This window comes from Protopterus annectens, chromosome 3.part1, assembly GCF_019279795.1.
Source record: "Protopterus annectens isolate FY-2018-M chromosome 3.part1, PAN1.0, whole genome shotgun sequence".
Taxonomy (NCBI): Eukaryota; Metazoa; Chordata; order Ceratodontiformes; family Protopteridae; genus Protopterus; species Protopterus annectens.
This window is the reverse complement of record NC_056732.1, coordinates 1,599,065,534-1,599,137,622: the sequence shown is the minus strand read 5'-3', so window position 1 is coordinate 1,599,137,622 and position 72,089 is coordinate 1,599,065,534.

Genomic DNA, 72,089 nt, shown 5'->3' with positions numbered 1-72,089 from the left:
AGACCTATAGAAGAGGGTTCAGTGAGTACATTTTGGTGTGACACAGTGTCAAAACCTTTGGATAAGTCTGGTACCATAGATGATACTAGGTTACCATTGTCCCTATGCTGGTTTAAAATGTTGGTAAAGTAAATGAGGGCAGTGGTTGTGCTGTGGTGTGGTCTGAAACCATGCTGTGTTTGAAAGAGAAGATTACTTAAATTTATGTGATGCAGAAACTGAGCATGAATGCATTTTTTGAGTATTTTTGACAGGGGGAGAGGATTGCAATGGACCAGTTGTTATTAAACTGTGTAGATATGCCACCTTTGTATAAAGGTATAATAAAGGATTTTTCCACATGGAAGTAGCATATTTTCAGCTATAGATCCATTTATTGATATTAAGACTGGAAAACAAACTGCATCTGCAACCATTTTATCTAGTCTGAGGGGAGTTGGCCAGCATCTGGTGTGGTTGGTTTTAGAATTTTTTAATAGTGGAGATAGGAAATGGGCTAAATCCAAATAGCTGTGGATATCCATTAGAGACTGCAAGCGCTAAGAGGGTAGTTGAGGTACTGTTTGTGAGGGACACTGTATTCAGTATATAATAGTTGTTTAACAGTGTGAGAATTGAATCAGTACTGTTGTTGGGTGTAGGGGTGGGGGCGGTAGTTTGGCTTAGTTTGAAAGTTTGTTTATGGAAGACCAGAAGAGTTTGGGGTTATTTTGATGCTTATTTTGGGGGATGTTGTAATAGGTTTGCTTGTCATGTTTTATTTGGTATTTTGTCCTGTTCCTTAGTTGCCTGAAAAGTTGAAGTATGTTTCGTGTTCTATTTCTGAGTGACTGATTCCAGACTTTGTCACACTGTAGCATTAATTTCTTAGTTTCTTGTGTTATAAAGAATAGTATGATTTAGTGCAATATTTTATATTGTGTGATACAATAAATTGATTGTATAATGTACAATATCATCCAGCATATGTAGCAGATACTATCAGTCACCTAAACTATCTGTTCCATGGTGAATCTGGGCATACTGGGGCAATGCGTCAACTGCCTCATGTACACAGACAATCCTCTCCTTCTACCACCCAACACTACAACCTGCGAGAGATGCACTTACATAGCCAAACTGGAAGCAAAGCTCTCTCCGGTCAAGATTGTGCTAGACAGTCAAGAGGAGAAGGCTAACACCTGCATTACACCTCTAGCAACTAATAGCCCTTCAAAACCCACACCATCAACACCCACACATAGCAACACTAAACCCACATATGCGGAGGCCCTTAACATTAACCTACCCAAGCAACAAGGACCTCCGAAGCCGAAACACAAGCAAACACCAGTCACAACCAAAGTGACACATAGCTCACAACACCAGTGTGCCACCAAACAACAGCCTCTAAGGCAAGACAATGTACCCAACACTTTAGTCATAGGTGACTGTATAGTCAGGCACACTGATGTCCCACTCACCAGGCTGAACAAGGAGAAAATTACAGTCAGCTGCCTGTCGGGTGCCAGGATCCGCCACATAACGCATGCACTCAAGTCACTCCACAACAAGTACAAATATGACTCTGTCATTGTCCATGCTGGAGTGAATGTCTTGAGACGTACCTCCCTGGACTACATAAAAAGAGACATGGAAGAGCTCTTGGATCATGTAACCCAGGCAGGTATGACCCTAGCCCTGAGTAGCATCCTGCCTTCGCCCAGAATGATACCACAGTATAAGGACAAAATGATTGACTTCAACAATTGGCTAAGCTTCTGGTGTCATTCAAAGGGGATCCAGTATTTGTCTGCCTGGGAAGACATGATCGACAAACCACGATGCTTTGCCAGAGATGGTCTGCACCTGTCACCCCTGGGATTCAGGTTACTGGCTAAAGCTCTTGCCACCCGTATAGTGTCTTTTTTAGGCAAGGTTCAAAGGATAAAACCACCACCGTAACATATATAAGCATGCAAAATCTGAAGGTAATGCTACTCAATGCTAGAAGTCTAAACCTCAAAATGCACTCTCTCGAGGCACTCCTAAAAATGGAGAACATCGATATCTGTGCAGTGACTGAGACCTGGTTCAAGGCTCCAGAGAGCACCCCTGCAATACTAGGCTACAATTCTTACCACACCTTTTGGCCACAAAACCAAGACCGAAACACTAAAGGTGGAGGAGTGTCCATTTTCACCAAGGATATTCACACCTCCAGGCTAGTTGCCCAACACAATGCATCTAAAATTCTCCAGGTGCAACTAACACTAGGTAAGACTGCAATCCAAATTGTAGCTTGCTACAGATCCCCCACCATACCCCAAGATTCTCACTACACCTTCCTAAACATACTGGAAAATATTAAGATACAACCAAACACCCTAATACTTGGTGATTTCAACTACCCTGCCATTAATTGGGAAAACTACTCGGATACCAACTCCTTTTCCCAACGGTTCTTGGAATTCATAAATTCCAACACCCTGGATCAACTAAACCATTGTCCCACCAGGGGCTCCAATATCCTAGACCTGGTCATTACCAACATGGGAGATAGATGCTCCACACCAGTGGTCACCCCCTCATTGGTCAGGTCTGACCATAAGCAAATCACCCTTGACATCCACATCCCACCCCCACCCCCCATTAAAGAAACCTCCTTAAAAAACTTCTCCAAAGCCAACTTCATGCTACTGAAGTCAGAAGTGACAAACTTCACAACACCCATGCAGACGGGATCTGGAAGTTCGACTGCAGAATCCTACACTAAGGCACTGCACAAGCACATCCACTCGTGCATGAATCGTGCCATCCCAAATAGAACCAAGATGCTCTTCTCCAAAAAAAGGAAGCCAATCTGGTGGTCCCCTGCTATAAACAAACTATACAACAGAAGGAAGAAACTGTTGCAGAAAAGAGGAAAATCCCAGGATGCAAAAAACTCCCCCACCAGCCTCAGTAAGAAGCTGAGATCCCTCATAAAATCCTCAAAAGCTAGTTACGAAAATAAAATTGCCAAAGATTCCAAAGACAACCACAAAGCATTCTATAGTTATGTCAAGAATCTAAATGGCAATGCTCAGATCTGCTCTGAGCTACAACAGAATGGCATTAAATATACTGATCCCAAGGATATTGCCAATATCCTGGCAGATCGATTTAGTGCCAACTTCACCCCCCTCTCACCCCTTAAAGGGCCCATCTCAATACCAAACGATTGCCAAATTCCGATAATCACAGCCACACAGGTAGAAACAGCACTCTCCAAAGCTAAGAATACAGCATCCATGGGACCAGATGACATCCCAGGCTGTCTACTACATGAGCCACAAAATGAACTGGCACCTCACCTAAGTGTCATGTTTAATCATAGCCTCACCTCAGGCTTCGTGCCCACTGAGTGGAGCACAGCTACAGTTATCCCACTCCACAAGGGAGGATCCGCCTTGGATCCTGGGGAACTACCGTCCCATCAGTCTGACAAGCCTGATCTGCAAGGGCATGGAGCGCATTATCATGGAACTTATAAACAAAAACACTGGCAACCTTCAAACACTGGACCCCAACCAGTTTGGGTTTGTGAAGGGCCAATCTTGTCTCCTGAATCTGATTGACTTCTTGAAAACGGTCTCCAGAGCTGTGGACGAGGGTAAGGCGGTCCACACAGCCTATCTGGACCTCGCCAAGGCCTTTGACACCATCCCCCACTCGGGAATCATAGATAAACTAACTAAGCTGGGCATAAATCCCTACGTCACTCGATGGGTTGCCAACTGGCTTACTGACAGAACCCAGACTGTAAAAGTAGCCAACTCCAAATCCAGCTCCAGACAAGTGACAAGTGGAGTACCTCAGGGTTCAGTCCTGGGACCACTCTTGTTTGGCATCTACTTCTCTGAAGTACAGGCCAAAACTAAGGGACTGCAAACTGGGAGCCATTATTGAATCCCCAAATGATGTGGATATTTTACAAAAGGGCCTTACAGAAACAGATGCCTGGTGCCTGAGCCATGGGCTCAAGCTTAATGCCAAGAAATGTATAGTTATCCCCTCTGGAAAAAAACTTAGACCCATGAACTACCACATAGGTGGCAGGACACTAAACATCGAAAGTGTGATGAGAGACTTAGGGACACAAGTGGACAGTGGTCTCACTTTCGATAAACACATCGCCACAGCAGTCAGGAAATCCTTCTATGTTGCACACCTCATCACTAAGGGCTTTTCATCTAGAAAAAAAGAGGTCATTGTCCCACTGTACTCATCCCTCATTAGACCCATTATAGAGTATAATGCCTCATTTGGTATGTACCTCACAAGACATCTGCAACAGCTGGAAAGGTCACAGAAATACCTCACTAAAAGAATCACAGGCCTAAATCAGATGCCATATGCTGACCATCTAAAAAAACTCCAGCTATACTCTGTGGCATATCGTCTACTCAGAGGCAATCTCTGCTTAACATACAAGGCCATGTCAAACCCTGAGCTGTTGGACATGCTCCACTTAAAGAAATCCCAATCCCTCAGAGCCACACGCTCCAGGGATCTAAACCTTATCATCACAATGAACAAAACATGCTGGAAGGATAGGTTCCTGACCCAGAGACTCCCCATACTCTGGAATAGACTGCCCATACATGTCAAGCAGAGCACCTCATTGGCCCTCTTCAGAAGGAACCTTGATGATTGGATGGGAGATAGGAAATTCACCTCGGGGATCATGTCAGTCGCCCTGCTAGACAGGGGCCCAGAGAAGTAAATAGTGTGAGAAGAAATTTCCAGGGAATTGTTATGGCTAGGCTTGCATAGGCCTTAGGGCTGATAGCCTAGTACCAACCTATGGACCTATGAACCATGTGCAGAATGTATATTTCCCCATCATCCTCATTCAAGTTAATAGCTCAAAGTTAGTACAAAGAAATGCACAGTCTATAGCAAGCACTTTCCTGCTGTAATAAAAATGAACCAGTTTGTGCTACTATTCCTTTATAGTTCCTTTATTCACTAAACATATATTAATATTTACTAAGCCATCTTTATCTGACTTGACTGTATAATGCCCTCATAATTTTTTGCTGGTTGTGGCATGGTGATACCTATAACCATGTATATTTTTTTTATTTATTTTTCCTTTAATTAACTGGGTCAGTCCTACTAGGCTAGTGGCCTCTTTTCAGGAAAGACCTGAGATGGTATTTATGCTACTAGGGGAAATGTGGCCAGGGTATCTCTCATTAGGAGAGTGCTTGTTCCAATCCAAGAGCTGTGTTGGCTATGAGAACAGCACTCCAGGTGATCCAAAATGGTGAATAGCACAGAAGCAAATGCCAGTGCAGTGTCTGAGGCTCTACAAGATAGAGAGGAGCTGTTTCAGCAAAATTTGTTTATTTCTTCAGAAGCAAACATTCAAAACAATGATGGATGTGTTATTACAACCCTCCGTTCAAGAGGGTTGTGGAATGATGTTTTGGTGAATTGTTGTTGCAGATCAAGCTGAAGAGTGGAAAAGACGTTTCATTGGGTGAAATTATGGACAAAATCCAACTGGGAGAATCAGAAGCCACTTTAAAACAAGATTACCAGAAAAAAAAATCATATGCCAGAACTGTTAAGGAAACTACAGGGAAAGTGATGAGATGAACAAAGGAAAGGAAATGTTAACCAAAGAAAATTCATGGTAAGAATTCAGAACAAAGAAGAAAAAAATTAACAGGTATGACATTTGGAATAATTTTATGGCCCCACTGGGAGTGAATGCTTATGAGGTAAGACCCTTTTTTATTTTTATTCATAGAGACATTTTGTGACATTATGTTTGAGACTTGTTCTGTTCTGAAATTTCTTGGGGGGGTATGAGAAGAAAAACAACTGTAATATGTGGAACTCCTATGTTATATAAGCATTCACAGAGAAGCAGAAAAGAAAATGCGTGTTCAATTTCAAACTGAACTTGAAAACAACACTATAAAGTGACATTTAAGCAAACTTTGTAAAGAAGTTATAGACATTACCAAAGTGTATGACAAACAGAGGATTAAGGACTGCTGGATGAGATTGTCATATTGTACTGAAATTAGAAAGAGAAAGAAAACATTGCTCATATCCCTAGTTTGATAAATGTAGTAGGTATCAGGGTTGTTGTAACATACTGAGGACAACCTAGAACATGTTTTTTTTCCGTGGAAAATATGATAATGTGATAAGTAACTGTGGATAAGAGGAAATGTTATATTTGTGGGAAACAGGTAATGATGCAAAAAAGTATAAATTTAAATGTTATAAATGTAGGAAAATTGGTCTTTTATGACTGGTTGTAACTTAGAGAAAAAGGGATGAAGAATAAGAAAAAAGTAAGGACAGTAGACAGAGAGAACAAACAGTCCTTATAAAAGATAAAGAGGAAGCAGGGAAGCAAGATCAGGGTAAACATTAAGATAAGGATAAAGAAAAAAAAATGAAACAGAAGATAATATAGAAGAAGGTTCTGAAATTATCAACAAGGAAGATATAAACTGGAAAGTAATGAAAGGTAAAGAGAATTCTATTGGTAAAAGAGTAAGATGGAAAAAAGTTTGAAGGGATGAGTGTAAAAGAGGAAAAGAAAGGAAACGGATAATGTAAATGAGATTATTTTAAACTTACATAATTTCTGGCGATCTACAACACAGACATAATGATAATTTGAGTTATTTCAATAAATCTAAATAGCATTAAAAATATAAGTAGAAGAAAAGGTATCTTATAGTGGTGTAGTAAGTGTGATGTTGACAAAATAATATTGTAAGATGCAAGACGTTTGACACAAGAAGAGACATTCTAAATAAAGAAACTTTGGGCGAAGATACAATATGGAACCTAGGAAATGAACTGTGTTCAGGCATAGTTGTACTTTGTAGAAAGTCAGTGAAAATATTGAGTATAACATTAATAATGATGGGAAGCTTAACTATTGTAGAACTCAGATGGCATAATCAAGTATATAATTATAGCATTGTATGCCTATGCTGCAATTAAAGAAAGGGAACATTTATTTCATAAATTTCTGGAGTGTGTAGTAATTAATATGAAGATAATATTAAAGGGAGACATTCAATTGTGATTCAAGAGGAAAAATGAAGACGAGAGGAAAACAATCCCTGGGAGGCAATCAACTTCATGTAGAATTCATGCAAACAAACCAGTTCCAGAACCACAAAGCAGCAAATACAATCGGTCTTCTGGCAAAAGAAATGGGTAAATCAAATAATACCCACAATGTGTAAAAATGCTGCTTTTAATCAAAAAAATAAATAAAGTACACACAAAAATATAAGTGCTTTCATCCCTGTTCATTCAGGAACCTTATCAGACAAATACAGGCGCTCATTACATCCATTAAAAGGAAACTAAACCCTTCACACCCCCTGTTGACCAGTAAAAAGCTAGTCTGATATATTGAAAACTACTCTATTTAAACAGCTTTACAGTGTGTGCTGTCCTCAAACTCTTTTTAGGAATTCTGGTGTACTTTGTGCCTAACATACTTCCCTAGGGAGTAGGTACCCCCACATTAAATTGCTTAACCTGCAGCTATGGGCTATTAGCTGATTATCATGTACCCTATATTGCCTGTATCCCTCTAATGCTGACCTTACTCATTACATTTTTTGTTCCATTGCATTGTTATTTTTGTTCCACTGTACCTTCTGAATACTGTTGCCTTAAAGTGTTTAGAGACCTACTTTGACTGCCTAAATACATGTTTTTGACTACCTAGATGTATGCTTTTACCTCACATTTAACTGTCTCTATTTGTAATGTTATATGTGTTACTGCTTGCTTATACTGCCTATATAAATGCTGAATGCTAACTCTGTTTTCTCCTCTACATTTATCTCCCTTTCTCCCCAAAGTACCCAGCTCAACATTTACCTGCTCCTGATAATATTACTGCCTATCTGGTGATTTAAGAACCCTATCCAATTCCAGTGGCCTCATCCACCAGCCTCCTATTTCTCTGCACCCTCTATCAAGAAAAGAAAAATGTATGTTATGTACTAAGTCTACCTTGTAAAACAGACCCCTATCTACTACTTGTCTCAGGGCTCCAAAGTCCGCTGTGAGCCTGAGCAGCCAGCTACCTTTAGCTTTACTCTTAATCTATCCAACAGCCAACACACCTCTTCCACCTACCCTAACCTTCTCTTGATATAGATCTCTTCTTCCACTGTTCTACACTACTTAGCTCCCTTACATACTTACCTACAACACCAGGACTGCCCACTTGGTGGCACCCTTTCTCCCATCCAACTATCACTCCCTATCTCCCTGTTCTACCTTCTTAAACCCACTAACTTATTAGGCTCTTGTCCTAATCCTCTTCATACTCACCTTGTGTCTTCTCCAGCATTTACCCTCTGGCTCTCCTTTTCCTCTGACTCTTCCACTATCTCAGCCTTACCACTCATGTTCTACCTTCTAAGTTGTAGCTACCTGCATTACTGATAGTTTTCTCTCTAACTTCTCTTCCTTTTGTCTGTACCTGCTCTGTTCGCCTTACGGGCTCACTCCGCTCCCCTACCCTACCCTACCCCAATTCCCACCCACCCCAGGGGTCCTACACTTATACCTACCTAACCACACCCCTTCACCATATTCACCTATCACAACAACACTACCTTAACCAATCTTCTCTTTTCCCTCCATTTTCTTCTACCACTCACTTTCTCACGCACCACACCCATTGCCTTACACAAGCACACCCCTTTACCTTTGTACTCTCTACTAAAACTTTATATTCACCTCTGCAATGTACAAACTCCCAACCCTAGTCCTCCAACATAACTTACTTATACTCTCACTTCCCCCACACTTAATACTATTACACCTAATAACCTCTTATGAACATCCATTACTGTCACACTTTCCCTTCTCTACTCAGCAATCTACCATTTCAATTATCGCCCCTCATGCTCACCGCATCAACATTACTTCTACACCTAGCTATCTTTTACCCAAATACCATAGGACAACCCACATCCAATATGACTTCCCCAATCCTAGAAGGCATCCACCTATGCAAAGTAAATACACTAACACTAGAAATCTAACACTACTCCTCTCCCTAAAGGATGGAGATATTCACCCAAACCCAGGTCCAAACACCTCCTCTACCACTCTACCCTTCAAACCAAACCCCACTGCCAACCTCCTACTTAAAAAAACCAGCCAACTCACTCCTAATAGCTCACCTCAACATACGCAGCATTAACAACAAAATAACACAACTTCACGCTCTCTTGGAACTCTATTCCTTTGATATTATCTGTCTAACAGAAACCTGGCTAAAACCTTCAACCAAAGACAACAAAGTAATCCCGCCTGGCTACAATATCTTACGTTTTGACCGGATATCTAAAAAGGCGGTGGAGTAGCTGTCTTATTCAAATCTGTCTTTCAAATAACCACTTTCCACCAGAAACCATCTCAGGACTCTAATGCTGAGATTCTGATTACCAAACTTCAGCTAAACTCAGTCAAATCTATCTATATTATCTGCATCTATGTCCCTCCAGGAAATAACATCTCTACCATTGAAAACATCCTCTGTTGGTTATCTCTAAACTTACCCCAAGAAACCATTATCCTGGGTGATTTTAACATTGATTGGCAATCCTGCAGCAACAAACACTCTACTACCCATATTAATCTCTATGGGTTTTCACAAACTATTACCTCCCCCACTAGAATTAACAAATCTAATAAAAAAGAAAGCACCTTAGATTGGATACTCGTCAATAATCAACCCCACACTTATGAAACAGGAACCCTCCCTGATGATGTAAGTGATCACTTACTAACCTATATTATCAGGCTCAAAGCAAATCCACCCACTCACACCATTACTAGAACAATTAGAACCAAGAAAAACTTCAACTTGGATCTATTTCAAAATGAACTGAAAGCATGCAATTGGTCACCCTTAAAACACCTTTCTCTTGATAAAGCTGTAGATTACTTTAATACTAAGTTTCTAGACATACTCAACCACCATGCCCCCACTCAGTCTATTAGAAAAAGAACTAAATCTGCTCCTTGGCTCTCTAAAGAAACTAAGCAAAAAATGCATCTCAGAAATAAAATCTGGAACAAATCTTGCTTAACTAAAAACCCTGCTGATCACCAACACTTCAAACAATTGAAAAATGAGACTAAAAAAGCAATATTGACCGACAAAAAAAACTATTACCTACATTCTCAGAAAACTCACCAGAAAAACCCACAAAAGTTCTGGGCAAACATTAAACAGTTACTTCAGCCCGGTCCACTCCTGTTTTCTTTATTCATAAATGACCTCCACCAAGCAGTTCCCCTAGCCACATGCATACAATACGCAGACGATTCCACACTTATTTGCTCAGCCACAACTGTATCAGAACTTCACTCTCTGACACAACACATATTTAACTCTGTTGAACAGTGGTTTACACAACGTTGTCTCCTACTTAACCCAAAAAAAACTAAACTCCTCCTATTCACACCTACCAATAAATCCCCCCAAATAGACTTTACAATTTTATCTAAAAATGGCACACCTATATCCCAAGATCTTACTACCAAACTGCTAGGCATCACCATCGACAACAACCTTAGCTTCGACACCCATATCAGCAACACCGTGAAAACTATTAATAAAAGAATAGGCTCTCTTTTCAGAATTAAACCCTACCTCACTCCAGCAACTAGAATAACCATTGCCCACTCCCATCTAATCTCTTCCCTTCTCTATGCCTCACCCATATTTACTAACCTGTCAAAACATAATCTTATGAAATTAGAAAACACCTACAATAGCATAGCCAGGTTTGCTACAGGTAACCCTTTCAGAACCCACCACTATATTAATTTAAAGCAACTAGGTTGGCTTGAACTTCAGCAGCAACTGAAAATTAATCAACTAGCCATCGCCCATAAAATACTGTATCAACCTGCCAAAACACCTATTCTATCTACTCTAATTTACCCTTACCATAACCTAAAGTCTCTAAGATCTGCACACAAACCTCTTGTAAACATTGACAAAGCAAATAACAAGGCTGGAGATTCTCTCTTCTCCAATACTGCTGGAAAACACTGGAACCTACTCCCCTCTGAACTATCTACAACTCCCTCCACAACTCTATTTAAAAAGAAACTTAAGCTCTTCCTCAAAACACAGTGGTTGTGCCCCTGTACTAATCCTGACTGACTATCTAGCTCCTGATATATGACTCAACCTTTACCTTTAGAACCCTGCATATGCTTCATCCTAACTCTATTTCGCCATCATAGTATTAATTACTTTGTAAAAAAAAAAAAAAAAAAAAACACTTTACTACTAGATGTATTACATCTACATTTTGCTTTTATTCTATTTGAATGTCTACTTGTAACTGTACTTGTACTAATCAATGTCAAATGTACTCCAATTATATACTTTAATAATATGTAAACAGATATTATCTTTATCTATTTTCTCTTTTACTACACATGTATCTGCTTTTTAAACATGTATTACTTTTATGTGAATTTATTTTAACTGTTTGGAGCTTATCTCCCCGGGCCTCTACTGAAAATGGACATATATCCAGTTAGACTAGCCCGGTCAACAAATGTAAAATAAAAATAAAAATAAAATAAATGAAGTTAAGAAATTTTTTTGAAGTTACAAAGTATGGCAATTTAAAGATTTGGAATAATAATTTGTGTACATGCCGTCAAGGTGTATATAAGATGGAAATAGATTATTTTATTATAGGGCAAGATTCAAATATAGCTAAGGGAGTACCACTTGTAACAGGCTTTTCAGATCACCCTGGCATATGGATAGAAATACAAGAAAATAAGGATTATATCAGACTGGGAATAGGACTAAAAAGAATGAATGAGAAATTGTAGGATTAAAATGGAAAGAAAATAACATGTGATTATGGGAAGATCACATTTCCACTAGAGTGTGTTATAAAAACTGGTCTGAGGGGTGCCTAGCTTTCAAAGAAAAAAAACATAAAAAATATTTCTTAGAATGGCAGCCAGGTATAAAACAATCCCTGGGAGGCAATCAACTTCATGTAGAATTCATGCAAACAAACCAGTTCCAGAACCACAAAGCAGCAAATACAATCGGTCTTCTGGCAAAAGAAATGGGTAAAGCGAATATCCACAATGTGTAAAAATGCTGCTTTTAATCAAAAAAATAAATAAAGTACACACAAAAATATAAGTGCTTTCATCCCTGTTCATTCAGGAACCTTATCAGACAAATACAGGCGCTCATTACATCCATTAAAAGGAAACTAAACCCTTCACACCCCCAGTTGACCAGTAAAAAGCTGGTCTGGTTAAAGGCATCACCTCAAATGAAACCATACCCTATTATAACTCTTATAAGCAACATTAAGCTATTGTATAACTAAAAAAAAAAAATATATATATATATATATATATATATATCTATATGGATTCCATACACTAGATCGAATTTTCACTAATTCGAAATAGTGCATGGAATGCTCACTGCAGCGAAAGTGCACTTAATTGAAAGTGCACTTACACGAAGTTCAGTACAATGAATGGGTGTTGTACTGAACTTCTGTGCAGTACTCACGGACCTTAGGGTTAGGGCACGGGTCAGAGTAAGGGGATAGCCCTACAGGCTATCGCCTTGCCATGACCCATGCCCTAACCCTAAAGTCTGTGACAACTGCAGCTCAGTGAAGGACATAGCAATGTCCTCCACTATGGTGCGATAGTCATGAACCTTAGGGTTAGGGCATGAGTTAGGGTAAGGGGATAGCTTGACTAACTATCCCTTTACCCTAACCCGTGCCCTAACCCTAAGGTCCATGACTATCGCACCATAGTGGAAGACATAGCTTGTTTTTTATGTCCTCCACTGTGCTGCAGTGCTTTCAGTGAAGTGCACTTACGTGAAAGTTCACTTTCGTTAAAGTGAACTTTAGCAGAAGTGAGACTTCCTATTACAAGTTCGAAGTAGTGAACTTTTGTTCTTCTAATAGGAATCCATATATATATATATATATATATATATATATATATATATATATATATATATAAAATGCACAAATCTATATAAAAATTTAAATTTATATATACATAGATACTCACAAATATAATAGTATCCCTATATGTATATAAAAGAAACATATGCATGTGTACATAAAAAAGTAAGTGCACTATCTCTTTAGTGCCCTCAGTTTTAATAAACAAGAGATGGATACAAACTCATTTAAACCTGGCCATTATGTTGCATTCAGATGTATCTGCCATAAAAGTTCCTGTCTTTCTAATTAAGGTGTCCATGCCCCACCCCTCTAGTTCAATTCAAGAACATCAAGTATAGTGAACTGGAATGGTCAGGTTTCTCTAAACAATGCTTTGCCAAGGCATTAGTTTCTTTTTTCAATCTTAAATCCATAAGATGTTCATATACCCTATTTCTGAATTTCCTTTCGTTCTTACTTATATAAAAACAAGGGCAATACATGCACAGTGCACAATACACCACCCTCTCTGTGTTACATCTCTCTGTGTTACATGAAAATTGACCATTCAGTCTAATCTCCACCTTATTAGTCTTCAAACAGCTCACTTCCAGCATGTAGGAACAATATGGACAAGATCCACATTTCTTCATGACACTCAGCTGTTGGACTCTGACATTAGATTCCTAGATACCTTTCAAATTGCTTCTTTTACGATACACTATACTGGGTTTTTCACTTACACAGTCCCTAATCTCTTTATTATTAATTAAAATTGTCCAATTTTTAAACAGAATGTCAGCAATTTGGTGACTATTCTTATTAAAGGTTGGAATAAAAATGCACTGCAAGTGCCCATTATTATCATTCTTCCCATCATGCAATTGCCCATTATCATTTTTCCCATCATGCAGTTGCCCTTTATTATCATACATCCCATCATTAACATAAATACATATGTCATCTTGCTGCAAAATATCTGATGTAGAGACATCACCTCTGGAAATGGACCGAAGTCTGCCCAAAATAGGGAGAAAGTGTCCCGTTTCATGCTTATTCACGCCCTCTAACATTAATTGGATAACCTCTTTTGGTGAGCATACTCTTCAAAACCTCACATTTGTCCAAGAATGCTTCAAAGATGCTCACCATCCAGGCTGCTCTAACAAATTGCGCTTTGACTACCGCCCTTTGCTATTTAAATGGATGAGCACTGTCATAATATAAAAAACTGTTGGAGTACATTTCCTTCCTAAAAACTCAAGACACAAATACCTTATTACAAACATATTTCATAAGCCATACATCTAAATAGGAAATCTTATTATTATCTACAGTATGTGTAAAATGTATAAAAGAGGTTGTGTTATTAATGTACTCTAAAAAACAGCAATCTCTCCCTCAGGCCATTCCAGTAAAGAAAGATGTCATCCAAAAACTGGGTATACATTTGGCAAAAGCCAAAATAGAGAGAGTAATACAAACATTTGTTCTCCCATTGTAACATCACAATATTTGCACAAGGGCTCCCAACATGCTGACCCCATTGCTACCCCTTCAACTTGTTAACAGAATTCCTTCTCAAATAAGATAAAATTATTAGTTAATACCAATTCTGTTAACTGCTCATAGGTATTAATCAGAGTCTACTGAAGCCCTTTATCGAATAGATATTCACAAAACCACTCCACACCCAGTCCATGGAGTATAACTGTATATAGATTTTTAATGTCAAGTGTAATAAATATACCTTGGTCGTCAAATTTCATAGAGTTTAACCTTTTCAGGAAATCCCATAAAACCTTACATAAATTGGGTTTGCTCATTACAAGTTCTTTCAACCTGATGTCAAGAAACTTAGCTAACGGGTGTGTAATGGACCCCCTTGCATCCACAATGGGGCACATGGGTGGTTGTGCAAGATTTTTATGTATTTTTGGAACCCCAAAAATCACTGAGGTTCTTGGGTGGGCCATGTTTAAAAAATTATATTCATCTATAGAAATAATCCCTTCATTAAACAAATCCTGCAGATACCCTTTTACCCTCCTATAGGCCCCATTCAATTTATTCAATAAAGATCTCACGGTTTACTATCATTTTGCTGATCACACTTTGTGTGATTCACATTAGTGCGAATCTACCGATTTGGTAGAATCAGAAGAACGAATGCCAGAATGTAGAAATTTACAACAGCGAATGCAATACAGCATTCACTGTTGTGACTTTCTACATTTTCATACAGATCGCAGTATAGTGGAGATCGGGAAATGTACCCTTTCCTTCACTATAGTGTGATCCCGAAGTTTGTATATCTAAGTAGCAGGGGGTGTGAAGGCACAGCCCCACACATGGGGGGGGTGCAGGGGGGCCTGCCCCCCTGCAAAAACATTGTGTTATTGTTGACCGGAAGTGTAGTATTTTCGGTAAAGTCGACATTTCTGAGATACTGACATTACCGAAAATACTTCCTTCTACATTCTTTTAGTTCGCTGTTCTGATTTCCGATAGTGTTTTTCGGAAATCTGAACACTCGCAGAATGTCGGTTTGAGGAAACGATAGTAAATCAATCTCACGTAAGTATCCCTTGACAGAATTTCCCTCATCTTTCTATTGTAATCAATAGTATTCATGATCACAATACCACCCCCTATCACGTTTCATGATTCTGATACTTTTATTATTTTTCAACATTTTCAATCTCTTTAACTCCTCTTCCTTTAAGTTATTTGCCCTATTATCAAATTTCACATTCTAAATATCAGTTTCAATTAACTTTTCATACAAATCTAAGGTAGAAAGTACTGGGGGGATTGAATGTACTTGAAACACTTAAGGGGTCAATGGTTGAATTCAGACCATGAAACATAATACTGAAATTAAGTTTCCTAATAAAATGTTTCAAATCAATGAGTGTATTCCCTTTGTCAAAAGATTTTTCCGGAATAAAGGTCAGTCCTTTAGAAAAAAGGTCGCAATCTAAAATATCAATAGGCAAAGATGAATAATTAAACACTTTAAAGTCTTTCTCAGAGTTTAAATATACAGTCATAGGTGGTAAAATGTCATTATTCAATTCACATGCAGACCATTCAATACCATGGTTCATCTCCGACCCCGAAAATTACCCCTCATGTTCCCTCTCAAAGCATTTGAGTACCCCCCCAACCCCTGTTGAATTGTTGTTGTCCTCAAAATTGGTTCTGGCCAAGGTTGTGTTCCCTCAGCCATTCTGACCGTCTAAATGGGGGGTATTCCTCCTCGTCTAAAAAAACTTCAGTCACACTGTTCACATCCCCTCTGTTGTTATTATATTTAGAATTGACTTGTTCCTGTTGTTGTCCTTTCCCCCAAACTTGTGAGTGGAAGGGCTCAGGGTAGGCACTATTCCGATCATATTTAACCTTATCTCTCTCAATTCTTTTCATTTTCCTATTTTTAATGTTTAATAACTGGTGTTCAATGCTTTTAAAAATGCAGACATAGTCATATTTATTCGCCCCATACAACGGGCCATACGCAATAGCAATATCCAATTCTGTCGCCTCCCTGCATAAAGAATCAATCAATTTATCCTTATACTTAATGACCATCCCCATATATTCGAACCCATGCTGATCAAACATTTGCAAACATTCTTTATGGAAAACAAAATTAGAAAGCAAGACATAGGGAATCGCCATATCCAAAGACCTTTCAGTACAATTTTAAGTTTGAGATATTCCTTGAAATGCACATTGTCCAGTTAACAACTTCTTTATTTTCAAAAGCAACCAGTCAAGTTTAGCTAATTTGTCAGTATAGTTAAAATTACATACTCGTGCATCCATAGATAAGTTCAAACTAGAAGCCAGCCAATCGTTTAAAACAGGAAAATCCTCATTAACACCAATATTAACCAAAAAATATTCATAACCCATATAATTCCTGCAAACCCTACATGGAATTTATGTGTTTGCATGGTGAGTAGTAGCATGGACATTCTCCAGGAGAGTCTCACCCAAAGAAATGACTGGTGCCTGAAATATGGCCTCAAACTGAATGCCAAAAAATGCATCATCATCCCTTTGGGGAGAGTGACATCTCCACAAATTATCACATTGATAATAAGGTCCTAAGTATGCAATCAGTTGTGAGGGACTTGGGCATCCAGGTTGATAGCAAACTGACTTTTGACCATCATAGTGCCTCCGTTGTACAGAAAGCTTTCTACATGGCCCACCTCATTAGTAAGGGTATCTCATCCAGGGGCAAGGTGGTCATAACATCCCTGTATTATTCCCTTATAAGACCCATTGAGTGCAATACCCCTTTCGGCATTTACTTCACAAAGCATATGCAGCAGCTGGAGAGACCACAGAGGTTCCTCACCTGGAGAATCCAGGGCCTCAAGCATCTACCCTATACAGATAGGCTAAAAGCCCTCTCCCTCTACTCAGTCTCCTACAGACTCCTCAGAGGTGACCTCTGTTTAGCATATAAAGCAATCTCAGACCCTGCCCTGATTGGACTGCTGCATATCCGCAAGTCAAGCTCCACTTGAGTAACCCGCACGTGCAACCTCAAATGTGTATATTGAATAGGGATACACAGATGAAGTTTATTTATAAACACCGGGAAGGAGGACAGGTGAAACACTGAAATGTTCTACAGATGAGGGCATGTGAAAGGAAGACAGTTGCAGCAGGAACACTAATAACATCACCACATGGCACAGTACAGACTGAACAGTGACAAAAGTATATTATGTGACTGTCACATAAGGTGACATAACAATGGAGAGGATGTCTATGTGATATAAGCATCCAGACATGAACAATGGAGAGGACATCTATCAGGGATATTATATACAATTGGGGTTGGGTTCATATTGTGAAGCCGTGGAAACTGATTTGCCTGAATATGCCTGTATTGTCAGCAGAGGATTCTAACATGTGGGACAGAGTTACAGGCTCATGGCCAACAGTAAAACCAGCATGCACAATCATGAACAATATCAGAATAATACCACCAGTAATACCCATGTCTCTGACACAGCATATGTGATTCTGAGTGAGCATAGATGGTTCTGCACCAACACACTTGTACAACTTTTATGACATGTCAGCGTCTTTGACTGTAATCAAGCACACTTTGCTAACACTAACATATGCTGGAGGTGTGAGAAGAGACACTTAACATTATGATCACTACAGGCTAGTTAACTGGTGTGCATGGCATGATTTATATATGGCACAATCCGCAGTCATAAATGTAAACTATCAATGTCATTAAACAGCTTTGTATGTATATTGAGTCCATCACAGAAACAGATATCACACATGCATGTAGTATTACACCTTGATGGGTGTTTCACACTATCAGATAGCAATGTTTATGTAAAAAAACTAATACCTAGGTAGGCACAAATACATATGTGACAACTCATTGTGCCTAACATGGTACACTTCAGTTACACATCATTGGAAGGTATGTAGGGAGGGACATGAGGAAGGGTGCATTGTACTCAGATACTGATGTGGTAAAGGCTGCGAACTATGAACGTATTATAGCCTTTCATGTGTTGTTAAATTGCCAATAGGTTTGCATGTGAGGATGGGCACATGAGTGTGTGTGTCCTGTGATGGATGTGCTTCCCATTTGCAGCTTGTTCCTGCCTTCTGCTTACAGGAATAATATGAACCTGATTCCATGATCTGAGAGAGGATAAAGAAAGCTGAAAGATAGTACCAGATGATATAGCTGCAGAAAATTAGCTTTATACTGGAAAGGTTGTCTGCATCTCTCTGTAGTGGGAACACAAATATGGGAAATATGTTGTTTGCCTGCTTCGTAGAAAATCATTGTTAGTCAATGTCAAAAGGGGTACTGTAGTGAAGAAATATGAGGAAAAGTCACCATCTCCACAGCGCCAAACAGCAAACCACTGATTATACAGACAATAAAAAAGTTATTTTGGAGAAGAATAGCAGAAAGGGTCACTATTTACAGTCAAACATGGCTAAGGGGAATTGTTCAGAGTGGCACTGCAGTACAAACATCATACCAGCCTAAATGTTGTGCAATTTTCAGAATACAAGTGCCCATTGTCTGAGTTAAGAACTTCTTCAGCGGGAAATTCTCATGGAAACTGGAGATCTGGATGCTTTGCAGTCATAGTAAACTTAGAAATATAGACTAATGTTATTATGCCAAGGTGAACAATACACAATAAATTGGGAAGGAAATACAGAATAAGGAGCATATTTCTACATATGATGAGGAATGTACACAAGAGAGGGGATAAAGTCAACAGAACCAAGGAAAAGGTGGGGGGGGAGATACCTTGTAGTTCACCCTCAAATAAGAAAGGGACAAACATTTACAGTGGTGGTATTTTTATCCTCTGTTTCGCACAGAATCTGGGCATCTTGGGGCAATGTAGAAATTGCCTCATGTACACAGACAACCCTCTCCTCCTACCAACGAACACTACAACCTGTGAGAGATGCACTTATCTAGCCAAACTGGAGGTGAAGCTCTCTCCAATCAAGACTGAACTTGACAGTCAAGAGTAGAAGGTAAACACTTGCACCACACCACACTCATCACATAGTCTCACTAAATCTACACCACCAAAATCCACACATATAAATACAAAAACATTTGCTGAAGCTCTCAATAATAATCTGCTCAAGCAACAGATACCTCCAAAGAAGAAATGCAAGCAACCTCCAGCCCCCAACACAACCCAAATGACACATAGCCCGCAGACTTAGTGTGCCACTCAACCACAGCCAATAAGGCAAAACTACGTACCCAATACACTAGTCATAGGTGACTCTATAGTCAGGCACACTGATGTCCCACTCACCAGGCTAAACAAGGAGAAGGTTACTGTCAGCTGCCTGTCAGGTGCCAGGATCCACCACATAACCCAGGCATTCAAGTCACTCCACAAGTACAGATATGACTCTGTCATTGTCCAAGTTGGTGTGAACGACCTGAGACGTACCTCCCTGGACTACATGAAAAGAGACATGGAAGAGCTCTCTGATCTTGTAGCCCAGGCAGGTATGACCCTAGCCCTGAGTAGCATTCTGCCATCACCCAGAATGATGCTGCAGTACAAGGACAAAATGATTGACTTCAACAATTGGCTAAGCTTCTGGTGCCATTCTAAAGGGATCCAGTATCTGTCTGCCTGGGATGACATGGTCGACAGACCACGATGCTTTGCCAGAGATGGCCTGCACCTGTCACCCCTGGGATTCCGGATACTGGCTAAGGTTCTTGCCGCCCCTATAGTGCCTTTTTTAGGCAAGGTTAAAATGATAAATTCACCACCATAACAGGAACAGGCAAGCAAAAACTGAGGGTGATGCTACTCAATGCTAGAAGTCTAAATCTCAAAATGCACTCACTGGAGGCACTCCTTAAAATGGAGAACATCGATATCTGTGCAGTGACTGAGACCTGGTTCAAGGCTCCAGAGAGCACCCCTGCACTACCAGGCTATAACTCATACCACACTTTTCGGCCATGTAACCTGGACCGGAACACCAAAGGCAGAGGTGTGTCCATATTCATTAAGGATATCCACACCTCCAGGCTAGTTGCTCAGCATAATGCAGCCGAGGTTATCCAAGTGCAACTAAATCTGGGCAAAACTGTAGTCCAAATTGTGGCTTGCTACAGATCACCCACCATGCCCCAGGATTCCCACTCCTCTTTTCTTGATGTACTGGAAAATATTAGGGTTCAACCAAACACCCTAATAATGGGCGATTTCAACTACCCCACCATTAACTGGGAAAACTACTCATGTACTAACTCCTACACTCAACGCTTTCTGGAATTCATAAACTCCAATGCCCTGGATCAACTTATCCACACCCACACCAGGGGCAACAATATCCTAGATCTAGTCATTACTAACATGAGTGACCGGTGCTCCACACCTGACGTCAGCGCCTCATTGGTCCGATCCGACCATAAGCTAATTACCCTAGATATCCACATCCTGCCCCCACCCCCCATTAAGGAAACCATGGTAAAAAAATTCTCCAAAGCCAACTTCATGCTTCTTAAGACAGAAGTGGTGAACTTCATGACACCCATACAGATGGACAATACAGCTACGACTACTGAATCCTACACAATTACACTTTATAAGCACTTACATGAGTGCATGGATCGTGCTATCCCAAACAGAACCAAGATGTTATCCTCCAAAAAAAGGAAGCCAATCTGGTGGTCCTCTGCCATAAACAAACTGTACAACAAAAGGAAGAAACTGTTGCAAAAGAGAGTAAAATCCCATGAGTGGAGGAGCTCCCTGGTCAGCCTCAGTAAGAAGCTGCGATCCCTGATAAAATCCTCCAAAGCTAGTTATGAAAACAAAATTGCTACTGGTTCTAAAGACAACCACAAAGCATTCTATAGCTATGTCAAGAATCTCAATGGCAACACTCAGATCTGCTCTGAGTTACAGCACAATGGCACTAAATATACAGACCCAATTGGTATTGCCAACATCCTGGCAGATAGGTTCAGTGCTAACTTTACCCCCCCTCTCACCCCCTAAAGAGCCCATATCAATACCGGAAGAATGCAAAGTTCCTATAATCACAGCTGCACAGGTAAAAACCACACTCTCCAAAGCCAAGAACACAGCATCCATGGGACCAGACACGAACTACAGAATGAACTGGCACCCCACCTAAGTACCATGTTCAATCATAGCCTCACCTCAGGCTTTGTTCCTGCTGAATGGCACACAGAGATAGTTATCCCAATCCACAAGGGGGGAGCCACCACAGACCCCGGGAACTACCACCCCATTAGCCTGACGAGCCTGGTCTGCAAGGCCATGGAACGTATCATCATGGAACTTATAAACAAAGACATTGGTAATCTCCAAACTCTGGACCCCACCCAGTTCGGGTTTGTAAAAGGCAGATCATGTCTCCTAAACCTGATAGACTTCTTTGAAGCAGTCACCAAAGCCGTAGACAAGGGTAAGGTGGTTCACACAGCCTATCTAGATCTTGCCAAGGCTTCCAACACCATCCCCCACTCTGGAATTATAGATAAACTCACTATACTGGGTATAAATCCCTATGTCACAAGATGAGTTGCCAACTGGCTTACTGACAGAACCCACACTGTGAAAGTAGCAGACTCCAAATCCGACTTCAGACCAGTGACAAATGGAGTACCACAGGGTTCAGTCCTGGGTCCTCTCCTGTTTGGTATCCACTTCTCCGAAGTACAGGCTAACACAGAAGGTCTTTGGCTAATGAAGTTCAAAGATGGCTGCAAACTAGGAGCCATAATCAAAACTCCTAATGATGTGGACATCCTACAAAAGGACCTCACTGAGACAAATGCCTGGTGTCAAAGCCATGGCCTCAAGCTCAATGCCAAAAAGTGCATTGTCATCTCCTTTGGTAAAAACTCTGTACCCATGAACTACAACATAGGCGGTAGTATATTTAACACCGAAAGTGTGATAAGAGACCTTGAGACACAGGTGGACAGCAGTCTCTCCTTTGATAATCACATTGCCACAGTAGTTAGGAAATCCTTCTACATGACACACCTCATCACAAAAGGTTTCTCATCCAGAAAAAAAGAGGTAATTGTTCCCCTCTACTCATCACTCATTAGACCCATTATAGAGTACAACACCCCTTTTGGTATGTACCTCACAAGACATCTACAACAACTGGAAAGGCCACAGAAATACCTCACAAAGAAGATTACTGGCCTCAAACAGATGCCCTACGCAGACCGTCTCAAAAAACTCCAGCTTTATTCCATCACATATCGCCTACTCAGAGGTGATCTCTGCCTAACATACAAAACTATGTCATACCCAGAGCTGTTGGACATGCTCCACTTAAAGAAATCACAATCCCTCCAAGCTACATGCTCTAGGGGCCTAAACTTTGTCACCACAATAAACAGAACATGCCGGAGGGATAGATTCCTGCCCTAGAGTCTTCACATACTCTGGAATAAACTACCTATCTACGTCAAACAAAGCTCCTCATTAGCACTCTTCAAGAAAAATCTTGATGATTGGATGGGAAATAGGAAATTCACCCTGGGGATCACCTCTGTGGCTCTGCCCGACAGTGGCACAGGAAAATAATTTTCTTGAGTGGCAAAAGCCAGGGTACATTTTTGGCTGGGCTTGTATAGGCCCCAGGGCCGATAGCCTAGTACCTACCTATGAACCTATGAACAAGGAGACTAAAAGACAAGGAAATGACATTTACAATAATCACAATGGGAATTCAAAATGGTCAGTTGTTGTTTGAGACCTGAATATAACGTAGGAAATGTATCACCTTACAAACATCCAGGGGTGACATGATTTTGTGTTCTCTATACAGAATAGGCTTGATGAAGCAAGCATTGATATCCATATGGAAGGATTTGAATTGAAGCTGAACAGGAAAGGTTATATGAATTAGAAGTGGATATCGTCTGCCAAGATATGACCACTGCACCGTGCAGTCTGCAAAATATGGTGTATTATAGCCATTAATAACCAAATTTCAGTTAGGATGTAAGTTGAGCTAATTTGTAACAATGCTTGATTATATTTGACTTATAGTCATAAACAACTTTTCTGTACTTTCTTAATCTCATGTTAACACAGCAAGGTCCACTTCAGGACACATATATTCACCGATTCATGGATATCCCAAGGTCACTAAGTCTTATCACCATTCATGCCCTGCCAGTACCCTTCATAAGACAGCAACTCCTTTCTCAAGGTGGTCCATACTGGTCAATCCTGGTATAAATCTGTGAATACCTATCCAGTCATTTAGTTTTGTTTAAGAGTCTCATTGCTTAACTCACAGGGAAAGTTCAGTCCAGATGTTTGGGAGATGCTGAGTTATAAACTTTTCCCTCCCCTGTATTGTATTTATTTATTTATTTGTGAAAATTTAGTTCACTGGTTCTAATACTGAAGAAAGATTAGACTTGAGGAGATACATGAGGTCCAGGACAGCAGGCACAGTAAGTAAGACAGATATCTCCCTTCAAATGTCTATAAGACACTAAATAAAAGGATAGAGCTTCCATCCTTTCTTGCTACGTACTAGTTTTGCAAATCACCTTGGCTGACTAATGAGTTAAAACAAACACCTGCCAAACATCTAGAAGCCTGGAGATTCCTGAAAGGTATCAAAACTCAAATATTTCTAACTATTGTACCACAAATTACAGATCCAAAGATGAACATTTTTACTTGGCTTACCTTTTCACTCTGTGGAGAGATAGCACTGAGAATTTTGAAGTGTTTATTTCCTATATTAATAAGAGCACTGAGGTCCCGGAAGTTACTACACAATAGTCTGTTACTAAAGTGCAGTTCCTGGACAGTGAAGTTGAACTAGCAATTGAAAGTATGGTCCATAAATTTGTTTCCAGTGTTTTTAGAAATGAAACATTTGTGAATTCCTATATGCATGTCTGCAGTGCACGCCCCCAGTTTATTAAAAAAAGAATATGATTAAAGTACAAGGTAAAAATTGCCCAGGTTTTTGGCTAATAATGCAAAGTTTGATGAAGGAATTCGCATTCTGACTTTTTTACGGACAGAGACTATAAAGTATATACAGTTAATTCCATTTACACTATTTTACAAGTACAGAAAGACAATAGGACAGACATGTCCCCACCCCACCACTGTTTTGAATTGTGAAAACAGTGGGATAAGCTTTGATGCTAATTAAGACAACTAGTAGCAATTTTTGAATGTTATGGTTTTAGATGGTAGCAAAGCTACTTATGATATTAAAGTCATCATTATATCTTCATAGGTTCATAGGTTCATAGGAGGGTACTAGGCCAATGGCCCAAGGGCCGTTATAACCCTAGCCATATTATACTCTTGTTCCCATACTGACCTTGTTGTACGGTTTATATCTGCAGCATGAGTCTATAATCTGCACCGATTGCCCCTGTCCAAGAGGGACATAGATGATCCCCACCTAATTGTCTTAATTATGCTTAAATAGAAAAGATTGTTTTTCTAATTCCTACCAACATTTTCAAAGTGACCACCCTTTCATTCAGAAAAGAAATATCATTAAGGGGCAAATGGTCAGAACTGTTCGGATGATCTCTCTTAAGGAGGACCTATTTAATTAACTTAATTTTAGTGAGGAGCTTTTTGTAAGCAGGGGCTACCCTAAGAATGTGGTGGCTTGATTAAACAAGATATTTTGAATGGGTGGGGTTCAAGGTTCCTTCCCTTGATGCCCTTTAGAGATGGGGAGTCGGTAAATGATGGGTTATCAGGTGTTTCACCTGTTGACAATGTTGGGGGTATGGATGATCAAGGATAGGTGATGGGGACCAATGTGAGTATGCATAAAGATTTATTTTTTGTTACCGAGTACCATTATGATACTAAGGAGATCAAAAACATCCTTTGTAAATATTGGGATCTGTTTTCCAATATGCCTAACAGTTTGGAGGTGTTCTCTAAAGCCCTTAGATTTGGATTTAGAAGAGGTCCTAATTTGAAAAATTATTTTGAAAGCATACAAAGTGGTAGAGGTATTAGTAGAAGATTAGGTACATTCAAGTGTGGTATGCGTGCCCAGTGCTCTTATATCTCCAACCTGGCCAAACTTCAGGTCAGTGGGATACAGGATAAACTTGTAGCTTCAGAGTATTTTACCTGTCATACCAAAAATGTTGTTTATATTGCTTACTGCATAGTGTGTTCTGCATACTATGTTGGGAAAACAGAAAGGAAATTAAAACAGAGGGTTTATGAGCACACGTACAATATTAGTAAAGGAAAAGATACCAATGCTCTTTATAAACATTCACAGAGTTGTTCCCAAGCAAATTTTAAGTTTTGGGTATTAGAACAGGTGAAGTTTCCTGAAAGGGGTGGGGACTTGGAACAGGTGAAGTTCCCTGAAAGGGGTGGGGACTGGGAAACTAGTCTTGAATTCAAGAAGCTTATTTGGCAGTTAAGACTGGAGGTTTGTCCCCTCCCGCCCCAGTTTGAATGAACATTACTCAATTACACCTGCTCTAAAAAGGAGAGCCTTGAAATATTAAATATTAAATATCAAATATCTAATGTATTGTGTGATTTTAATGGTATTAAGGTTATATTGTGCTGACATTATTATGTATCACCAGTTTTAATGATATAATAATTCGATAGTCCTATCCATTTTGGGGGCACCAATGGGTGTTCGGATATTTTATGATGTAATGATGTGGTTGTATTATTTATGTGCCTGAGTAACTCCAGTGTGTATTCTGAGGAGGCTCCCTGGGAGGAATGAAAGCGCTTAATGATTTTGCTATTAAATTTTAATTTTTATCGAAGGTGTTCTGCTGGAGTTTGTGCTTATTGACAGCGGTTGGTTATTTTATTTCCTTTTTGCCTCTCTTCATTTGTCTTCATTGGCTCCAGTGTGCCAGACTGAGTTTGTGGTTGGTTCCGGTTTTAATTTCAGTCTTTTCACCGGCTTTGGTTCTTTCTATTTAATGAAGATAGATATACCTCTGCATATGGTTCTTTCACACTCATTTTGAGGTCTGAACATGTGGAAACCATTGTAGCCTTGCATGGCTGGGGTGCTCTCAGCAGTCTTGAACCACATCTCTTTGACTGCACAGACATCAGCATCTTCCAAGGTGATGACTGCTTCCAAGGAGTGCAATTTCTGGTTTAAACACCTAGAATTAAGTAGCATAACTCTGAATTTGTCTTGAGTGGATTTTTTTTTTTATGTCAGAAATTTTGTTTCTATGACACTGCAAAAAATGCACTATAGGAGAGTGAAGTACCTTTGCCAGTACCCAAAAGCCAAGGAACAACAGGTGAAGACCATCTCTGGCAAAGCAGAGTGGTCTATCAAATATATCTTCCCAGGCTGACAGATACTGGATTCTCCTGGACTGACACCAGAAACTAAGCCACTTGTTGAAGTCAATGATTTTTTGTTTGTATTGAGGCATCATCCTGAGTGAAGCCCGCATACCTCTCAACTGTCCAGATTTTTGCAGAATGTTCAGATTTTTGCCTCATATTTTTGATCTGTTCCTTATAAAATTTGTGGTTTTCTGGATTTTTGTGGCAAATCAGTGAGGATTGAATTGACCATATAATGAAAGGCATTTGAGTTTCCGACTTCATATCCTTCAGAAAAATGCATGGTAACACAAGACTTTTATTATAACAACTTTCTAAGTTTATAAGAGCAATATTTAACATTTGTCCCTATTTTTGGGGCTTTGTCCCCCATTATTTTTGGCTTTGTCCAGATTTTTTGTGCCAAGAGGTTGAGAGCTATGATTGAAGGTAGAATGATGTTTAGGGCTATGGACATATCTGCCTATTAGACATAATCTGAGAGTTAGTCATGGCTCTCTTCATGTACTCCAGTGAGGTATGTCTAAAGTCATTCACTCCAACCAAGACTATGACAGAGTCACAACAGTACTTGTTGTTGAGAGACTTGAGTGCGTGCATGATTTGATGGATCCTGGCACCTGAGAGGCAGCTAACCATGACCATCTCCTTGTCCAGCCCATTGACAGAGACATCTGTGTGTCTCATTTTTGAGTTGCCTATGACCAGGACATTTGGTTTTGAGCTGTTTTGCCTTTGGGGCTTATTGACTGAGATATGTTATTTTGTGTAATGAATTCTATTTAGTCTGTAGTGTGTGCAATAGATTTGTGCCTGGAAGGTCTCTGATGTTTTGGTAGGCTTTTAGTGAGTACCTCTGTGTATGTGGGTTTATTTGTTGTGAGCTTGTTATGTGCAAGAGGTGAAGTGTGTGTGCTGACAACCTGTTTTAATTTCTGGTATGTTGTTGCATGAGAAAACTGATTTGAAATTCCACGTGTATATCTATCTCTCACATGTTGTATTTGTTTGTTTTAAGAATAATTTGTTGTCAGTATACATGAGGCAATTGCTACTTTGCCTCAGGATGCCCATGTCAACCAGGCTTGCCGGAAAAATGGTGGGAAACTGTACATCTATTACGGCATGTTTATACTGTATTAACTAGTGAGGTGTGGTCAAGTTGGACCAGCATTTGCTCTTAGACTAACAAAAGGGGGTATTCTGTGGAGGGCTAGGGGCAGAAGATTGCAACAATGCTTCTCAGTGTGCAACTGAGTTGCTCACAGAGCAGCAGTGCGCAATTACAGTTAAAGTCATAAATACATTTCTTTACATGACTGGTTCTCAATACAGCTCTGCAGTATGGAGATATATCAGTAATTATAAACATTTTGCAACATAGCATTTTCATCAAAAAGAAAGATGCAAATGTAAGTGTTTAACTTAATTACTTGATTTTAGTTATTTGTGTTTAAATTTAGCTATATACTTAGTTTGTTTAGTGTAGTTTTAAATGTATAACCAATTTTGATATATAGCTGCAAAGTAAAGGCGATTAATGCTTTACATTACATGAGCTTGAACTGTTAATCTTAATTGTGAAAAGTGTGTACTTACTTTTTCTTGCTTTCCCGCTGAGATCCCAAGTCATTGCACTCCAGTAGGTCTGTTTTAAATCCAAATAACAGGCTGGAGCTATCCCTCAGTTAAAATCCCTTCACGATAGTGCGACTACATCAGAATGAAATTATAAGGTTTAGACATTACGTAGTTTCACCGGTTAATGGTTATAGCAGAGCCATTCATCCTGTCTGGTTTCTTAAAGTGACAGGCACACTATTTTATTATAAGTGAATGTAGACGTATACTGATTATTTAGGACTCATATTTATGTATATAATTATATAAATAATATATTTAATCAGTAGTATGTTTTTGGATAAATAAATATACTGAAATAATATAAGTAGAATATATAGTATCATATAACAATAACCGACTCAGTAGTGTGGTATATTGAAGATTTGCCCATGGTTGGTGTGGTTTAATCATGAGAGCGAAGACCGAGGGATTTAAACAAAGGCAACCATGGGTAAATCTTCAATATACCACACCACGGAGTTGGTTATTGCTATTATACAATGACATTATTTAAGAAAAATATTACTTACGTTTCTTAAATAATGTCTTTGTATAACAGCACGTGATGGTCTTCCACTTTTCCTTTGATATCCTGGACCATTGATGATACACTGCGCATGCATATGGGACTTGCGTTCCTATGCTTTTGCAGTACACCTGGGCTGTGCGAATAAGAAATGGAAAAAAAATGTCTTTGTTGCTTTTTTTTTTAAACTAAAAACAAAAGAAAAAAAAAGAGAAAGAAACACACCAGGAGGCTTGTAATGTACAGGAGAGATGGGACTGAGGAAATGAAAGGATAATCAGGCACGTTTATTTAATTTTATACAATGTACCCGGGAATACTTTTTTTTTCTCTGTGCCATCTCTTTGTTGTTTGTGTTAGTCTCCAGTTTTGTAAGGTTATTAAAAAAATTAAATAAAAGTCCATTTTTTGTTGCATATATTAATGGAAAAAAGTCCGACCAATCGGACCTTTTTCCATTGGTATATGCTCGGAATTACAACAGACATGCCTACATATGGGACTTACTATCAGCATGTTCATTTTCAAATATTAATGGCCAGCCATTGTATAATACCTAATATTTTATTACTACTTATTATTGTTAATACATCTTATCAGAGAGCCAATAAAGGAGACTATAAGTAGAAATATAATTCTTTATGTAGAGAATGAGGTTCTATTGCATTTAGTAAAATAATTAGCTTATATAAATCTTTGACTGTTTTCTGTGAAAAACAAACATATTAGACAGACTTAGGGATGTTATGAAGAGGGGCTTTACAAAGTACACTTGGATGGCTTGACAATTCAAGTGCAGGAAATTTTTTTCCCCATATAATCTACTGGTTGTTTTTTAATATGCTAATTAAGGTCTTATTATTTTTTACTTCATTTTGGGTTGCCTATATGTATTTGATATACTGCAATTCTATAAGTAATCGGGTCCTTTTCTATAGTGTATACAAATATTTTACCATCCTATTTTTTGGTCATATTACATAAACATGTCTAGGAGTTCTTTAAGCAATAGTACAATTCTGAAATTCATTTCCAGCAATGTAAATGGCTTAAATAATAGAATAAAAGGGGAAGCTTGATAAAGTATTTAAGATTAGTTGATCCACAGGTTACTTTTTTACAGGAGATGCATCTTTTACAAACAGACTTAAACAGGTTCAACATTAGTAGTTACACAGCTTCAACAAGTTCACAAAAGACAAGAGAAGTTATGATTTTATAGAAAATTTCAATAATAATGCCCAAAGTTATGAATACCTATCAAGACAGCTCAGGTGTGTTTTGTTTGGTGACTTTTGAGTTTAGTGGGAAAATATATACATTAGTAAATCTTTAGTGGATTCCTGGACTAGGAGTAAGGGCAGTTAAACAATAGACAGAAGAGATATTAAAGTACTCTAAAAGACACATAATATTAGTTGGGGGCTTTAATTGCATAACTAATGATAAAGATACCAGTACTTAAGTTCACAAAGGAAAACCGCATCTTCAAAGGCATTGACAGAGTTTATTGATATGTATAATCTGATGGATATAAATGATTATAAAGAATCAGATTCATTATTTTACACATATTATTCACACAGACATGGCACTCACTCAAGAATTGATAGAGTATATCTATCAAGGGTATTAGTTACAAAGCTAGTTAAATTTAAAGTAATTTTGTGCCCTTTATCAGACCATAATGCACTTACATTTGACTTAGAAATACATGCAAGACAAAAGTTAGCTATTACTAGAATTCCATCTTACATAACAAATTTTAAAGACTTTAAGGAATTTTATATAATTTTATATAAAGGAAGTACAAGCTTTTCTTGAGACAAATATTACTGAAGACACTTTATATATATATATATATATATATATATATATATATATATATATATATATATATATATATATATAAAGTAAAATATCCAAAGGCTTGAAAGTTATGATGTTTGTTTCATGGAAGTGTTGTTTATTTTAACAATATGGAGAATGTTTTGTTTCAAACAATTTTTTAACTACTGCCTATTTTGTGCCTATTGGGCAGTAATTTTTAACCACAATTTTTGAATGGTTCTCAAGGCACATATGAATTTTTTATAAGTTTTTAATGTTGCCTTAAGATATTACAAGTTTGGCTTGCAGTTTGGTTATGTTGATGTATTTGTTTTAACTTTGACAGCATTGTAAAACAACTTTTTAAGTCTCTAACATAACCTGGTGGTTTGCTAGTTTCAATGTCTAATTAGCATATTTTATTAACTGGAGTTCTAGTCACATGATTTGGACTAGAAGGTGCTTAAGCACTGAATTTTTAATGATGGTTTATCTTGATAAAGCCTGGTATGACTCCAGGCGAAAGCGCTTGATGTAATGTTCTACTTTTTATTTGTTCTTTATTAAAGTCAATTTTGATTCAAGATACGTTGGACTGTTCCATTCCTTTCAAGCCTTTGGATATTTTACTTTGTTCTTGGTTTGGATCTGCTTTGTTTTGAGTTTCTTATATATATACATATATATATATATATATATATATATATATATATACATATACATACACGTATATATGGGACTTACTGAAAGCTTATATGTATGGTAAAACTTTAACATGGTATAAAAATAAGAGAAATAAGCATTTAACAGAGCTCAAGGAGAACACTGACAGATTACAATTTAACATTCAGAAGGGGAAGAGTCATCTAATTACAGAAACGGAAGAAAGGAATACAAACATTTAACATTTTTACATCATAAAAGCATGATAGAATGTGAGAAGATTAGACTTATTTCCTACTCAATGAACCCTACGAATCAGAGAAAATAGTAAATAGGAGTAAAAAATAAATAAAATATTTATCACAAAAGTATGCCCTAGTGAGTCGAGAAATAAATAATGCTTTTGCCTCAGTTAATTAGAATTAATATTAGCATTAGATGGTTTATGGTTAATAACATAAATTTATATATTTAATAAAATCACTTTATGAAAAATCTTTAGCATACATAAAGAATGGGTCATGTTTTTCAACATCAATTTCAGTTACTAGAGGCACAAAGCAAGGATGCCCTCTATCTCCTTCGCTGTTTGGTTTACTAATTGAGCTCTTTGCACACTATGCAAGAAAGAATTAAAAAATTAAAGGTATTTTGATTGGACATACACTAGAAATGAAGATACAACTCTTTGCTGATGACATTTTGTTAACACTAAATGACAATGAGGATTCATTCTCTGCCTTACTGAGGTCAACGGATTATTTGCATTCCTTTTCTGGTCTTAGATTCAATGAAAACAAAACAAAATTATGACCTCTGATAACAAAATATTACAAAATTAATTGTTTAAATATCTTGCTCCTGACAAAAAAATAAACTATTTAGGGGTCTTATTAACAAAGGATGAGTGAGACATTAAAAATAAACTATAGCAATGTTTTAAATCATATTAAAAGTCTAACACAAAAATGGAACAAATTATTCTTTACAATGGAAGACAGATTATATATTATCAAGATTATTAGATTCATAGGTTCATAGGTTGGTACTAGGCTATCGGCCCTAGGGCCTATACAAGCCTAGCCATAAACAATTCCCAGGATATTTCTTCCCACAATATTTAATTCCCTGGACCCCTGTCTAACAGGGCAACTGACATGATCCCTGGGGTGAATTTTCTATCTCCCATCCAATTGTCAAGGTTCCTTTTGAAGAGGGCCAAGGAGGTGCACTGCTTGACATGTATGGGCAGTCTATTCCAGAGTATGGGGAGTCTCTTGGTCAGGAACCTATCCCTCTAGCATGTTTTGCTCATTGTGATGACAAGGATTAGATCCCAGGAGCGTATGGCTCTGAGGGATTGGGATTTCTTTAAGTGGAGCATGTACAACAGCTCTGGGTTTGACATAGCCTTGCATGTTAAGCAGAGATCGCGTCTGAGTAGACGATATGCCAGAGAGTATAGCTGGAGTTTTTTTAGATTGTCATAATAGGGCATCTGCTTTAGGCCTGTGATTCTTTTAGTGAGGTATTTCTGCAGCCTTTCCAGCTGTTGCAGATGTTTTGTGAGGTATATACCAAACAGGGAGTTGTACTCTATAATGGGTCTAATGAGGGATGAGTACAGTCGGACAATGACCTCCATTTTTCTGGATAAGAAGCCCTTAGTGATGAGGTGTGCCACATAGAAGGATTTCCTGACTGTTGTGGTGATGTGATTATCGAAGGTGAGACCACTGTCCACCTGTGTCCCTAGCTCTCTCATCACACTTTTGGTGTTTAGTGTACTGCCACCTATGTGGTAATTCATGGGTACATGTTTTTTCCCCAAAGGGGATAACTATACATTTCTTGGCATGAAGCTTGAGCCCATGGCTCTGGCACCAAGCATCTGTTTCTGTAAGGCCCTTTCGTACAATATGCACATCATTTGGGGATTCAATAATGGCTCCCAGTTTGCAGTCATCTGTGAACTTTGTTAGCCAGAGTCCCTTAGTGTTGGCCTGTACTTCAGAGAAGTAAATGCCAAACAAGAGCAGTCCCAGGACTGAACCCTGAGGTACTCCACTTGTAACTTGTCTTGAGCTGCATTTGGAGTCGGCTACTTTTACAGTCTGGATTCTGTCAGTAAGCTAGTTGGCAACCTCATCGAGTGACATAGAGATTTATGCCCAGCTTAGTAAGTTTATCTATGATTCCAGAGTGGGGGATGGTGTCGAAGGTCTTGGCGAGGTCCAGATAGGCTGTGTGGATCACCTTACCCTCGCTCTGGAGACTGATTCGAAGAAGTCAGTCATGTTCAGGAGACAAGATCGGCCCTTCACAAACCCAAACTGGGTGGGGTCCAGTGTTTGAAGGTTGCCAATGTCATTGTTTATAAGATCCATGATAATGCGTTCCATGCCCTTGCAGATCAGGCTCGTCAGACTGATGGGGTGGTAGTTACTGGGATCCAAGGTGGATCTCCCCTTGTGGAGTTGAATAAGTGTAACTGTGCGCCACTCAGTGGGCACGAAGCCTGAGGTGAGGCTTTGATTAAACATTCACTTAGGTGAGGTGCCAGTTCATTTTGTAGTTCATGTAATACACAGCCCTGGATGTCATCTGGTCCCATGGATGCTGTATTCCTAGATTTGGAGAGTGCGGTTTCTACCTGTGTGGCCATGATTACCGGAACTTGGGAATCTTTTGGTATTGAAATGGGCCCTTTAGGGGGTGAGAGGGGGGGTGAAGTTGGCACTAAATCGATCTACCGGGATGTTGGCAATATCCTTCGGAGCAGTATATTTAATGTCATTCTGTTGTAGCTCAGAGCAGATCTGAGCATTGCCATTTAGATTCTTGACATAACTATAGAATGTCTTGTGGTTGTCTTTGGAATCTTGGCAATTTTAGTTTCATAACTAGCTTTGGTGGATTTTATGAAGGATCTCAGCTTCTTACTGAGGCTGGTAAAGGAGTTTTTTTGCATCCTGGGATTTTCCTCTTTTCTGCAACAGTTTCTTCCTTCTGTTGTATAGTTTGTTTATGTCAGGGGACCACCAGATTGGCTTCCTTTTTTTTGGAGGAGAGTGTCTTGGTTCTATTTGGGATGGCACAATTCATACATGAGTGGATGTGCTCATACAGTGTCTTAGTGTAGGATTCAGCAGTCGAACTTTCAGATCCTGCCTGCGTGGATGTCATGACTTTTGTCATGTCTGACTTGAGTAGCATGAAAGTGGCTTTGGAGAAGTTTTTTACAGAGGTTTGCTTACTGGGGGGTGGGGGTGGGATGTGGATGTCAAGGGTGATTTGCTTATGGTCAGACCTGACCAATGAGGGGGTGACCACTGGTGCGGAGCATCTATCTCCCATGTTGATAATGACCAGGTCTAGGATATTGGAGCCCCTGGTGGGACAATGGATTAGTTGATCCAGGGCATTGGAATTTATGAATTCCAAGAACCGTTAGGAAAAGGTGTTGGTACTCAAGTAGTTTTCCCAGCTAATGGCAGGGTAGTTGAAATCACCCAGTATTAGGGTGTTTGGTTGTATCTTAATATTTTCCAGTATGTTTAGAAAGGTGCAGTGAGAATCTTGGGGCATGGTGGGGGATCTGTAGCAAGCTACAATTTGGATTGCAGTCTTACCTAGTGTTAGTTGCACCTGGAGAATTTCAGATGCATTTTGTTGAGCAACTAGCCTGGAGGTGTGAATATCCTTGGTGAACATGGCCACTCCTCCACCTTTAGTGTTTTGGTCTTGGTTTGGTATCCGAAAAGTGTGGTAAGAGTTGTAGCCTGGTATTGAAGGGGTGCTCTTTGGAGCCTTGAACCAGGTCTCAGTTACTGCACAGATATCAATGTTCTCCATATTTAGGAGTGCCTCGAGAGAGTGCATTTTGAGGTTTAGACTTATAGCATTGAGTTGCATTACCTTCAGATTTTGCATACTTGTATCTGTTATGGTGGTGATTTTGTCCTTTGAACCTTGCCTAAAAAAGGCACTATAGGGATGACAAGAGCTTTAGTCAGTAACCTGAATCCCAGGGGTGACAGGCGCAGACCATCTCTGGCAAAGCGTCGTTGTTTGTCGATCATGTCTTCCAAGGCAGACAAATACTGGATCCCCTTTGAATGACACCAGAAGCTTAGCCAATTGTTGAAGTCATTCATTTTGTCCTTATACTGTGGTATCATTCTGGGCAAAGGCAGGATGCTACTCAGTGCTAGGGTCATACCTGCCTGGGCCATATGATCTGAGAGCTCTTCCATGTCTCTTTTCCTGTAGACCAGGGAAGTACATCTCAAGTCATTCACTCTAAAATGGACAATGACAGAGTCGTATTTGTACTTGTTGTAGAGTGACTTGAGTGCATGCATTATGTGGCGGATCCTGGCACCCAACAGGCAGCTGACTGTAATTTTTCCAAAATTACTATACTTTATACAGGCATTATCTACTCCCCAAATTGTAAATATATAAATCAGTTTAACAAACTAATTTTAGGTTTTCTATGGAATGATGGTAAACCTAGAATAGCTATTCATCATCATTTGAATAACTTAGAAGGAGGTATTAACCTACCAGATATAGTGATTTATGCATTATCATCTGTTATAAAGACACTATATTTGTGGTTAATCAATTCTTACATAGCTAGATAGAAACAAATACATGAGATAATCTGCTTAAAATCAAATCAGTTAGTGTCACAGCACAATATGGGAATGATACGTAATATTTTTTCAGGATAATAAACAAATATACAGTTTTTGACAGAAAGAAGTATATAACTTCCAACTTTATAAAAGATACATGAAAATTATATAACTATTTAAATAAAAATCCAGATATTAGTGCATGGATATTTTTACTATATCCTATTTCTTGTACTCGGGATTGCACTAGTACCTTTGATGTACTTATAATCAAAGTTTTTAAAGAAAAGGAATTAAACTATTGGCCATAGTTATTAAATGCTGGTAACCTACTATCAATGGAGCAAGTTAAAAATAATTTTAATCTGAATGGAAATATGTAGCTAGCAATACATCTTAGACAATATATTAAAAACAGACTAGAGTTAATGAGTTTAACTACAGCCAAGGCATTCCTAAATTTATTCAACATCTGATTTACCTAACATGTAATACCGTCCAAGGAAAAGGTTACCTGTCAGAAATATATAAAATGGTAAAAATTATGAAAACCTACTATAAAGAAAATTTTGGGGATTATTACAGAATAATCAATAATCAGTCTCCTGATGATACTTTGAAAAGACTAATACTTATCTCTCCTAAATGCACTTCTTTGTCAATACAATGGCGGCTATTTGCATGGAAATTTCTGCATAGATCTTTTTTTACACCTCAGAGACTAGAATGAATGTTTAAACAAGAAATTGGATGCTTGAGATTTAAAGAAAAATTGAGGGATGACTGGCAGCATGTTTTTTTGATTGTCAATTACTTATGCAGTTTTGGGACAAAGTAAATCAATTTTTACAAACAGTTTTCAATGATAAGTTTCAGTTAGCTAAATCTTGAATTTTGTTTAATGCACCCATTCCGCAGCGTGTCTCCAGAGCAAATCTTTCACTTTTGTGGATCCTTCTAGCCATTGCATGCATGACAGTTGCAGTTAACTGGAAGGATGAATCATCTCCATCTTTTAAATAATTCAGAAATATTGCGCTGTCTGTATCTCAGATGGAATTAACAACTATTAGGAAAATAACTGAAAAGATAACTACTTATTTCAAGTCCTGGCTAAAGTTTGTGGAAATACTAGAGAGAAGTAGCTAAATAACAATATGACTTATTTTACATCTTAAGGACTTTTTCTTTTTATGAATATATATTAATCTAGGGACTCATGTAAATAATTTATGTTTTGGATTGTTAAGTTCTTTTTTTCATTGTATATATTATCTGTGCTGATGACCATTGATGATTCTTTGGATTTCAAGAAAATACTAAAATCATTTCATTGTTTATAAAAATTTCAATGAAAAATTGTGTAGAAAAAAGAAAACCAATATAAAGGAAATCAAAGTGGGGGAAGCCACAAACATTAAGTCACAAATATGCATGCCATATTTCTACAATTTTGCTTTATCACTGCTGGTGTAAATGATTCAAAAGAATTCTAGGAAGAGTGTGGGTGTGTGAATGGGTGGCTAAGGTATGGTACATGTACAGCTATAAAGCAATGATTCATCTGGTCACTTGTGACATCTGCAGAGTATTTTATGTGGCTAGGATACATGATAGACTGTTACATAGGATTTATAAGCATGTATATGCTGTAATGAAAAAAAGACATACAAGTTACTCATTCTAGCTATTTCTTAGTGTGTTATAACTCTAGGAAGGAAACTCAACTTATTGCCATGGATCAAGTGGTGTTAGACAGTAGGGGGTGGAGACTTTGAATTCCTTTTGATAAAATAGAAAAGAAATGGCAACTGATAATAAATGCAAACAACAATTCAAAACTAAATTATATTATTAGTATTAATGGGGCTTTGAAACTCTGGTCACTTAAGTAAGACTTCTGAAAGAGATGCTTACATTTCATAGTTTGGCTGCTAGACAAGAAATGGCATGCCTTTAAAAGTTTTCTGAGTGGTCATTTTACCTGTTCTAACATTCTGAATAGAGCTCAGCACTTTGTTATAGATGTGCAAGTCCTAAAATAGTAAAGAACTTGCTCATGTGACTCAAGAAAGTACTTGGGTTTAAGTTTATGTTTGAGGAAACCAAGGACTCAACCATTAAACAAAGAGAAAAATAACTGAATAAAGATCAGATGTTTATGTTGTTTATATAGCTGAATCACACAGGTTTACAGTAAGTCTCAAGTCAGATCTTAACAGTTTAACTTAGCAAGTCAAGCAAACCTTGGGTTGTGAGTGAAAAAGTTCATTTGACTAGCTCACTTACCCGATTAACAAATGAAAATAAAGCTTGGAGTACAGTCTTAACTGCTTATACTGTCAAATGTCAAGGTGATCTATGCAGCTCATAATATTTGACACATAAGGACTTATAGAGACATTTAAAGAGACTTGACTCACAATGATTTACAGTCATATGACTGTGACATCATGTTGTGATGCTTGAAAAATGACAAATAAGGGAATGGGAGAACAATTTTAACCCATCCATTGTTTAAATTAAACAGTTATGAGAAACACAATAGAAGCTTCACTATTTCACTCCATCTTAGTTCTATGTTAGTGATACTTGCAAAACTACAAAAAAATCTCAGTGCTTATTTGCTTCATTATGTGAAACACACTGTATCAAATGCCTGGAAAGAAGTAACAGAATCAAGCAGAACTCTGAAGAAAATATGACATAGGTGACTGTCACTTCAACCTACTGTTTTCTTTAACACTTTCTAGTACAGCTTAATATAATTAAAACTCCTTTCTGTTCAATATGCCATTCTGTTTTTTTTTCTTGACAGTGTATTACTGCTTCATTGCAATATCTTCTGCGATGATCTATTCATTCATTCATCCATCCATTCATTTAATTTATTTAAATTGCTTCAAACTTAAACACTGTGCAAATAAAAAAGTACATATATGACAAAGAAAAATAAATCATAAAATAACTGTGGCTAAAATCTGTTTGTGGATTCAGACAAACTCTGTTAACAAATTGTAGTAGAGGAACTTCCTAAAGGAGGTCTTTTTCTCACTTGATCTAGTCAGGGAAGGTAGATGACTTCATACCTCTCAAATATACAGATTTTCACTGAATGTTCAGATTTTGCCTCCTTCTTTTTTTTCAATTTTTCATAAATGTATGATTTTGTGGCAAATCAGTGGCAATTCATTAAAGATTGAAGTCAGAAAATAATGATAAACATTTGAGTTTTAGACTTCATATCCTTCAGAAAATCCATGCTAATGCAAAATCTCTTATTCTATCAACCTTCTAAGTCTGTAGGAGCAACATTTAAAAACTATCCCTATTTTTGGGCCTTTGTCCCCCCATTATTTATGGCTTTATCCAGATGTCTTGCTCTAAGAGGTTGAAAGGTATGGATGACTTTACAGAACCAGTACTAGGTATGTAAATGCATAATGTTCCTAGACTGGTTCTTCCCCAAAACTGAGAAGTTAGAGATGATTGCAAATTCCCTGTCTTGCCAGGATCTAAAATAGCTTTCTTAAGAAGAGCACAATAGAAGCTTGTTTTAAAACAGATGGAAAAATCTCATTTCTGAGAGAAAGCATTACAGTTTAGAAAATGATCAGACCAAAGGACAGCAGACAGGAGTTGCCTGGGCCTGGGTTCAAGCCACCACACGTTGAGTAGAAAGATGAAATTGTACCTAATCATCTTTATAGTCAACGTATCTGAAGACAATCTAAGACAAAAATGGTCATCCTAGGCTTATTCATCAGCGGGCAATGTGGATATATAAAAGTTGAACCTGTTTTTGATTGAAGGCATCTTATCTGCAAATATCTATGTAAATTCTTCACAATTATCCATGAGTTGTTAGATGGTGCAGATGATTAAGGGTAGCAGTTGGTAATGAGCTACATCTTGTAGTACAGTGTTTGATTACCTCATCCTTCCTTTGGCTACTGTGTGACCTTGAGCAAGTCATTCAGCCAGGCATAGCTTTGGGCCAATTGGAAATTTGGGATAGCCTTATTAATGGTTTTCTGGAGTGCATGCCTAGTAACTACCTATGAACCAAAGTTGTTTGACAAGCCTGGCTGTGTAACTCATCAGAGACCTAAAACAGCACTACTGAATGGTTTGCTGCAAAAGGAATGTCAATGGAGAAAACATTTGCTTTCTTACATGAGATCACTGACTAGTAGAAAGCATAATGTTCATGCAGCTTTAAGCTTATTCTTAGGAAGGCAATCCCTGTGCTACATATTGCTCTGACCATTGCCATAACCTATGCATCTCATTGATTTCCAGGTGACATGACCACTCACAAGCCACAGCAGGTTTTAGAAATATATATTCTAAGGTAACATTATCCAGAGCACCTATGAGACCTGATCAGATTAACAACTATGACAGAGAAAAGGGAATGAAGTTAGCTTCAGTGTGACCCAGGCCAGAAAGAAGTCAGACTGTGAGACCATTTCTACCAGACATCCCAATGTGACATTTAGAATATCAAACTAATGAATACTATAGAGTGTGGGTGAAGAGTTAACGGTTTCAGTGAATCATAAATTTTGTATGATCTGAAGGCATTTCATAATGAGCTCACATGATTTTTCATCAATCAAGACACTGAAACAACTTATAATAATCCATCTACAATCCTTATTAATCCAGAGCTGCTCATCATTTAGTGACAACACCAAAGACTTTCTGATGCCATCCTTGGCCAGACAAATGAATTAAGTATCATTTTGCACTTGCATTGCTTGTTTTCACTGTACTGTGAAGACTTTTTGTGCTATTTATTGTTTTATGCACTTCTTAAAGTTTAAAGTTGCTTTTTTCAAACTGCTGTAAGGCTGCTGTTCTGCATTTAAATACATTGTATCTAGTGATTTTTAATTAGTATTAGGCATCTGTTTGTAGTTCATTAACACATGGGCTCCAAACCAGTCATTTTACATTAAGAGGCTCAAAGTCTGCACTCTTGTGGCAGGAGAGAGCTGATTTAATGAATATGAACTGGGAATTTTTGGTGGAAAGCTTATTGTGTGCTCACCTTATTGTCCTTAGGGCATAGTTAGTATAAAACATTTTTTTTGTTCATATATAATCTTCGCATTTGCGTGAAGCTGCTCTTCAGGCAGCGGTGGTTAGTGGTGGCTTGTATATATGCAATCACCAGAAGCTGAAACTGCCTTATAAAAACTACCTTGAAACTTAACCTCAGTCCTGCTCTACTCATGTGACAACTAATTTGCACAGTGGGCAGCTTTTAAGCATTTTCTTAGGACTACTTAGGTCTACATTACATTATTACAGCACCCATGACTATCTTTGCTGAAAGGGCATCTGGATTGGGTGCTGGCGGCAGAATCACTTGTTAGGTTAGCTGCAGATTACACCAAGTAAGCACCCATCCTTCCTACGGTTACAACCTCAACTCCTATCCATTGCAAAGTGCACATTAGGACTTGCAACCATGGTTATGCACTTTCCTTCCACCACTGCATCTGGCTTGTTGGACATGGTTGTCTTGAGACACTGTAGCAATTCTCTTATGTACACTGAAAACCACTTAATCCTCAAACAAACATATACATTATGTGAGAGATGTAGTTATACATTGACACTGGAGACTAGACTCTCACATACAGACAAAAAAAGCAAGAATCAGATTGTCAGTGACTCACACACACCATTCACCATTACCACAAAGGACAAGGCACATAGATTCGCATATGTGGAGATCACATGTAACTCACCCAAACCTCAAAGGTATCTCAGGCACAGTCCTCAGACACTCTGCATGCACACAGACAAGACAGTTCCCATCACAACACATAAAGCCACTCTTCATTCCCTCAAAACTACTAGGCCCATAAAGTGAAACACCCCACAACCCAATATTTTGGGCATAGGAGACTCAATTGTGCAACACATTGGTGTCCTTCTCACCAGGTTGGATAAGCAGAAGGTTACAGTTAGTTGCCTGTCAGGGGCCAGGATCAATTAGATCACACAAGCACTCAGGGTAGGTACCGCCAAGTTCCAGTATGACTCAGCCATAGTCCATGTGAGCGTGAATGACCTGAGATGTACTTTCTTGGACTGTATGAAGAAATACATGACTGAGCTCTAAGAATGGTATGAGCCTAGTACTGGGCAGCACTGTACTGTCTTCAAGGATGATGCCAGAAAACCAGCAGAAAATGATCAACCTTAGCAACTGGCTTACCTACTCGTGTCATTCTAAAGGGGTGCAATACTTATCAGCCTGGGTGGATATGATTGACAGGCCATGCTGCTTTTCCAGGGTGGTCTTCACCTGTCACCATAAGGCTTTTGGATATTGGCCAAAACACGATCCACCCCTCTTATTAAGTGACAGCATAGTTAGATTCCAAGCTCTCCCAAACCCAGAAAACACAAAGCCTATGCAGAGGCATACTTGGACAATTGGATAGAAACCAGAAATTCATCCCTGGTTTGGCACCTATGTCTCTAACGGACACAGGTAACCTGTAAATGGTTCATCTCCCAGGATGATGCTTACACTTACCAAGGGTATCAGAACTTGTCAGAGATTTGGTAAACACCTTCCAACCTATGAGCCTATACACAAATGCCATATATAACCATATAAACAACTACACATAAATGGCAGTACCAGTCTGAAATAAATCCAGATCAAACTGCAAAAACCTCCCACCTTGATGGACTCCTAAAGTATTAGGTTGTACAACAAAAGAAAGAAAGTTCTGTAGAGAAGTAAGAGGAAATGTGCACAACAGAGCAATAAGTCCCTCATTAGTCTAAACAAGTAAATCAGAGAACTAGTCAATTTATGTATTTTATTTATTTACATTTGTTGACCGGGAGTGTCCAACTGGACATAGGTCCATTTTTAGCGGAGGCCCAGGGAGAAAAACTCCACAATTAAAATAAACAGACATTAGTTACATTGGATTACATAGTGATTAACAATTTAACATACAATTACTTACAACATATTTACAGATGAAGAACATAGTACATCAGTAGACAACTAGAATCTTTATCTGTGAAGTGCATAACAGACATTAAGAAATGTTACAATAAGAAGTTCCTGCTATATAATAAGTACTAGGCTTATGAGCATCTGAGCTTGCTACAATCAAGGTAGGTAGTGGAGTGGAAAGAAAGGTAGTGGTTGGATGGGGTGGGTGATATTAGAGTGGGAGCTGCAAGGGCATAGCCAGTATGTTTTTAGGTGCGCTTTTAGTAAAGTTTTGAAGTGGGTGCATGATGGTATGGAGGTAATTGTGGGTGGGAGGGAGTTCCAGAATTTGGCTATGGTGCAAGAGAATAGTGCTTCACCAGCAGAGTTATTGACTTTAGTGATCTGCAAGTGATTTTTGTTGCTGGATCTTAGTGGTCTGGTGGCGTGATAGGGTTGGAGTAGATTCTGGAGGGATGGGACATTTAGTGGATGGTTTACTAGTTTGTGAGTGAGTGAGAGTTGATATCATTGAAGGAGGTGAGGGAGTTCAAGCCAGCCCAGTTCAGCAAGTGAGAGACAGTGGTGACTATGGTAGGATGCCCCTGTGGCAAATTTGGTGATTTTGTTGTAGCAGGTCTTTAGCTTGTTTAGATCGCATTGCCTTAGGTTGGTATATAATGGAGAGGCATAAAGTAGGGTGGAGATAAGGTGGAAATTTGTTATTGAAATCTTTGCTGCTTTGGTGAGAAGTTGCTTATTTCTGTATAATGCTCCTAGTCTTTTGTGGACTTTTTTTATGGTCATGGATATGGGAATGTCAAATTTTAGTTTATTGTCTATTTCCACTCCTAGCAATTTGGTGTGTTCAGTTGGGTATATAGTGGTGTTGTCTTTTGCTGTGATGTTAAAGTGAGAGTTGTTTTAAGTATGTTTGGTGGGTTGGAAGATGAGTAGTTTAGTTTTGCTTGGGTTGAGTATTAATTGGGCATCGGATAACCAAGTTTCAACAGAGGAAAAGGCTTCCTGTGTGACTTCCTGCAGTTTGGGTAGGGACTGGGCTGAGCAGATGATGGTTGAGTCATCTGCATATTGTATGAGTGTGCCATGTTTGGTGGCAGAGGCTAGATTATTGGTGAAAACAGAGAAGAGTAGGAGTTCAAGGATGGATCCTTGGGGAACCCCTATAGAAACAGGTAGTTCATAGGTTCATAGGTAGGTACTAGGCTATCAGCCCTGGGGCCTATACAAGCCCAGCCAAAAAGGTACCCTGGCTTTTGCCACCCAAGAAAATTATTTTCCTGTGCCACTGTCGAGCAGAGCCACAGAGATGTTCCCTGGGGTGAATTTCCTATTTCCCATCCAATCATCAAGATTTTTTCTTGAAGAGTGCTAATGAGGAGCTTTTTTGATATAGACAGGTAGTTTATTCCAGAGTATGGGAAGTCTCTGGGACAGGAATCTATCCCTCTGGCATGTTCTGTTTATTGTGGTGACAAGGTGTAGGTCCCTAGAGCATGTAGCTCGGAGGGATTGGGATTTCTTTAAGTGGAGCATGTCTAACAGCTCTGGGTTTGACATAGCTTTGTATGTTAGGCAGAGATCACCTCTGAGTAGACGATATGCGACGGAGTAAAGCTGGAGTTTTTTGAGACGGTCTGTGTAGGGCATCTGTTTGAGGCTGGTAATCCTCTTTGTGAGGTATTTCTGTGACCTTTCCAGTTGTTGTAGATGTCTTGTTAGGTACATACCAAAAGGGGCATTGTACTCTATAATGGGTCTAATGAGTGATGAGTAGAGGGAAACAATGACCTCTTTTTTTCTGGATGAGAAACCTTTTGTGATGAGGTGTGCCATGTAGAAGGATTTCCTGACCACTGTGGTGATGTGATTATCAAAGGAGAGACTACTGTCCACTTGTGTCTCAAGGTCTCTTATCACACTTTCCATGTTAAGTATACTACTGCCTATGTTGTAGTTCATGGGTACAGAGTTCTTACCAAAGGGGATGACAATGCACTTTTTGGCATTGAGCTTGAGGCCATGGCTTTAACACCAGGCATCTGTCTCAGTGAGGCCCTTTTGTAGGATGTCCACATCGTTATGAGTTTCGATTATGGCTCCTAGTTTGCAGTCATCTGCGAACTTCGTTAGCCAAAGACCTTCTGTGTTAGCCTGTACTTTAGAGAAGTAGATACCAAACAGGAGAGGACCCAGGACTGAACCCTGTGGTACTCCACTTGCCACTGGTCTGAAGTCGGATTTGGAGTCTGCTCCTTTCACAGTGTGGGTTATGTCAGTGAGCCAGTTGGAAACCCATCTTGTGACATAGGGATTTATACCTAGTTTAGTGAGTTTATCTATAATTCCAGAGTGGGGGATGGTGTCAAAACCCTTGGCAAGATCTAGATAGGCTGTGTGAACCACCTTACCCTTGTCTACGGCTTTGGTGACTGCTTCAAAGATGTCTATCAGGTTTAGGAGACATGATCTGCCTTTTACAAACCCGAACTGGCTGGGATCCAGAGTTTGGAGATTACCAATGTCTTTGTTTATAAGTTCCATGATGATACGTTCCATGGCCTTGCAGACCAGGCTCATCAGTCTAATGGGGTGGTAGTTCCCGGGGTCCATGGTGGCTCCCCCCTTGTGGAGTGCGATAACTGTTGCTGTGCACCATTCAGCAGGCACAAAGCCTGAGGTGAGGCTATGATTGAACATGGTACTTAGGTGGGGTGCCAGTTCCTTCTGTAGTTCATGTAGAACACAGCCTGCGATGTTGTCTGGTCCCATGGATGCTGTGTTCTTTTCTTTGGAGAGTGTGGTTTTTACCTGTGCAGCCGTGATTACAGGAACTTTGCATTCTTCTGGTATAGAGATGGGCTCTTTAGGGGGTGAGAGGGGGGTAAAGTTAGCACTGAACCTATCTGCCAGGATGTTGGCAATATCAGTTGGGTCTGTATATTTAGTGCCATTGTGCTGTAACTCAGAGCAGATCTGAGTGTTGTCATTGAGATTCTTGACATAGCTATAGAATTCTTTGTGGTTGTCTTTAGAATCAGTGATAATTTTGTTTTCGTAACTAGCTTTGGAGGATCTTATCAGGGATCGCAGCTTCTCACTGAGGCTGACCAGGGAGCTCCTCCACTCATGGGATTTTACTCTCTTTTGCAAGAGTTTCTTCCTTCTCTTGTACAGTTTGTTTATGGCAGGGGACCATCAGATTGGCTTCCTTTTTTTGGAGGATAGCGTCTTGGTTCTGTTTGGGATAGCACGATCCATGCACTCATGTAAGTGCTTATAAAGTGCAATTGTGTAGGATTCAGTAGTCGTAACTGTATTGTCCATCTGCATGGGTGTCATGAAGTTCACCACTTCTGTCTTAAGAAGCATGAAGTTGGCTTTGGAGAAATTTTTTACCATGGTTTCCTTAATGGGGGGGGGGGGTGGAGGCAGGATGTGGATATCTAGGGTAATTAACAAGAAAAACAGCTCAGGAAAAATGCCACCGTCCACAAACAAGTATTTAATAAAATCCATGTCCTTTAAAAACCAATGTTGTGATGGAAAAAATTCCAAAATAAGCCAAAAAACAAGAATCAACAAATCCAATCCACTTGGATTTGTTGATTCTTGTTTTTTGGCTTATTTTGGACTTTTTTCCATCACAACATTGGTTTTTAAAGGACATGGATTTTATTAAATACTTATTTTTGGACACTGGCATTTTTCCTGAGCCATTTTTCTTGTTTTTCACATCAGTATTTTTGTTCTTGGTGGTTATCTAGGGTAATTAGCTTATGGTTGGATCGGACCAATGAGGTGTTGACTTCAGGTGTGGAACACCAGTCACTCATATTGGTAATGACTAGATCTAGGATATTGTTGCCCCTGGTGGGGGTGTGGATAAGTTGATCCAGGGCATTGGAGTTTATGAATTCCAGAAAGCGTTGAGTGAAGGAGTTGGTACATGAGCAGTTTTCCCAGTTAATGGTGGGGTAGTTGAAATCGCCCATTATTAGGGTGTTTGGTTGAACCCTAATATTTTCCAGTACATGAAGAAAAGAGGAGTGGGAATCCTGGGGCATGGAGGGTGATCTGTAGCAAGCTACAATTTGGATTGCAGTTTTGCCCAGAGTTAGTTGCACTTGGATAACCTTGGCTGCATTATGCTGAGCAACTAGCCTGGAGGTGTGGATATCCTTAATGAATATGGATACACCTCCGCCTTTGGTGTTCCGGTCCAGGTTACATGGCCAAAAAGTGTGGTATGAGTTATAGCCTTGTAGTGCAGGGGTGCTCTCTGGAACCTTGAACCAGGTCTCAGTCACTGCACAGATATCAATGTTCTCCATTTTAAGGAGTGCCTCGAGTGAGTGCATTTTGAGATTTAGACTTTTGGCATTGAGTAGCATCACCCTCAGTTTTTGCTTGCCTGTTCCTGTTATGATGGTGAATTTGTCATTTGAACCTTGCCTAAAAAGGCGCTATAGGTCTGAGTTGGGGAGATATGTCATTCTGCCATACAACGGATTGTTGGCAGTCAGACAGGTAACTCTGAAACCAGTTGGTGACTGATTGAGAGAAGGACAGGTTATTGAGGACAGAGATGAGTTGTTTGTGTGGGACCATGTCAAATGCTTTAGATAGGTCTAGGAAAGTAGCAGAGGAGAGATAGCCATTGATTTTATGCTGAAGGATAGTGTTAGTAAAGGAGATTAAGGCAGTGGTGGTGCTATGGTTTGGTCAGAAACCATGCTGAGTATTGGAAAGGAGGTTGTTAGTAAGGAGGTAGTCTGAGACCCGAGAGTGTATGCATCTCTCTAGTATTTTGGAGAGTGGAGAGAGAATACCTATGGGGTGGTAATTGGTTAGTTCTGTGGAGGGTCCGCCTTTGTGGAGGGGAATTATATGTGATACTTTCTACAGTGTGGGAATGTAACTTTCTGACAGAGATCGGTTAATCAAGATGGATACTGGGTAGGCCAGAGCATCAGCTGCGATTTGTAGGTATTCACTTGGGAGGTTGTCTGCTGCTAATTTGGTGGGCTTAAGTTTAGTTAAGAGTTTTTTTATGTTGGAGGTAGGTACAGGAGAAAATAGAAGGAAGTGGGGAGATTACTAGTTGAAGGTGTAGGTTGGAGGGGAGGGGGTTGTGTTGTTTAGCTAGTGATAGTATGGTTTGTGTGAAGTGTGCGTTGAATGAGGTAGCAATATTTCCTGAGGAGTGAGGGATGTTAGGAGGAGGGGTACTGACTTTACCTGGGTGGAGAATGGAGTTTATGGAGGACCAGAATTGTTTGAGGCTGTGTTGTGAGGAGTCTAGGGCAGACCGGTAGTATCGGAATTTGTCCTGTTTTATTAGCTTTTTGACTCTATTGCGTAGTTCTAGGAATTTCTGTCTAGTTGAGGGGGTTTAGGTTTTGCTCCAGTGCTCCCAGGTTTTATCCCTGTTTTTAATTTCTGACTTAGTGGTTATCTGTAGCCATGGGGAGGGTTGTGCTTTGGTTCTGGAAAGTCTTATGGGGGCATGGTAATTAAGGATGCTCAGGAAGGTAGTATTAAAAAATTCAACTGCGTCATCAAGACTGAGGTACTTTAGAGGATGTCAGTTACATTCTTTGAGGGATGAGATGAATGTGAGTGGGTTAAAGTTTAGTTTTTTACGTATTTGATGGTAGATGACAGGTTTAGCTTGGTATAGGTATTTTTTGAGTAGGGATGTTGGGGAGTGATCACTGAGGCTATATGATAAGCAGCCTGTTATATGTGACTGGGGGCTCTTACTGACTAGTATCCAATCCAGGGTAGTGTGCTTGCTGGAGTTTTTATTTATCCTTGTTGGTGACTGGACTAGTTGGGTGAAGCCATGAAGGTGTACATGATGGGTTAGATTGTTGCCAGAACAGGATTGCCAGTCAATATTGAAATCACCTAAAATGATAGTTTCTTGGGGGAGATGGTGGGTAGACCAGCTGAGGAGGTTTTCTAGTGGAGGGATGTTTTGGCCAGATGGGAAGTAGCATCCAATTATGTTGATGGTTTTGTTTTGGTTTATTTTGAGGTTGATATATATTATTTCTTCATTGCCTATTTGTGGAGCTGATGATTTTAAGCTCTGGATGTTTAGATGCTGTTTAAATATTATAGCTACACCGACGCCTTTCTTGTTTAGCCGGTCTACTCTTAGTATGCAGTAACCTGTAGGGAGTATTTGCTCACTGGTAATGTGAGGTTTTAACCAGGTTTCTGTCAGGATGACAATATCTGGGGAGTACAAGTCTATGGTGGCATGGAGTTAATGGACTTTGTTGGATATACTTCTAATATTTAGGCTTAGTAGAAGGAAGTCACTTGACTTTCTATTGGCTGTAATATGGGAGAAGTTGTGATTTCTAGTCTGATTATGAGGATTGGGGTTGGAGATGGTAGGGCCAGGGTTGGGGTGGATGTCTCCACTTAGGGCTAGTTTTGATATGCATGAGGTTATTAGTTTTCTCAGTTTTTTAATGTGTTTGTTTATAAGAGAAACTTTATAATTGTACTCTGTGGGTAATAGGTATGGTGGGAGGGTTACTATGTTAAGTTGTAGGGATGCTTTATGTTTGAGTAATATAGTTGGTAGAATATGTGGGGGGTGCATAGGGATGGTTCTTGAGTTGGTGGGAGGGGAGCTGAGTGAGGGTGAGACATGAGTGGTGGTGTAAGTAGTAGTACAGTGGTAGTGGTTGAGTGGGGGAATGATGGAGCTTTGGTAGGATGTAAGATATGCAAGGAGAGTGCATGCAGTGAGCATAGGTAAGGTATGCTTGTACATGTTACTTGAGGAGGTGTGATAGTAGTGGGAAGATGGAGGACGTAGTGTTGGGTTAGCGCTGTGGCTGGCTATTGGAAAGATGGGAGGGGTTTGTGAGTGTAATAAAGGTGAGATCACTGGGGGCGGGAGGAAATAGGGGGTAGGGTGGGAAGCGAAGTGGGTAGAGACCCTGTTAGTTGCTCTTATGAGGGGGCTGGAAACAATCACGTAACAGAGTTAACTGATAAATGAACATATGATAGTGACAAGGGTGGCTGTAGTTTTAAAAATGGTGCCTGCCACAGGTAATATTTATTAACTTTGGGATTGTCTTAAGGTAATAAACAGGAAAGGGGGAGAGGAGAACAAGGGTGTGAGCAGGCAGTTCTTTGTACTGCTGCTAATGAGCCAAAGCAAAGACAAGTTTGTGTTTAAGAAACAATCACAATTGACCAAGGACTGCTCTGAAACTGTAAGTCATTTCTTAACCATTTCTCAGGTGGAAAAACAGGATAACCTTGTATCAGTAGGCTACTGTGGTCTCAGTTTAAATTAACAAACACACAGTATTGATCAGTTATGGATACTATTTGCTAACAGAAGGGAATAACAGAGAAAGTGGAAGAGGAGTGTGTGTGTGTGTGTGGGGTGGGTGGGGGGGGGCTGCTTACAAGCCAAAGCAGAGTGCTCTCCAGGGGAAAATGAATATTGGCTCAAACAGACACATACTCAAAGTTAACTTTAGCTGTTTGCAGACAGTTCAGACCCGGACTGCGCTTTTCTTATAAGAATGATAAAGGTGGCACCGCAGTTGAATACTTAAGAGTGGTGTTAGGTTCAAAGTTAACTTTAGCTGTTTGCAGACGGTTCAGACCCAGACTGCGCTTTTCTTACAAGAATGTTAAAGGTGGTACCGCAGTTGAATACTTAGAGTGGTGTTAGGTCTAGAAAAGAAGAGTACAGAGAGGAGTAAGCACTTTGAGATGGTAAATATATATTATAAAGATTACAAAAAACAAACTGAGCAAATAGCTACTGTGTGCAGGAAAATATGGCTTGAACCAACAACAAGTATATGCAGATACTGAGCCAATTGGAAAAACATCTGTTAGAAGAAACCTCAGACAGTTATGCAGTCACAGATAAAAATATAGCAAGCAGCAATCTGTCATGGTACTCTAATGTGATCCTATCCACCAGTAACAGCACAATTATATAGAAATAATTAGACACTAGTATGAGCTGTCTACACACAACACAATTACATGAATAACATTAGTGAAGAAGGTGCAGTTATGCAAATAGACCATACTATTATACCAAAAACAACTTGGTGCAGACAAAATGCTAGCATGCCATAGTAACTTCCAATAATAAAGCATAAATCATATTAGATGTCTAACACAATTCAACATATACAGTTGTAAAATGTCTAACACAATTCAACATAAATAGGCATTTACAGCTGTAAAAAACTTACTGGAGAGATACTGAGCTCCTCATGGGGCCTGTAGCAGAGTGGATTGCAGTTTTAAAAATGGTGCCTGCCACAGGTAATATTTTTTAACTTATATTAACTTAACTTATATTTATTATATACAAATATAATATATATATATATATATATATATATATATATATATATATATAATATATATATATATATATATATATATATATATATACACATATTAACTTATATTTATTATATTATACTTAGTCAAGTATATGGAAACAGACTTTGAGGTAAAAATGACATCCAAAGCTAAAGATAACCATAAGACATTTTCAGTTATGTCCATAATCTTAAGGGAAACACCCAATAAAGTACGGAATTAGTCATAGACAGCATCACTTATACTCAACCAGAAGATATAGCAAATCTGCTGGCCAATAAATTCAGCTCAAATTTCACCGCCCCATCACCAACAGTTCTCCGCCAAGAAATATCTTCCACCACTTCCACTCCAATTATCACCAAAGAAATGGTTGATACTGCACTCTCTGAAGCTAAAATCATGGTTTCAATGGGGCCCAACAATATACCAGGTTGCGTCTCCAACAGGATTGCTATTTAACCACAGCCTGCAGACAGGACCTGTCCTGACAGACTGAAAGACAGCAGCAGTCATCCCTCTGCATAAAGCAGGAACATCAACTGACCTGGGAAATTACTAGCCCAAAAGTTTGAGTCATCTTATATGTAACACCATGGAAAGAATAATCATGGACATGGCAAATAATGACATAGGAAACCTCCAAACACTGGACTTCACCCAGTTCAACTTTGTCAAAGGCAGGTCATGCATAATAAATATGGTGGACTTCCTTGAGAAAGTCACTATATCCATGGATGAGGGTAAAGCAGTACATACCACCTACCTTGACCTGGCCGAGGCATTTGACATAATTCCCAACTCAGATATTATAAATAAAGTCATAAACCTGGGAATAAATCCATACATCACCAGATGGCTAGCCAATTGGCTCACAGCCAGGACTCATATGGTGAAAGTGGGTGAATAAACACAATACAAGACAGAAACCTTGGAAATAAAAAAAAAAAAAAAACATAAAGCCAAATGCACCTGAGGTGTCCAACTCAGCCAACAGCAAGAGAAATAAACTCTGGGAATACCAAAAAAAAACTCCACCCAAAGTAAAGTTTCACTCACATTATAGACTCTGTTTTCATAACTTAATTAGTGACATTTTATGAATCCCTTGGCTCCCACATATATTTTGCTTCAACACACTTGATATTTTAATTGTATTTCTTCCTAATTCAGCAATCAAAAGTCTCATTCTGTGTTTGGTTACCTTAAATTGCTATTGCATACAGTTATCATTGATTCTCTTGTCGACTTTATCACTGTAGCTGTGGGTCTCCTGAATGTTTTCACTTTAGAGCAATAGTTTATTTATACATATTGTTTGGTCATTTTTACCTTTTATGATGTTTGCTGACTTTACTACACTGTTTTTTTAAGTTATTGTTCCTACTCTTAGCTTATCTGGCTGTCATAATTAAAAACATTACTATCTCTTAAGTTTACAATGATTTCACTCACTCTTTTCTTTCAGTCCTTAAGTATGCAAATGATATTGTCTTTTTTGCCTTTAAATATTTTACCTAGTCCATTTTTGTACATATTGTCCATGCTTTTCTCAGACATGTCCTACAAATCCTTATCAAGTTTTCTGTCAAGTTTCTCCCCTTGTTTTAAATTGTCTATTCCCATTACCCTCCGCAGGCTTCAAGACCATAACACTAACACTGGGTAATTCTGTCTTAAATTTCACTTTGCACGTGCTTATTAGTGAGAGAGGTGAGTGTTACTTTTTATTGACTGACATGCTACCAGGGACAATGCTGGCACTTCTCCTCCAGTTGGTCCATGTTCAGGCCCATCACTGAAAGATGTTGTGTTTTTTCTTCAGCCTTTGTTCACTATAAGGTCAACCATTGTGGTGGAAGCACACTTCTGCTTAAGTCATTTGATTTTAGGTCTTCTGCAACCTACATCTGCCTTCAGATTTCCTGCCAGTAAAATTTGTCACTGTCCTCTCCTTTTCTCCTTAGGACACAAATCAGCTAAATGCTTTCAGCAACCTCCCTCACTAAAATGAACAAATTTTCATCTCATATACTCTTTTTTCCCTTTCGTGTCTCTTGTTTGTCTGTATCATCACATTCATATTTTCTTCTTTAACCCCAGAACTCAGCTATATCATCATTTCTCTAATGATCATCATTTCTCTGGGGATTTGTCCTTCCTCTCTGACACTCTAATTCCTATACCTCTGTGCATCCCTCACTCTTATTCTTCATAATATTACTTTATTTACATTATATCACTTTCTGTTTCACCCTTCTTCTTTTCCTACAGTCCTTTGCATTAGTCTTCTTGAAACAATGTTGCATTAGATTAATATAACCATTCTAATAATAAATTTAGCCCTATGATCCTACTCTATCTGATATTATAAACATTAGCTCTTATGAATATTCATGCACTATAACACTAGAAAGGCAGAAAATGTTGATTAAGATAGCAATAGATTAGATAGGGCAGGCTTGGTGAAAGAAGTGAATGTCTGTACTGCATAATAAAGAATGTGAAATACTTGTTTTTCTCTTTTCGTGTAAAGAAAAATTAAAATTGACAATTGCATATGAAAGAAAGTGGCATTATTTTCTTAACTTTGTAAGAATTTAGTGACATTTGTGTTAATAAAATAGGGAAACCTAAGAATTCCAGGGGTTATTTTCATTGTTTTAAGCATATTACTAAAATGTTCCAGTAGGTGAATGCAAATCTTTAAAAACTGTACTGCTCTGTATCCCATCTACTTAACCAAGTTATTAGGAAATATTAGACTTCCTCACTTCTTCTGTCAAAACTGAAGTCACAATTGTATCAAACCTAAATTTAGACCACAATTCACTTTACAAGCAAATCAAATTATATTAAAAATGTTGAGTGATTATACTCCCAGCCAGAGTGGACAAAACATCAGGACGATCCATTGTCCTTCATCGGATAATAATTTAAAAGTGGCACAGATCCTTACAGACAAGACAAGTTAATATATTTAAACATAGCAAGTTAAAAATAGTTGGGTGGAACAATAGGTTGTCTGATAGTTGTCCTGTAGACAGTGTTCCTCCAGACGCTGTTCTTAGTCCCATTCTGTTTACAATATTTGTTAACAGAATTTGATGATATTATAATAACCCTCCTTTCCTTCAGTATGTAGATTATTCCACTCTCCTGTCTTTAAAAAACAGTCTTACTAGGATTCAAACAGACTTCTTATCAGGATTCATAAACCTGGGGCATTGACTGACAGTGTCTGAATAGGAAAATCAAAAATAATGTTATTCTGTAATAGTAAAAAATAACTCAATGCTTATTCACTTTGCAAGGCACATGAACTTATTCCACCTGTCATTTGCCTCCGCATTTCTCTGCGGAATGCTAGGTGCTCCCTTTCTAATTAACTCAGATGGGTATTCTCCAGCGTATGAACCCAACTCCACATTTACTGTGAAAAGATGGAGCAAGAAAACTGTTAGTGATAATCTAGTTGAAGTTTTACACAACCAGTATTCAAAATTACCATGAATTTAAGAGCAACATAAAACTCTTGTTTTTAGTCAGTGATTTTGTAATTGCAACTATGACATTATTTTGCATACAACTTATTATTGTTTTCCATTTTCAGTAATTACCAATTTCACTGGAGTTATGCTGCAATATTCTAATTAACTACTGTATGTATTTTATTTGCTGGCATTAACCCTTTCATTTTATCATGGTTGGTAGAAATAATTTTCATAAAGACTATATAGCTTTCACTGTCCATATCTTGATTAAACCTTTATTTTTTCATGGTTTGTAATAATAATACTCATAAAGACTACATACCTTTTACCATCTAAACCTTGCTTGCCTATATGTTACATAGTTACTGTAGTATTACTATTCCTGTTTGGCTGGAATCTTGTATCTTGACATATTCTATGCCTGGTTACTTATGTTGTATGATATATACTGAAATTGTCCCCCTGCCCAATCTGCTCAGACATCCCAGTTAACAAAAATATAAATAAATATAATATGTAAACTGACCCCAGTGTTTTCCCGTGTCTTCACCTGGATGACACTGGATACAGTGAAATATGTTTCATCTTGTATTAACATAAAAAACTTTACTCCCTTTTAGTATTTTCCAGCTATTTCTTATAATTTACAAATCTTCTTATAATTAAAAATGTAATTCTATGTAATAGCATGTAATGTGTACACACAACTGTTAATTGTCAAAATATCTCTACTTTGTGTGGAGCTTTTTTCCCCGGGCCCAATCGGACTTTCCCAGTCAAAAAATATCAACAAATAAATAAATAAGTAAATATGACATGGTTTAGAAAGAGGATTATTGCTGTGAAAATGGAATAAAATGCAAGTTACATAAAGTAAAGTTCTATCCATGTATAAGAACAGCATTTGCATCTAATTACAGCTGTCCTCAATCAGATACAATCCTGTTAAGGTGCATCCCAGTAAAGCCAAACAGTACTTTACAGTTTTCCTGTGAACTAGACTTGTTGGCTTTCAGTGTGTCCATCAAAGCCTGTTCCCTTTGCCAAGCCCACCCCCACCCATATGTTGGCACAGGTAGCAATATATTGTATGAGGCAGTTTGGTGAGAGCAGTGAATGGCTGTCCTGCATAATAAAAAAATGTGAAATACCATTTCTCTCTATCCACTTAACCATGTGACTTGGATATCTCTGTAACCAATAACTGAAATATTTCGTAACATATAAAGCCTTTTGAAACATTCTCCTAAAGTGATACAAAAATAATGGGATATGTACACCTTGCTGCTAGTGTTACTATTTCTGCTGCTCAATGAAGTCTTTTTTTTGTACGTATTGTGACAATGAAATGAAAAATATGAAGTTTCTGAAGATACATCTTCAGCATATATGGTTGTGAGGGTTTTTGGAATACAGATCTGGTTGGGCACGTGTTACTCTGTAATCCATTTTAAGTAAGATAACACTTTTCAATATCTCTTGCGAAAATGAGGTGTATGAATTTTACTCTGTGGGGAGAGTTATCACCATTGTGGTGAAGGTTTAATACTGGGAAAAGCTGCACAACAGTGCTAGATATTATATGCAAAAGTACACTCTTGTAGCAATGTCACCTAAGCACAAAAACAAGGGTCATTAAAAGTTAGATCATAAAATATCTCCTTGACCACAATGTGATACCGACCAGCTCAGTCATACTGATTTCTACTCAACATGTGGGTATGAATGAAGGTGAGGTAAGGGAGGAATGACTACCTGGCAGGTACAACACCAAAAACAAAAAAAATATTGAAGGTAGTTGGCTGCACAATTCAATATGTTGAATTACACCTGTGCACACCTGTGAAAGATTTGTGAGCTGCTGCTACATTCCCAGGTATATGGCATGGCAGATGCTGTGTTGTAACTCTAGATTTTCTCTTACCAGGGCTTTTTGCTGTCACCAAATTAATTAAAAACAGTATTTCCTGACATATCCTACACTACTGACTCCTAATGTGTAATATGGGGGGGGGGTCCTGAAAATCATGATGATTTATTCAATAACACAGTCCTGTTCTTTTGTTCATACATAAACACATGATAAGTTAGAAATCCACTGACAGCTTTTCAAAGCTCAGTAAACTATTTTGCCAAGATTCTAATGGCACACTGCAGTAAGTTATTATTATTATTTTTTACCTGTGGCTATTAAAATTGAATTTCTCCTTTAAGTAGCCCGAGGAAAGCATTTATAAAACTAAGGAGTGCTTTGCATACCTTTGAGGATCAAATGTGAAGTACACATTAATTGTTGCAAAATTATCTGTTTTGCCATTTAGTTTGTTTAATGACTTTAAGGATGTGCTCACTAGTTTCCCTCACCATATGTTGTTTTAATCACTTATATTGCTTTCTTGAAGTAGGGTTACCACCTGTCCCTCTTTTCTAGGGACAGTCCCAATTTGGTTAGTTATGTCCTGTAAAAAAATCTAAAAAATGGAAAATGTCCTGAGATTATAAGAGAAAAAATATTTACTACATTTTCTTTAATAGTTGCATAAAACAGTTCTTTTGTATCAGAAGCACCTAAATATTATACGAAATAGCATAAGCAACTCAAATGCTACAAGAATAAACTTTTATTTGGACAAAAACATTGAAGTTCTGTCCTTTGCACTGGCCATGGGTATGCCTGTCCTGCAAAATCATACATTTCTACAAAAAGTGTCCTACTTTGGGCATTTGAAAAGGTGGCAACTCTATGTTGAAGTTGTCACTCCCATTGTACCACAGCATGTCTGCCTCACCAGCTGCAAGTCTCAGTGTACTTAAACACCAAGTGTCATTCGTGTGTAAGCAAGTCTGTGCTTCCTCTTCTGAGAGTGCTGAGTGTTAATAAAAGTAACTAGGGAGCAGACAGCATACTGCTATTTGGGCACTGTTCTGCCCAAGTTTTACCAAGTAAATGTTTGAAGTATTTTTAAGTATGAGTTAGCCACCTACTGTGCTCTTTGTTTAACATGAGACAATTCGTACCCGTCTAATAAACTAAATTAACCATATTAGCATGAAACAGGTGTATATTTATATGATTGGTCTAGGAACACTGTTTCATTAAGGCCTTTGCTGCTTGATGCCGAAGCCACGGACTTAAACTTAACACAAAAAAGTCCATTATCATGCCCTTTGGCAAACAGGAAGTGTCTGCAAATTACAATATTAATAATACCCCCCCCCATTCAAACCCAGTGGTGAGAGATCTAAGAACGCAGGTTGATACTAACCTTACCTTTGATCATCATGCCATTGCACATATCAAAAGTAAGGGCATAACATCTAAAGCTAAGGAGGTTATAACTACCTTGTGCAAGTCCCTCATCAGACCAATAACAGAGTTCAGTGCTCCCTTCCTTATGTACCTCATCAGACACCTGCAGCAGCTGGAGAGACCTCAGAGATTTCTCACCAAGAAAACTCAGGGCCTTCAACACATGACCTACATGGGCAGACTGAAAGCCCTGTCACTGTACTTTGTATCATATAGGCTGTTTAGAAGCAGCTTGTGCCTGGCCTACAGAGCAGGCTTGGATCCTGCCTTAATGGAAATGCTGCACATTGCAAATCAAATGGGATAATATTCACTCACTCAAGGGACCTTAACCTAGCCTATGCATTAACAGGACATGCTGGAGAGACAGATATGTCTCCCAGAGATTGCCACTCCTCTGGAACAAACTCCCTATTCACGTTAAATAGAGCTCCTCAATGACCCTATTTAAGCGTAACTTGGACAACTGGAAGGGAAACCATAAATTTACCCCGGGGGTGGTCACATATGTCCCTTTTGGACAGGGGCAGCTAGTGCTGATCATTGATTCACATTGCAAATATAGACTATATATCTTGATCTGTAAGGGAACAGGGGTATATCATTGCTAGGCTTGTAAAGGCCCTGTGGCCAATAACCTAGTAACCTCCTATGATCCTATGGTGATACAGTAGGAAATTGGTGACAGAGGGAACCAAACCTAGGACTACAGGCAAAAACGACATTAGTAGCATTCTTAACCTGACATGACATACTGCCAGTCAGCTTAATCAGAGTGCTTGATAATGAATTGACTCTTACTTATTTGTCGATCTACAAGTCCTTATTTTGCTGCCAGATGATTAAATACCCAAAGAGCAAAATGGTTCACAGTTAAAGTTGTTATTCTGTTTGCAGCAGAATGTTGTAAAGTTGTATGGTATTACAAATTTAAAGCAAAAAAGTGACATATCACAAACATTATTAAAACATAAGATTTTTTTATGAACTTTCACCCTTCACAAGGGGTATTATACCATAATTTGTTTTTTGCTTTTCTTACAGAAAGATAGAAAGGTTTATCTTCATTTTACTAAACACAAGTCATGACTAAATGCACAATCTTAAGACTCCATTGTAAAATAACCAGACTATATGAAGACCAGGGTGCCTAACTGACATAGTCTAAAATCACATAAGGACATGAAATGAGTTACTTCTGCAATTGGGCTTTCTCTGACAATTCCCTGTACTTCAAGGCACAATGATCTTGTAGTATAGTCAAGAGGTATCATTAAAAACATGAACTGTGATTTTAATATTCAAAGTTCTAGTCTCATACTTATTTGGAAATTGATTATATGGTCTTCAACTGTCATTGACATTTTGAGTTTAAACAGATTGCCTAGATAAAGTGATAGCAAACTGAACTTATACCTGCATTTTATTAAAGCATTATTCTCAATTTAAAGAAGCATAAATACACATATATTATGAGACCAAGGAAAACTGTGGCATCTGTCATTTCTTACAGATACTGTTGAATTCATTTTTTTGCTGAGTTTTTCATTTGGACATGGTCATTTACTGGGTTCCATTTTACACTGCCATTCAGCCTCTGTTTTCAATGAAATATTGTAAGAAAAAGCCACTAACGTGATGTATATGCTAAAGAATTTATACCTGGATTCTTTTGGTAATGTTCAGTTATACTGACTTGGGTTCTTTTCAGTTCATATTTCAACATCCCCCTGCTAATTGTTCTCCATACTGCTAAACCAGAAAATAAAACCCTCTGTGTTTAATGCTAAGCACTTGGCCAAACCTTTCCTAGTTAATATTCATGAGTAAGTTAGAGTAATCTTGTTTTAACTACTGTGCCCTTAATGATGAAGTAGAAGGCTGCAGTCCTCAGTGGAGGTTTAACAGTACCCTGCTCTGTAGGTTACAGCCCACTTTCACAGGTTCATAGGTTCATACTAGGTCAATTAGTAACAAGGGCTTTATTAGCCTAGCCATGCAACCCAGACCAGTTTTGCCCCAAGTACCTTGTATGCCTATATGGTGAGGTATGTTAGTAAGGAGGTAGCTCAGGGTTTTGTGTAGGGGGGAGCGTTAGTTGAGGATTAATTTACTTACGGTCAACCTTTGTCCATCAGAGACATGGGGGCCAGACCAGAATGAATTTGTGATTTCGCATCTCATGATCAAGGTTTCATATAATAGGGTCAGGGATGAATTCTGCTTCATGTAAGTGGGGAGCTTAATACATGGAGTGGCATTCCTTAAGATGCATATAGGAAGTACTAGGCTAGCTGCTCTTGTGAGCCATTGTAAGCCTACCTAAATTCCCATTTAAGGGTTGGAATCACACCCATTGAAAATAAAACACTGTACCTTGTGACTGTGAGGTAAGGACCTTAACCATTATTCCAATAACGCAACTTTATATATTTGCATTCTCCTAATCTTTAATAGGTAAGTGCCAGTATTCTGCAAACCAAATTTGTGCTGAGTATTCCTTCTTTCAGTGACATAGGTATAGTTCATTTGTTGTACACTTGGCTTCCTTGCTATTATAATGTAAAGCTATAGTTACATTTTAGTAGTAAGTGAATACATCTAAAATGATTTATTAGCTGATATGGTGACATATTGTGCAATCTTCTAATGCATGTGATGTTGACTTGTTTATATTTCTGATTGTGTTGTTCAGACTGGATTACTACTAAAGTGACTAGCAGGTATGTTATATATAATTTTATTTATTTATTTTTGTTAACCAGAAAAGTCCAACTGAGCAGAGCCCATTTTCAGCAGTCCCCCATGGAGAAAAGCTGCATCACAGTATATTTATGTTAAAAAGTGAATTTGAGACAGTTCTCACAAAAATAACAGTTACATTTATCAGAAAAAAAAACAATTAGAAGACAGGTATATTCTGAATGATGTTCTGAATGATGAAACAAAATATGTTAGAGCTTCGCTTAATGAGGTTAATATTGGCAATAGGAAGGTAGCAATGGTTTTATATGATATGTTGTTAGAAGGCTCTATTGACATTCAGACATATAAGTTCTTAGAAGTGGAAAAACCTATGACCCCCATCATGTTTGGTGTGCCTAAGGTCCATAAGAATACCAGTAACCCTCCCATGAGACCTATAGTTGCCTCTGCTAATTCAGTGACAGCACCCATAGCCAAATGGCTTGATATAAAATTAAAGGATATGTCAGTATCAGGTAATGCAGTAGTAAAAGATTCATGGTCTTTATTAGCTAATCTAACTTCTGAAGTTTTTTTGAAAGAAGTAATGTTCATAACTATTGATATCGTAGATTTGTTCTCTTCCATACCACATGCGGATGGCATGAAATGGTTTGAGGAAGCCTTATTGGATTATGGTAAATTTAACAACAACGATTTTTATTTAATTACGACCTTGATGGACCTGGTGCTTAGTAACAATTTCATCTTTTATGAAGGCGAATTTTTTAAACAGATGCAAGGTATTGCTATGGGTGCATGATGTGCCCCAACTTATGTTAACATTATTTTAAGTGCATGGGAATAAAAATATATTATTAATTCCCCTTTTAGGCACTGCTGGAACTTGTACCAACGCTTTTTTAGATGATATGTGTTTTTTGTGGATAGGTTCTGAGGAAGAATTCAAAACATTTTTTAAGTATATATCCCAGTCAACTGAATTCTTGAAGTTTACGTACCAGATGGATAAAACAGCTCTTACATATTTGGACATATATATTGGGAAAGAAGAAAAGGGTTTCTTTTCGAAGATTTTTAGAAAAGACACATTTTCAAATTCATATTTATCCTATAATAGTGCCCATCCTCATTATCAGAAGAAGAGTGTGGTGAAAGGGCAGTATGTAAGAGCCAGTCGTATGACTTCAAGGGACAGTGATTTTGATGAGGAATGTTTATTATTGTTCAAAATGTTTAAGGAAAGAAATTATCCTTCAGATCTTATTATTACTATTGCTGAAGAGGTAAAACAAGGTAGGACATCTAAATTCAAACCCATTTTAGGCCTAGGCAAGGAATGGGAGGCTAAAAAACTACAACAAAAAAGGACTAAATTAGATGGTAATTTGATAATTGACTTTAGTGGTCAAGCCGTTAAAATTAGGAAAATGATGGAAGAGGAATGGTCACGATTTGGGAAATTATCTGACCTCAGATGTTTGTTCCAACAACCACTGAGATGTACATACATAAAAGGGAGATGTGTAAAGACAATATTAGAGAACAAAAGACAGATGGGAGTGATAAAATCTGGTAAGAATGGCACGTACAAATGTGGTAGGTGCTCTCAATATTCATTTATTATGGCAAAAAATACAATATATATTCCTAGTCATGATTTTTTTATTGAGAGCAAAAGTTTTGCTAATTGTGAAACGATGGGTATTGTTTATATCGCTTTATGCAGAATATGTGAGGCCTTCTATGTAGGAAAGTCTGAGAGAAAACTCAAGAATAGGGTTTATGAACACAATTATGAAATTAAGACTAATTGTGTTAATAATGCCCTATATAGGCATAAAGCTAGTTGCCCAAGTGCACTATTTAATTTCTTTGTGCTAGAAGTGGTGGATAAGGATGTCAGAGGTGGCCTGTGGGAGACATCAATTGAATATAAAGAATTGATTTGGCAGATAACTCTCGAAGCCAATAAGCCCCCAGGCCTCAATGATATCATTTCCATCGCACCTGTGTTGAAAATAAGAGCAGCGAAGTTGTAGTATTATAGTAGACCATATTAAATTAATATGGCATATTTAATGCAATACCACTCAATTCAGTGTTCAATTATTACTATTTCATTTAAACATTTATATGCTTATTTAATTATGTACATTTTCATATATTTATATGTATGTTTACATCATATCAAATTATAAGATATGATTAATTTATTTTGTTATTTTGTTCCGCTACAATTGATTTACATTTTTCTTGAATAATTAATTTAATTTTATATTGAATTTTAAATTTTAGATTATATTGGACATATGTATTTTGCATTGTATTAATTTACTAATTCATATAGTTTCTAAGTAGTAGTATATGATATGCAAGTCACTAATGAATTTTATATTTCACTTCACACCCATTAGGTATAAATATATAAGTTAGTTTATGTATTATATTTAATGATTATTGTTGTATGCTTCCATTTAGTTATATGTCACTTGCAACACCAGATGGTGCCAAAAAGTATTCAGATGAAGTTAAAAGGTTGAAAGATGTAATTGTACAATTATATATTTACAAGTATATTTATTTATTCATATATTATCAGGCACATTCAGTGTTTTAAAGTTATTTGAGCAAGATATGTATGTAATATGTTTTTAAGTAAGTGGCTCATAGAGTGAATTAAGTTTGTAACATTATGTTTTATGTGAGAGTATGAGTATTAAGGGGCTTTTTTAAGGGTTAATTGGTTAATGAATTAATCACAATCAATTATTGTAGAATTCTGGGTATAAAAGAAGTTGTCCCTGTTGTAATTTTACTTGATTTCTATTTTCTGATGAAGAGTACGAATCGAAAACATATTACGATTGTTAGTGTTAAAGTCATTTGTCTCCTTGTGGATTATTAAAGAGTTTGGTGTTTCCAGGAGCTGAGCCTGATTTCCTTCAAGTGTGTGGTCTATATGTGTAGTTATTTCGTTTACACTTGAATTCTATTTCGTTGTTAGAAGACAGGTATATTCCAAGACAGGCATTTAAGTCAACAATTATGTCAGTTCTGGCAACTCTAAAATCTTGCAGGAAGTAAATTGATTTATACTGTAGAAGGGAAAACATTGTTGGAAAGAAATTAGTGTATTTACATTTTGGTACAGAAAGGCTTGTAAAGAGTTCAAGAGATATAATAAAGTAAGTTACATAAGTCTGTAGGAAGGGAGACTTTAGTATTGTATAGGTCTGTAAAGGGATCAAGAAATATAATGAAGTTATATAATTATGTAAAGGGGAGATATTAGTATCGTACAGTGGTAATAGCATTTAAGTGAGAGAGCAGGGTATAGGATTAGGTCTGCCTAGCTGCCTGTTCCAGACTGATGTATATGGAATGTTTATTAATCAGCTGTAAATGGGATGTATGAGAGGGGTGGAGCAGTGGATGGGGTGCAGTTAGTAAAAGGGCAAGATGAAAAGTGGTGTCTAAGAAGGGGGATAAAGGGTTTATATTGATTCAAGTGCAAGAGGGCAAAAAGTTTGCAATAAATAATAAGAAATGTATGTTTTCAATACAGGTGTCATCCTGGTTATGAACATATGCATAATGAGGATTTAGTAAGTTTTTTTTATCTTGATGTTATAGCTTGGGAGTTTGGTAGTCATTTTTACTTGTGTAGGGATGGTGTTCCAGAGTTTGGAGATGTAACAGGAGTACAGGGAGTTCGGTTGGGAAGGTGGCCTAATGGTTAAGGTGTTTGCCTTACAAACACAAGGTGCAGGGTTCGAGTCTCACAAGGGATAATTGGCTAGGCTTAAAATGGCTCACAAGAGCAGTTAGCTTAGTACTAATCTATGAACCTATAACTAACCTTGATGAATTATTTTGTTTACTAGTGCTTAGTAGAAATGTATCATTTGAAAATATGACCCTAATGGAGGAGTAGGGCCATAGTACACTTTTTTAATGTTGGGCATTTTTCAGGATAATATACCATTTGTATGCCATAACTAGCTGCGAGTATGCTAGGTAGTTGCTAAGCTCTAGCTAGTTTAGCTGTTTTAAGACTTGTGAGTTTGATGTGCAGTTTTGGTAGCAAATTTAGCTACTTTGTTGTAATAGGAGGCTAGTTTGGATTTCTGTGTACAACGTAGGCTTGTAAGGATAGGTGAGGCATACAAGAGGGTTATAAGCAAATAGGATGAGGCTAGCGCATTTTTGCTTGCTGGGTCTGTAAGCTACTGTTTTGACCTGTAAAGTGAGCCAAGTTCCTGGTGGATCTTTTTAATTGTTTGAAGAATATGCTGATCAAATTTAAGATTATTAACTATTACAATACCCAGTAATTTATTATGTAGTGCTACCTCAGTTTTAGTATTATGTGCAGACATAACCAAGAACGATTGGTTTTGATTGAGATAATGTTTTAGGGAGAGCAGCAGCAGTTTTTTTTTAAATGGGATTAAGGAGCACATTGAAATTTTTCAGTAGTTTTGATTGAAAAAAAAGAATTTGAAGCAATTTATTTAGACTATAAAGATGCATTTAAGCAAACTTTGTAAAGCAGTTATAGACATTAGGAAAGTGTATAACAACAGAGGGTTATGGACTGCTGGATGGGACGATCATATTGTACTAAAAATGGAGAAAGAAAAAATTGTTTATATCCCTATTATGATAAATATGGGTAAAAGAGTTGTAACATATTGGAGACAACCTAGAACATGCTTTTGTCTTTTGAAAAGATGATAATTTGATAAGCAACTGTGATAAGAGGAAATGTTATATTTATCGGCAACAGGTAATGATGCAAAAAAGTGTAAATTGAAATGTTATAAACGTAACAAAAATTATCAGTTATGATTGATTGTAATCTAGATAAAATGAATGAATAAGAAGAAAACAAAAGTGAGGACAGTATACAGAAAGAAGAAACGGTCCCTAGAAAAGATAAAGAGGAAGTAGGGAAGAAAGATAAGGGTAGAAATAAAGAAAATGATAGAGAAAAAATGAAACAGAAGATAATATAGAAGAAGGTTCTGAAATGAGCGATGATGAAGATATAAATTGGAAAGTTGTGAAAGGTAAAGAGAATTCTATTGGCAAAAGAGTAAGAGATAAAAAAGTTTGAAGGGATAAGTGTAAAAAAGGAAAAGAAAGGAAATGGATACTGTAAATAAGATAAGTATTTCAAACTTACATAATTTCTGTTAAGCTGCAACACAGACATAATGACAATTTGAGTTATTTCAATAAATGTAAATAGTATTAAAAATATAAATAGAAGGAAAGGTATCTTATAGTGGTGTAGTAAGTGTGATGTTGACATAATAATATCGGAAGATGTAAGATTTCTAACACAAGAAGAGACATTCTAAATAAAGAAACTTTGGGTGAAGATACAATATGGAACCTAGGAAATGAACTGTGTTCAGGCATAGTTGTACTTTGTAGAAAGTCAGTGAAAATGTTGAGTATAACATTAGTAATGATGGGAAGCTTAACTATTGTAGAACTCAGATGGCATAATCAAATATATAATTATAGAGTTGTATGCCTATGCTGCAACTAAAGAAAGGGAAAATGTATTTCATACATTTCTGGATTGTGTAGTAATTAATATTTATATAATATTAAAGGGAGACATTCAATTGTGATTTTAAGAGGAAAAATGAAGACAAGAGGAAATGAATTTAAGAAATTTTTTGAAGTTACAAAATGTAGCAATTTAAAGATGTGGAATAATAATTTGTGTACATATAGTCGAAGTGTATATAAGATGATAATAGATTATTTTATTATAGCACAAGATTTAAATATAGCTAAAGGAGAAGCACTTGTAACAGGCTTTTCAGATCACTTTGGCACATGGATAGAAATACAAGACAATAAAGATTGTATCAGATTGGGAAAAGAAATAAAAAGAATGAATGAATGGGAAATTACAGGAGTAAAATGGAAAGAAAATAAGATGTGATTATGGAAATGCGTTACAAAAATGTGTCTGATTGGTGGATAGCTTTCAAAGAAAAAAATATTTAAAAAAATGTAGAATGGCAGCCAGGTATTAGAAAAAGTGGATAAAACAAACTATAAAACAATCTCTGAAAGTCAATAAACTCTATGTAGACTTCGCCCAAAGTCTACATGGACTTTACGTGTTTGAGCGGTAAGCAGCAGCACTTAATGGATATTCATGCTGCATACCACAATCAGATGCAAAAAGACAGGGTTTCATGGCTGGAAACAGGGTTGGCAGCCAAAAAAACATGTAAAGAACATGGATAGCAAACCTATTTACATTAGAGTTGATTGGGTTAGCAGGATTGCTCGGAATGCCACAATGATTACCAGGGTTTACCATATATTAATGTATATGTTCTAAACACAGTTCAGGACATTGTGGGTATTATGGAATCCCATTCTAGGCAGTATGCACAAGTTGTATAACTGATCTGTAAGGGTTTGTTCATGGACTGCCATTTATAATAAACAGACGTAGAAAGTATGTCTATTGAATAGGGACACACAGTTGAACTTTAGGGATGAGCACCAGGAAGGAGGACAGGTAAAGCACTGTAATGTTCTACAGTTGAGTTCATGTGAAAGGAAGACAGTTGTAGCAGGAACACAAATAACATCACCACATGGCACAGAATGGACTGTAAAGTGACAAAAGTATATTATGTGACTGTCACACAAGGTGGCATAACAGTGGAGAAGTTGAGTGTGTGATATAAGCATCCAGACATGAACAATAGAGAGAGCATCTATCAGGGATATAATATACAATTGGGGTTGGGTGCATATTGTGAAGCTGTGGAAACTGATTTGCCTGAATATGCCTGTATTGTCAGCAGAGGATTCTAATAAGTGAGACAGAGTTCCAGGCTTATGGCCAACAGTAAAACCAGCTTGCACAATCATGAACAATATCAGAATAATACCACCAGTAATACCCATGTCTCTGACACAGCACATGTGATTCTGAGTGAGCATAGATGGTTCTGCATCAACACACTTGTACAACTATTATGACATGTCAGCGTCTTTGACTGTAATCAAGCACACTTTGCTGACCCTAACATATGCTGGAGGTGTGAGGACAGACACTTGATATTATGATCACTACAGGCTAGTTGACTGGTGTGCATGGCATAATTTATATATGGCACAATCCGCATTCACAAATGTAAACCATCAATGTCATTAAACAGCTTTGTATGTACTGAGTGCATCACAGAACAGATATCACACATGCATGTGGTATTACACCTTGATGGATGTTCCACGCTATCAAATAGCAATGTTTATATAAAAAAACGAATACCTAGGTAGGCACAAATAGATGTGACAACTCATTGTGCCTAACATGGTACACTTCAGTTACACATCATTGGAAGGTATGTAGGGAGGGATATGAGGAAGGGTGCATTGTACTCAGGTATTGGTCTGGTGAAGGCTGTGAACTATGAAAGCATTATGGCCTTTCATGTGTTCCTAAATTGCCTCTGGGTTTGCATGTGAACATGGGCACATGAGTGTGTGTGTCCTGTGATGGATGTGCTTCCTATTTGCAGCTTGGTCCTTCCTTCTGCTTACAGGAATATGAACCTGATTCCATGACCTGAGAGAGGATAAAGAAAGCTGAAAGATAGTACCAGATGATGTAGCTGGAGAAAAGTAGCTTTATACTGGAAAGGTGGTCTGCTTCTCTGTAGTGGAAATCAAAATTTGGGAATTATGTTGTTTACCTGCTTCAAAGAAAATCATTAAGTTAGTCAATGTCAAAAGGGGTTCTGTAGTGAAGAAACAGGAGGAAAAGTCCCCATCTCCACAGCATCAAACAGTAAACCACTGACTATATAGACAATAAAAAATTATTTTGGAGAAGAATAGCAGAAAGGGTCACTATTTGCACTCAAACATGGCTAAGGGTAATTGTTCAGAGCAGCAGTGCAGTACAAGAATCATACCAGCCTAAATATTGTGCAATTTTCAATATACAAGTATCCAGTGTCTGAGTTCAGAACTTCTTCAGCTGGAAGTTCTCATGGAAGATGGAGATCTGGATGTTTTACAGTCATAGTAGACTTAGAAATGTAGTCAAATGTTATTATGCCAAGGTGAACAATACACATAATAAACTGGGAAGGAAATACAGAATAAGGAGCATATTTCTATATAAGATGAGGAATGTGTACAAGAGAGGGGATAAAGTCAACAGAACCTAGGAAAGGGTGGGAGGAGATACCTTGTAGTTCACCCTCAAATAAGAAAGGGACAAACATTTACAGTGGTGGTTATTTTGATCCTCGGTTTCACACAAGGAGAATAAAAGACAAGAAAATGACATCTGCAATCATCACAATGGGAATCCAAAATGGTCATTTGTTGTTTGAGACCTAAATATAACACGTAGGAAATGCATCACCTTACAGACATCCAGGGGTGACATGATTTTGTGCTCTCTACACAGAGTAGGCTTGATGAAGCAAGCACTGATATCCATATGGAAGGATTTGAAGTTGAACTTTATGTAATAGGAAAGGATATGTAAATTAGAAGTGGATATTATCTGACAAGAAGTGACCACTGCACCATGCAATCTGCAAAATATGGTATATCATAGCCATTAATAACAAAACTTAAGTTAGGGTGTAAGTTGAGCTAATTTGTGACAATGCTTGACTATATTTGAATTATCATCATAAACAGCTTTTCAGTACTTTCGTAATGTCATGTTTCCATAGCAAGGTCCACTTCCGGACACATATATTCACTGATTCATGGATATTCCAAGACCACTGAGTCTTATGACCACTCATGCCCTGCCAGTACCCTCCGTCAGACAGCAACTCCTTTCTCAATGTGGTCCATACTGGTCAATCATAGTATAAATGTGTTTATACCCATCCAGTCATTTAGTTTATGTTTATGAGTCTCATTAACTTGCAGGGGAAGTTCAGTCCAGATGTCTGGGAGATGCTGAGTTATAAACTTTTCCCTCCCCTGTATTGTATTTATTTATTTGTTTGGGAAAATTGAGTTCACTGATTATAATACTGAAGAAAGATTGGACTTGTGAAGACACATGAGGTCCAGGACAGCCGGCACAGCAAGCAAGACGGACATCTCCCTTAAAATGTTTATAAGACACTAAATAAAAGGCTAGAACTTCCATCTTTTCTTGTTACATACTATCTTTACAAATCAAATAGGGTTAAGGGAAGACCAACACCTTGGCTGACTAATGAGTTAAACCAAACACCTGCCAAACATCTAGAAGCCTGGAGATGGTTTAAGGTATCAAATGTCAAATGTTTCTGAAGTATTGTACCACAAATTACAGATCCAAAGATCAACATTTTTACCTGGCTCACCTTTTCACTCTGTGGGGTGATAGCCCTGAGAATTTTGAAGCATTTATTCCATATTTTAATAAGAGCACTGTGGTCCTTGAGGTTACTACACAATAGTCTGTTACTAAAGCACAGTTCCTGGACAGTAAATTTGAACTAGCAGTGGACAGTATAGTCAATAAATTTGTTTCCAGTGTTTTTAGAAACAAAATGTTTGTGAATTCCTATATGCATATCAAGGTAAAAATTGTCAAGGTTGGTAGCTAATGATGCAAAGTTCAATGAAGAAATTAACATTCTGACTTTTTTACAGAGACTATAAAGCATATACAGTTAATTCCATTTACACTATTTTACAAGTGCAGAAAGACAATAGGACAAACATGCCCCCACCCCCGCTGTTTTGAATTGTGAAAACAGCGGGATAAGCTTTGATGCTAATTAAGACAACTAGTAGCAATTTTTAAATGTCATGGTTTTAGATGGTAGCACTGCTACGTATGATATTAAAGGCATCATTATATCATCATAGGTTCATAGACTCATAGGAGGGTACTAGGCCAATAGCCCAAGGGCCGTTATAACCCTAGCCATATTATACTCTTGTTCCCTTACTGACCTTGTTGTACAGTTTATATCTGCAGCATGAGTCTATAATTAGCACCAACTGCCTCTGCCCAAGAAGGACATAGGTGACAGTCCCTGGAGTAGATTTACAGTATCCCATCTAATTGTCTGAATTATGCTTAAATGGGGTCATTGAGGAGGTCTTTTTATGTAAATAGGGAGTTTATTCCAGAGGAGTGGCAATCTCTGTGAGACATATCTGTCTCTCCAGCATGTCCTGTTAATATCGCAGGCTAGATTAAGATCCCTGGAGTGAGTAAATCTTGTCCCATTTGACCTGCAGATGTGCAGCATTTCCATTAGTGCAAGGTCAGGGACTGCTCTGTAGCATACCTCTCAACCGTACTGAATTTCTCAGTGAATACCAGTTTTGAGGGCAAAATATTGTGGTGCCATGAATTCATGAGTGGCCTCTTTAATTTCCAAATTTTGCATTTTTTTATAGATATTTTATAGATACTGATGTCATCGAGGCATGTCAAGAGGCAGGCATACAGACAGCCTGTCTGTCAGAATGGAGAGCCAATGAGGCATTCATTAGTAGTGTGTTGTACTTCATTTAATTTAACTTGCTGCGAAGGTGCCAATGCGCCACGTGTTTTATTCAAGCAGTGCAGCAAAGCAGCATTAGCATTATCTTTTTCTTCCCTCTTCCTCCAGAGTCCAGGGCAAAAAACGATTATTGTAAGGCTTAATATTGCCTTATGTGTGTGCGAGAGCCGAGAGAAACTTAAGCTGAAAAGAGAAATGGCATGGCAGTCTGCATGCACATGCGTATGTATTGCTTTTCTGTTAAGATTCTGCAAAATTTCAATAAGTGTATTGCGTATTTGTGTTTTTTTTTCTGTTTAAGGCCTGGCAAGATGAAATGAGAAACAGGCCATCGCGGCAGTTCTTATGTGTGAGATTGACAGAACTTAGTGTTGTATTTTAGTTTGGGTCAGTAGTACAACTCAGTACAAGTTATTACAAAAAAAAAACAAACGCAAATGAGAAAAAGACCTTT